The sequence below is a fragment of the Dasypus novemcinctus genome, chromosome 24 (assembly GCF_030445035.2).
Source record: "Dasypus novemcinctus isolate mDasNov1 chromosome 24, mDasNov1.1.hap2, whole genome shotgun sequence".
Taxonomy (NCBI): Eukaryota; Metazoa; Chordata; class Mammalia; order Cingulata; family Dasypodidae; genus Dasypus; species Dasypus novemcinctus.
In genome coordinates this window covers 66189163-66253119 of record NC_080696.1, presented here as the reverse complement: position 1 = coordinate 66253119, position 63957 = coordinate 66189163, and the positions used below count along the sequence as shown (strand labels likewise).

At 66.7% G+C, this 63957-nt stretch overlaps 1 protein-coding gene across 1 annotated transcript; it reads right to left on the bottom strand.

The window, feature by feature from the left end:
- Positions 1-18606: 18606 nt before the first annotated feature.
- On the bottom strand, positions 18607-37158 carry SLCO4A1 (solute carrier organic anion transporter family member 4A1). The gene is made up of 12 exons (XM_058287294.1): positions 37072-37158; positions 30753-31595; positions 29175-29265; positions 27020-27141; positions 26844-26949; positions 24395-24549; positions 22670-22865; positions 21418-21583; positions 21113-21285; positions 20952-21016; positions 20728-20876; positions 18607-19764 (listed from the first exon to the last, which is right to left on the bottom strand). Exons 2-12 carry the CDS (start codon positions 31513-31515, stop codon positions 19621-19623), a joined length of 2130 nt encoding a protein of 709 aa, XP_058143277.1. The 5' UTR covers positions 31516-31595; positions 37072-37158; the 3' UTR covers positions 18607-19620.
- Between the last annotated feature and the right edge of the window lie 26799 nt (positions 37159-63957).

Genomic DNA, 63957 nt, shown 5'->3' with positions numbered 1-63957 from the left:
AAGCACCGAGCAAAGCAGACCCTCCTCCGCGTCGCCGGACCCCAGGAGCCCCAGGACGCTGCCCCAGGATGTGGCCCCGGGATGCGGCCCCGGGACGCGGCCCTAGGATGCAGCCGCCGCCTGGTGCAGCCTTGACCTGGGTTGCCGCACGGGTGCGGATCTGCCGCAGGCCTCGCTGAGCACTGGCGAGAGGGGCTGTGTGTCTGGACGAGTTGCCGTTTGTCTCTCTGATCTTCGGGAATCACAGCCGCCGTGAGGGGCTTGGCCTGTGGCTGCTGCCCCGTCCCCCCGGCCTCTCCGCGGGCAGAGGAGGCGGTGGGCAGATGGGGCAGGGGTGCTCGCGCCCGAACGTGGGCTGTGGGCCCAGCTCCACGCGCCCAGCCTGCCCCGCCAGGTGGTATGTACCCCCCCATTGGGTAGTGCCACCGTCACAGACGGCCGCAGAAGCGGTGGCTTGAGCCTGCAGGAGGCCACGCGCTCACAGCGCCGCAGGGGAAGTGGAACGGCTCAGCAGGTTTCTCTGCTTGGGTCTCACAGGGTTGAAGTCCAGGGGTCCCGGGCCCACTCCGAAGGGATGGCCTGTGCCATGCCACACGGCCTCGGCAGGTCCAGCTCCTGGGGCCGGAGGGCCGAGGTCCCTGAGACCTTGTGCTCATCACCGGGGCAGCCTCAGGCCCCAGGTCCTGGCAAGGGGCCAGCATCTGAGACCCCCACATCTGTAGACGCCCTCGTCTCAGACCCCGCCCATCTCAGGGTCAGCAGTGGCCATTGAGCCCCTCTTCCTGGGGCCCTGACCCCTGTCTCTCTGCCTCCTGTGACATCAGTGCCCTGCTTTGACAGACTCGTGTGGTGACACTGTCCCTCGGGGGTCCAGGACAAGCTCCCATTTTAAGGTCTGGAACTGCCATCACAGCTGCAGCCACTTCACCTGGTCACGTCACGTGACCACTAAACCCAGGGGTCAGCGTGTGGCGTCCTGGGGCCTCCTGGGACCCCCCTGGACTGCCTTGGCTGAGTGTGGCTGCTGCCCGTGCTGGTCCCCCTCCCCTGAAGGCCACGTCCGCCCGGCGCTGTGAGGCCTCAGGGTCCCTGAGAGACGGACCCTGCGTGGCCTCCTGCGCCCCGAGAGCTGGCGGGATCCAGCGGTGGTGGAAGCCAGGGGCGCCCTCGCCGGCCCCTCCTGGGAGCGGGTCCCACACAGGCCGCCCGGATCCGTGGCCCAGGGTCGCTCGGGCGGTGGTGCTCGGTCAGCACCTGCTGGGGACACTGCCAGCGGCTGTGCAGAGGAGAGGGGGTGGGGCGCCCCGTTGGCCGTTCGGGGGGACCCAGCGGGAGGTGCGACCCCTCACGGCTGAAGAGCTGCGCTTTGAGGGTACCTTGGCTGCGGCCCCGAGGCCGGGGGGCGCGGAGCTTCCTGTCCCCCCCTGTGGTGCCCTGCCCACCCCGCGGTTCCCACGCGCCTGGTGGGGTGGGGGAGGGCCCGGCCCCTTTCAGCGAGTGGCAGCTTGGGGACGCCAGCTGCTCGTTCCCTCGGAAATCTCAGAGCAGCAGCGCGGCATGCAATCTGGTTTTAAAAAATGTCATCGTCAGGAAAAAGGAGCATCGACTCTCTCAACAGCGTGTTCCCCGCAAGTGAGCAGCCGGCGCGAGATCAGATACGCCCGGGCGCCGCGCTCCCGAGGTCACGCCTTCCCCCTTGCACTCGTCTGTGTAAATGTGCCGCACACGCGGCGTTGGGGGGCGGGAAGGGGGCCTGGGAGCAGGGGCGACCCCCACCCGCTCCAGCCTGTGCGGGCCTCGACTCGCCCGTCTGCACAGGAGCCGCTCTCCTCTCCCCTCCCCTCCCTTCCCCCTCCCCTCCCTCCCCTCCCTCTCCCCCTCCCTCTCCCCTCTTCTCCCCTCCCTTCCCTTCCCTCCCTCTCCCCCTTCCTTCTCTCTTCCCCCTCCCTCTCCCCTCCCTCTTTTTTCCTCTTTCTTCCTCCTTCTTTTCCTCCCCTCCCCTTCCCCCTTTACCTCTTCTCCCCCTTTCTCCTCTCCCTCCCTCTCCCCTCCCTCCACTCCCTCCCCCCTCCCTCCCCCCTCCACGCAGAGCCATGTATTGTGTATTAAATAAAGCCGCGTATCAGGGGTGTGGCGGCGGAGAGGGGCACCTCTCTTTTTCCATGGGGCTGAGGCTGGGGGCGCTGGCGGGTGGCACCTGCTCTCCCCCTTCCCACCTCCTGGGGCCCTGGGCTCTCGAGCCCACCTTCTGTGCTGTCCTCAAGGCCGCTTTGGTTTGGGCGGCCCCTGGAGGGGCGTTCGCTGCTCCTTTGTCCCCACAACAGGCCTTGCTCGGCCCTGGCCCCGCCCGCCTGTTCCTCGGGCCGGCCTGAGCTTCCCGTCACCCGCAGTCACCCGGGCCAGCGTGGGCCCCAGCCCTGGCCACACGGGAGGGCACGAGGGGGGGACGGCCCCGGCTTCGTTCCTCGGTGGCCAGCTGGAAAGTGATGACGTCACACACAGGTGGCTTCTCATCTTCGGAAATTTCGAGGCCTGTTAACAAAGCTGCGAGGTCCTGCGATGATTTAGCCTGGCAGGAACCATTTGCCGCTTCCTGTGACCGCCAGCGACTCGCTTCCTAGCAGCCCCGGCTCGCTGGCCTACACAGGCAAGTCACTTAAACCTTGTTTTGAGAAAACAGTTCTACGGCGTACTGCTCCTTCTTCCCGGTATCCGCCCGTTTCCACCAGCCCCGAGCTGATTCTTCACCGGCTGCTGCCCCCAACAGCCCCCTCCCCAGGACCCCCCCAGCCTGCGTGGCCCCCGACAGCCCCCTCCCCTGCACCGCCCCCGAAATCCCCGACAGCCGCGCTTGGCCTCATCCTCACGTCACTGGATCCAGGAGGGCGTCTCGACTTGGTCCCATAACGTCTGAAAGCTGCCCTTGGAGAAGCCCCGGCTGAGAGGGGCGGACGGTTCGGGTGGCTGAGAGTCGGCTGCGATGGGCGCAGCGGCTCGTTAAAGCGGCCTGTTCGAACGCTGACGTTTTCCGCAGCGAGGCTGACGAAGAGTCGGGTGAGGGTGAAGGCCTGTATGGAACTGCCGGTCTCGGCCTCGGAGCGCAGCCGCGGAGGCGCTGGACGGAGCCCGCGGGGCTGCCCTTGTCGGGGAGGAGAGGAGAGCCTGCGGCCGGGGCCCCGCATCTCCCCGCTGTCCGTCCGCATCTCGCCGGCCTCCTGCCGTGGCTCCCCGCTAGGAAGGGGAAGGCGGGTGACCGGCAGCGGGGCGCACCCTGGCCCGCTCTCGGCTTCTGGCAGCGGCACGCTTAGCAGGCCGCCCGCGCTCTCGGCCCCTGTGCCCTGCACGCCCCCTCTGGGCAGCGCAGGGGGAGACCCCCAGGCGGGCGGCCCCGCCCACCGAGCAGCGTCTGCTCCAGGGACATGCTGTGGCGCAGGCCCTCACCTCGCTGGAGGCAAGAGCCAGGTGGAGACCCCCGGGAGCACAGGGGAGGTGTGGGAGGGGGGCGGGAGGGTCCGCCCCTGAGGGGCGCCGAGGCCTGACCCCGGGGGGGGTGACCCCCAGGCAGGGTGGGTGGAGTGGGCGAGGGGTTGCGGCCCCGGATGGGAAGGCGTGAGGCTCCGGCCACTGCTCCTGGCGGGCATGGGTCTGGGGTGGGAGCTGGCTGGCAGGTCCCCTGCCAGGGACCCCCATGGTGCCGGCAGAGCCCGACCTCCCGACAGCCGACCCCGGGGTCCCGTCTCCTCTGATGAACGCGTCGTGGGCGAGTTGGTGGGCACGGCCTCGGGGTGCTGGCAGGGCCCATCAGGGAGGAACCCCCGCCGCAGGGTCGGGCTTGGCCTGGGGTGGCCTGGGGTGGCCTGGGGCCCGCTCTTAGCTCTGCTGACTCTCAAGGGGTGGGGACTGGCTTCTCGTGAGCAGAGGGCGGGGTGAGGCTGGGGGGGGGGATCTCATTGATACCAGGTCGCCATGAGCTCTGACACCCCTTCCCTTCCCAACCATCCAACTCTGCCTTTGGTGAAATTGCAGCCATACTAATTCAGACTAAAGGGTAAATGACTGCAAAGGTGTAAATTACCCCCTTTCCTTTTTACCCTTATAATCAAGGATTAAAAGAAAAGAAAAGGAAACCCTGGCTCCCGAGTGGAGGCTGGTGGGGACGTTCTGGCCGGGCCAGAGGGCCAGCTGGGGGTTGGGAACGGCGACTCTGGCAGCGGCTGCCCCTCTGCCCCCGCAGCAGGTCACGCCGCGTGGCTGCCGCCTCTGCCACCCGGTGGAGCCGAGAGTTTTCACCCTAAAGCTTTAGAACGTGAGGCTCAGCCACAGCTGGACGCGAGAGGATGTGAACGGCGCTGCGCCCCGTCAGGGGGAAAGTGCGCGGAGCGGAGCGTGCGGCAGGCAAGGCTGCTCCCGCCGGGGCTGGGGGAGTTTCCTCCAAGCAGCCGTCAGACGTCCCCTGCAGCGCTGGCCGGGAGCTCCTGATGGGGCGAGGTTACGTTCAGTCTCTGCTCGCTGTCCCCAGCTGGGTGGGGGCATCCACGCCCGGGAGGAAGCCGAGGCCTCCGAGGCGTCTGCCGAGACCCTGGATGGACCCGAGGCTGCGGAGCTTCTGGGCACCAGAGCCCCTGGAGGCTTGGTCTGTTCTGCCGCCCAGCCACGGCCGTGACCGAGGCGACGAGCCTTTGCGGGTCCTGCAGCCTCAGCACCTGGGGCGGGGAGGGCAGGTGGGGGGGGAGGCAGGTCTGGGGGGGAGGGTAAGGGGGAGGGGGAGGGGGAGGGCAGGTCTGGGGGCTCCCCTCCCAGGTCTAAGCTCCCGGCCCTCTGTGAGGCCTGAGCTCTTACCTCCTTAGAGTAAAACCCACTTGCTCCCAGGTTCTGGAGAAACCTTAATTTAAAAACACCGCCCCTGCTGTGCCCCCCTCCGCTCCCCTCTTGCTGCTTCTGTGCCTTGGAACAACCCACATTTCTTTCTGGAGGGAACGCAGAGAAAAGCGCGTTTTCAAACAAGGGGAATTGGGGGGGTGGGAGGTCCCTGCCCCCTGGAAATCCGGTTTGAGAAACTCGAGGCAAACGGCTTCTCCCTCATTTCCTTTTTCCCCCCGAGGTCAGAACAGGACACATGGAGCCCTCGGCTGAGGAAGGGGCGCGTCGCCAAGGGCCAGCAGGGGGAGGCCGAGACGGGAGCAGTTGGCACGGGGGTGGGGGGCCCCGGTCCCCCTCCCCAAGCCCCCCCCCCCCCGACCCCGCAGTCCTGCCCTGTGGCCTCCGGCCGTGGTTTGAGCACTGACTCCGTGGCCCTCGGATGACTCCCGACGCCCCCAGCGCCCGCGTCCTCTGGGGCTCCAGGCTTTTCTGGAGAAAGGCAGGAAATCAGCGCCCGGAGCCGTTACCGCTTGCGTTGTGCTTGCGCGAGGCAGCCCCGGGGGTGACCGTGGAGGCCCCAGCTGCCGTCGGCGAACAGGCGGCTCAGGCTCTGGGTGTGGGGGCCACAGCAGGACCGGGGGCCCGAGCCCAGGTTGTCCGGGTGCACATCGAGCGCAGGGACCAAGACCTCTCCCCGAGATTCTACATCGATGGCGCCGGGATGGGGGCGACCGAGCCCCAAGAAGCACTCGGCAGAGGTGCGGGGGCTGCGGGCCTCAGCCCGTCGTCCCCCCGCCCTGCCTCTGTGGACGGGGCTCCCCTCTCCCCGCCCCGGGGCCAGGTCTGCGATCCCGGGGCCCGAGGGTGCCGCAGGCCCCTCCCCCCTCCAGCTCCTGGGCGCCAGGGTCTCCCCGGCCCGGGGCCGCGTCCCTCCAGCTCTGCCGCAGTCTCCCTGTGCGTCCTACGGACGGTCGTCAGCAGGGTTAGGGTCCCGGCGTCACCTGGAGGCCGGCGTGCTGCGCTCCTTCCTACGCGCACCTGCGGACGCCCTGTCCCAGCTGCTCACGGTCGCAGGCCCGTGGGGACGAGCACGGCTCCTCTCTGAGGGCACCGTCCACCCGCCACGCCCGCCCGGCGGTCTCCGCAGCCTTCCTGCAGGGGCGCACTGATCGTCACAAACCCCAGTGAAGGCCACGCGCTGTTCACCTCCCTTTGGAGCTGGGGAAACCGAGGCACAGACTGGTCAAGAGGCCCTCAGGACCATGCAGAGCTGGCCCCATCATCTACACCGCACGGCGTCCAAGCGGCCATGTGGCGTGTGGGCACCGCGACCCCATGAGCGTGGCCAGCCTCTGCTGTTGCTGCCGGCACCGTCCCCACCCGCCCGGGGCTGCCTCGGGGAGGCCTGGCCAGCGCCAACCTCAGCAGTGCCTGGAGCCCGCGGTCAGACGATGCAGTTAGGAATTAAACACGGCAGAAACATTGTCACTGCTGAGCCGGCTGGGAACAGAATGTGGACGCGCGCAGCGGTCCTTGAACGGTTCCCACATGTCGAACGTGCTGCGACTAAAGACAAGGGCAGAGGGAAGCGGATGTGGCTCAACTGGTAGGGCGTCCGTCTACCACACGGGAGGTCCGCGGTTCAAACCCCGGGCCTCTTGACCCGTGTGGAGCTGGCCCATGCACAGTGCTGATGTATGCAAGGAGTGCCCTGCCACACAGGGGTGTCCCCCACGTAGGGGAGCCCACACACAAGGAGTGCGCCCCATGAAGAGAGCCGCCCAGCGCGAAAGAAAGTGCAGCCTGCCCGGGAATGATGCCGCACACACGGAGAGCTGACACAGCAAGATGACGCAACAAAAAGACACAGATTCTCATTCCACTGACAAGAATACAAGCAGACATAGAAGAACACACAGCGAAGGGACACAGAGAGCAGACAACGGGGAGGGGCGGGGAGAGAAATAAATAAAAATAAATCCTTAAAAAAAAAGACGCCCATGGTGCGGGGGCCTCACGGTGCCTCGGAGGATGCTTAGTTGTTTACGCCTCCGCGCTATTCCAAGCTACAAGCACGTGGCCACATGGCCACATCGACGCCTGCCCGCTCGTCCCCTTCGGTCCTCCAGCAGAATGGTGGCCTCGCTCCTGCTGGCGCTCCGAGCCGCCTGCAGGGAAGTGTGCGCTCAGCTGCTGGTGACGGGTGGGGCCAGGACAGAGGGACGGTCCTTCCCAGCACAGCTCCGCTGCCAGCCCTGGGCGGGGGTGAGGCGGGCACGAGCCTGCAGGTGCCCCAGCCCCGCTGGGGTCCACAGCGTGGTCCCTGGATGATGGGCGGGTGGCGCACTGGCCGGCGTCCCTCTTTGAAAGGCCTTTCCTCCATCAGAGGCGCGTGACTGTCACAGGCCTGACCCTTCCCTCAGATCCCCAGGGACGGGACGGAGAACTGGAGGACCACGCGCTCCCTCCTGGGCAATCCTGGGCGCTGGTGCAGAGCGGCAGCAGACGCCGGTCCTGCTCCCCAGCGAGCGGGCGCACGTGCTGGGCACAGGGCGGCCATCCCTTCCCCCCAGCTGCTCCCCCACATCTGGTCTCCAGGGTCCCACCCCGCACCCGACAGCCCTTTGCAGCCCACGAGGGCGTGTGCTGGGGACCGAGGCGGGCTGTGTGCTGGGGACCGAGGGTGTGTGCTGGGGACAGAGGCGGGCCACGGGCCCAGCTCTAGCGGTGGCCTGAGGCCTAAGAACTTCCCGGCGTGTCAGAAGGAACCCGAAGGCAGAGCTCTGTCGGGGGCGGGGGCTGTCAGAGCGTGGGGAGGGGGCTGCACGTGTACCCAAGGTGACCTGGTGGCCTCAAGGGAAGCTGGCCCTGGTCGGCGCCTGAAGGAGACGAGGGCAGGTGCCGTGGGGATGTCTGGGAGACGCCTGGTCCAGGCCAAGTGGACTGTCAATGCAAAGGCCCTGGGGCAGGAGAGGGCGGGTGTCTGAGGGAGGGCTGGGAGCCCCGTGGCTGGGGCGCAGTGAGCGAGGGCAGGGAGCCGGGGTGCAGCCGGGAGGGCGAGGGCCTGGGCGGTCAGGAGGAAGAGGTGAAGCGCTGTGTGGAAAGGGACTCCCGGCCGTTGGTTCTCCCTCTGGGTCAAGGCGGTGGAAATACCGTGGCCCTCGCAGTATCGGTCAGCATTCTCCGAGAAACCAAAGGACAGGAGGGCGTGTGCGCCCACGTCGTGAGATTCGGAGTTGGCTCACGCGCCCGGCGGGCGGGCAAGCTCGAGGTCTGGAGGGCAGGCTGCACGGTGGACGCTCTGATGAAGGCTGCGACGAGCTCCCCGGGAGAAGGTGGCTGGGGGACTGGAGGTGGAAACGCCCGCTCCCACTGATGAAACCCTCCTCCTCCCTCTCCAGCCTTCAACTGATTGGATGATGTTCCCCTCAGGACTGAAGGCCGTCTCCTCAGTTGATTGTAGATGCAATCAGCAGTAGATGCAATCAACTCAGTGATGATTTAAATCAGGGAACTGTCCTCACAGTAACAATCAGACCAGGGCTTTCTTGGCCACACAATTGGACACAATCACAGTCCACCCCTGTCACCCCGGCCACCGTACCATCTCCTTAAACCACGCTTATTCTTTATGAAAGAACTGTCCCTACTTATGTCTAACATAATTCAGCCGCTCCTGTTTAACTGGAAACACTAAATTTCTCCAGAAGAGGGTGCAAGTCTGCGAGTAAGTTACTCTCCATCTTGATATCCTGTAAACTTAAATACTGTGACATGAAGTTAGTGCTTTGTCCTATGATAAGGGGATAAGACAGGAAAGAAAACAGGTATTTTTTAGGTCCATATGCAAACATACTCAGGACAAAACGAGGAGGAAATACAGCCCGCAGCCTCGTTCCTGCAACTGCCCATGTGGTCTGGTCTGTACTTACCACCTTCTCCCGTGACCCACTCCGTGCCCCCCAGCTGGCCGTGGCTCTCAGCCTGGTGGGGTGGCCCGAGCCTCCGGCCCTGAGGTTTCTGGGCCGTGGGTAGTGGTGCCAGGGTGGGGCTGCTGCGGTTTTCCATGGATTCAGTCTCGGGGGACCCCCGCATTCCTCGCCTCCCCCCGATTGTCAGGACTCCCCCCCCAGAGGCGCAACTCCCTCCTCTGCCTGTCGGCGCAGAGGCACGAGGTCTCTGAAGCAGCCGGCGCAGGCGCCCCTCCAGTCCTGTGGGCTCCCCGGTGATCTCCTGGTGGGAGCTCTCCTCCCCCCAGTCTAAGACCCTAGACACCCCCAAATCCCGGTTCTCCTTATGCATCTCCCCGCCCCGCCTTTGCAGGCAGGAAGTGGATGAAAAACTGTCCGTTCAGCAACCCGGAGCCCTGTGTCCCGGGGAGCAGCCTCCCCAGAGCAGGTCGCCCTTCCGGAGCCGGTGGGCCCCCGTCTCCAGCCCCGTGCCCCCCCGGGCAGCACCTCCTGCCCCCACCCCGCTGGCGTCTCTTTCGAGGTGCACAAAGGCCCCACGGGCGACTGTTTAATCACAACGGGACTTCGGGGAGCTCCCAGGGCCTTTGATGAGTCTGACGCCCCCAGGGCTGGTCCTGAGGCTTGAGGCCTTCAGTGTCTGGCTGGGGCTCTTGGACCTGACTGCCTGTCATTTCAAATTCTGTTTGTTGGTGGCAGAGTTAAACTTTCGTGTCCACTCCTGGGGAGGATTGGGCATTTTCTCCACTCTCTAAGGCATCCGATTTTCCAAATTTGCTAAAAGTCCCAATGTCATCTAGAAACAGGGACGCTTCCACAGCTCCCTCTCTAGTTTGGGAAAGAGACAAACTCAAGATGCGTTTAGTCGTTTCGGCCAGAAGGGCTGGTGGGCGCCACGTCCCTCTCGCCGTTCTAAACCAGGCTGGCCGCTGGGGCTCGGGCTGCCCTGGGGTCTCCTCTCTTCAAGCCCCCCGGATTCTCCTCCTGGCTTCGCCCCGAGCTCCGGTTCATCAGCGTGAGGTTCCCTTGGTGGAAGCTGGTGATTCTCCAGCGAGAGCCCTGGGGGCTGGGGGGGCTTTGCTAAGAATGCAGGTTCCTGGGCCCGCGCAGGTGAGGCCCGGGAAGCTGCGACTTCAGCAAGTGTCCCAGGAGACGCGGCTGAGGTTTGCGGACTGTGCGGAGACTTTGGGGATTGCGGGGCCTGCCTTCCTCGGGGGCCCCAAGGGTTCTGGTTAGGGTCCAGCTGGGGCCGAGGGAGGGGCCAGCCGCTGCCTCGAATGGGCCGGGGGCAGCAGGGGAGGCCCTGAGCCCCTGAGTGGGCGGGGCGCAGCAGGGTTCAGAGGTCAGGGACACTTGACCTGAGCATGTCCACCTGCCAGGCGGCCTGGGACCCGTGGGCCGGGGTCCGAGGTCCGAGCAGCCCGGGGGTACTGGGGTAGCGGGCTCGGGTGGGCGGCTGGAGCAGCCCCCTCCCCTTTCCTGCCGGCTCCCGCCCCTGGGGCTCGGGCCGCTCTGCGAGCCCCTGGCGGCACAGGGCCAGGGGATGGACGGCCCCCGGCAGCCCTTGGCCAGTGCCGGCCAAAGCGGGGGACACGCGGGGCCCCGCCAAGGGGGTGCCTTGAGCTGACTCCCTGAGGCCCAGCTGCCCACGCGCCCTCCCCCTCCCCACCCCCTCCCCGGGCCGCCCGGAATCCCCTCCCAAAATCAACACCCGTGTTGGGGTCTGCTTCCGGGGCCCCACCGACACAGCGCCACCCCTAGTCGTCGCGGATTTTGCTGACGAGCCCGCCGTTTGCCGGGGCTGGGTCCTGCACCCCGAGCCTGCAGGATGCACTTCCCAGGGGGACCCGCCATGCCGGTCTGCGGGGGCAGGTGCCCGGCCCCTTCCAAACGCACCTCTTGCGCAGCCCGGGGGTGTGGGGCTGGGATCCGGGGTGGGGTCTCAAGAGAGTCAGGTGGGAGCCCACCGACCTTTGACAGCCTAGTGTCGAAGGTCACACAGGGCCATGCCCCCGGGCCCTGTTGGTGGAAGTCAAAGGCCCACCTGAGTTCAGAGCCCCAGCTGGGTGGGGGGCCCTGGGGGGGGGGCACGGATGCCAGGCGGGGAGGGTCCTGCAGGTTGCCAGGCTGCTCTCTGGACACAACTTTCCTAGGTCCCCAAAGAGCCCCCCAAGGCTCGGGCTCCCACTGCAGCCTCTCGGCAGCACAGCCAGGCCCAGGCGTGGGGCCGCTCCGCGAGAACCAGAGAGTGACATCTGCCCCCCACAACCCGGCTCACGGACAGAAGCCTTGGGACAGACACAAGACGTCTGCCACAGGTGCCCCTGCTCTAAGGGAGGGAGGACAGGCTCCCCGTGGCCGCTGGCTCTTGGCCCCCCAGAAGTCCCCTGGGGCCCTGCTGCCGCTTCCTTTTTAGGTTCAGCTGGACTCAGCAATGATTTTCCTCAGCTCTGGCTCCCCCCTCTGAGCCGCCTCCCTTTCCAAAGTTTATATCCATGTTTGCAGTTGAAAAAGGGTCACAAACTACCAAAACTCACCCAAGAAGAAACAGGTAACTGAATAGTCCTGTGTCTAGTAAATAAATTGACTTGCAGTTAAAAACCTCCTGAGAAAGAAATCTCCAGCTCAGAAGGTTTCGCTAGGAGCTGTGCCCCACATTTAAAGGCAATCCCTCGCAGAGGCGTGCACCCCCGAATCTCCTCCCGGCAGCCCCTGCTCCTGCTCCCGCCCCCCCCTTGCCTGCCTGGACAGAGCCCGTGGCTCACAGAGACGCCGGGGCCTCCTTGCTCTTGTTTCTTCTTTATCTTCTTATTTGGCAAATCAACAAGGTGCCCCCCCACCTGCTCCCCAGTTTGGGGCATCTTGATGGTCTCATCAGGGACCCCGTGACCCTCACCAGCATCCTCCTCCGCCAGCCGCGGGGGCAGTGAGCCCCGAGGGCCAGGGCGGCTCGGCCAGTCGTCATGGACTGAGCTCACAGGGTGACTCGGTTTCCCCGGCTTAAACAAGCCCCCCCCACGGGGCAGCGTGGCAGCAGGACTCGGCTCCCGTCCCAGGAGGCCCCTCGGGGCCGGCAGTGCTGGGCTCTGGCTTCTCCCGGGCGTCTCCTCCCTCCTTGGGGTGCTGTGATGTCCCCCCGCGGCGGCCCCCTCCGTCTGACTTCCACTCTGCTTAGAGAGGACCCCGGGGCGAGCGGAGCCAGCTCAGCGGCCCCTGACTAAGGAGCACCTTCAGGCGCCTCCCCACGGTGGTCCACGCCCGCCAGCAGCAGCCTGGGCCGGCACGGCGGGCAGGGGCCACGGTCCAGCCCCCAGGTCGGCCCTCCCACCCGCGCCGCCCGTTACTGGGCGTGGTGCGCCCGGCCCGCGCGTGAGGCCTTGTCTCAGGCTGGCCGCTGTGGCCCTGCCTGCGCACAGGCCCGCGGGGAGGCAGGTGGCAGGTGAGCTGTGCCCCCGGGAAGAGCGGGGGCACTGGCGGAGCCTCCGGGGGGCCGGCGCCCAGCGTGGCCAGGCCTTTCTCCACCAGGAGCCAGGGCAGGGGTCCACTGGGGCTGGCCTCTCGGTCCCTGGGCGGCTCTGCCCAGCGATGGCCACAGCTGTGTGGACTCAGCGCCCCCTGGTGGCCTCCCGGGGAACCCCCGCCCGGGCCGGGGTCTCAGGCCTCCTGGCCCTTCCCCTCCTCCAGGCCCTACCCGGGAGCCGGCCAGCTCTAGAAAATGAAAATGCAGGGCCCCAAGCAGAGCTGAAGCTTTTGGTGCTGGCCCCACGGGCCGAGGCGGCTCCGGCCAGCTGCCCACCCTGCGCTGGGGTCGGTCCTGGGTTTCCCTGCGCGACGGGCACGGCGGACGTCACTAACCTCAGCCACACACACGCAGGGATATCGGCGCCCACAGAGCCACGGGCGGGGGTTGCAGGCGGCGCCCACGGCCGGGGACGTGGATGTCCCCAACTCCGCCAGCGCCCGCAGCCCCTGGCCTCTCTGTCGGGTGTGAGTGGACAGCAGGGGGGGCAGCGGCAGGTCAGCGCCGTCGGACCTCTGCCCGTGGCACTGCCAGCCCCCCGCCCTCTTTGTCTGTCCGGCGGGTTGGAAGCGTTGACCCCGGCCCCCAGCCCTGCGCCCCGCTGAACGTCGGTCTGGCCCCCTCCCCTCTGGATGAGCCCAGGGGCTCCGCAAGGCCCCGGGAGGAGCCGGGGGCAGGAGGGGGAAGGGCTGGGGCCAGCTCACGGCCGCTGCCCGATTGTGCGTCCAGGCCGAAGCCACTCACAAATCTAGGGGGAGATGTGCAGCAGGGGCCGGCGGAGGGCAGGTGTCTCAGGGAAGGGCCCTGCCCCGGCTGACACAGCGGCAGGCGGTGGTGCTCGTTACCCAGCAGAAGCCACCGCTCAGACTGCTCGAACAACCGAGGAGACAGCCCAGCACCTGCCCCCTGCCCCTGCCTCCAGGACCCCCCAGGACCCCCGGGAGCCCAGCTCCGCCTGCCCCTGCAGGCTCCAGGCAGGGCTCCAGCCGGGAGCTTGAACAAGGCGCAGGGCTGGGCGCTCTTCAGTCCGGGGTCCACCTGCGGCCAGCAGGGGCTACCCGAGGCGCCCTGCAAGCTCCAGGCATGTGCCCGAGTCCTAGTCCAGACAAAAACCAGCAAAGACCGAACCCCCAAAACCGAAAGAGGCCTCTTCCCAGCAGGGGCAGCCCAGCTCAAGGGGTGCTAGCCTGAGCCTGGAGCCCACACCTGAGCTGTCGCGGGGGTCGCGAAGCTGGGCCCACACCCCAGGCTGCCCCCTGGCGCCAGGTCGTGGTGCCCCCTGAGCCTGAGGGGCTCACGGCAGGGAGAGGCGTTCCTCAAGGCAGCCGGAGGTGCTATAACCAAAGGGAGGAGGGCCCTGCTCCAAGACCCCCTACGGCACCCCCAACTCCTGGGGGGCTCTGCTGAGCTGGCCCCACAGTGAGACTCGGGGCAGGAGTGTGGAGGGGTCGGGTTACACCCGGCACCCCAAGGCCAAGAACGTCTGAGGGTGACGTGTCTGGAGAGGAGACCCCAGCCCCACGCCCCGTGCATGGAGCCCTGCCGGCCGGGTGTGGGGCTGGGGAGCTCGGCCAGGGAGGCCGGTGGGCACCTGGCCACGTGCTTCCAGCGAGCGGCACTGGTGGCACGGAGACGAGGGGCAGGGGGCTCTGCCGGGACCCCCCGCTGCCCCGAAGCCAGGACGGGGTTCAGGGATGAATGATGGGGCGTGTCCTCGGGTGTCGCGAGATGTGGAGGGTGACGGACGGCGCTGGGTCCCCAGTCGGGGGCCGGGAGGTGCCCTCGGCCGCCGCTCACGCCGCGCTGCTTTCCAGGTGGACTCGGGCCCCTGGCAGGTGGGCTTTACCCCTCGAAGCCAGACGCTCACGGCAGGCAACTGCGCGGGGCGGAGGCCGATGGGAAGCTTCCCAGGGAGGGGGCGGGGCGCTTCGGGTGACGGCTGAGGGGTTTCCGTCTGGGGGGTGTTGCCATGATTTCGTGGCTGCGCCGACAGCTCCCGATGCAGACACCCTAAGGGGGCGCGGGCTCAGCGCAGCTCAGGAGAGTGAGCTCTAGAGCCGGGCCGCAGCTCGGACCTTTCCAGTGAGAGGAGACTCGGGGGCAGGGAGCGCAGATGTCACAGGCGGCTGGCGCAGGGGCAGCCGCGGGGGCCCGGGAGGGACTCCTCCGTCGGGGAGGGGGCAGGGCTCACAGAGGGTGCCGGGTGCCGGCCAGTCCTCCCATGAAGCCTCCCTGGGGGCGGCCGGGTGCCCCGCGGGCCTGGGACCCCGCCGGGAGCTCGCCACAGCTCAGCCGCGGGCCGGGGCCCCGTGGGTCCCCAGGGAGCCCTGACCAGGCCTGGAGAACGGAGGGGGCGGGGGCTTTGTGGGGATCCACAGCCAGGTCGTCTTCGCAGGTTCGTCTGAGGGAGTGGAGGGGGCCCCCTTTGGCGGGTTTGCATTTGTGGGGGGCGGGCACAGCAGCCCCCAGTCCAGGCTCGGCAGGGCCCAGACCTGGGAGCTTTCTGGGGTGCCATGCCCAGGACGCATCTGTGCTGCCCCCCGGTGGCCACAGGCTGCAACTGCGGGTCACCAAGCCCCGGATGGGGGGGCAGGGCTCCCGGGAAGGAGCTGGCCCTGGGGCGCCCCCCCACCAGCCTGGAGAGGCTCCACCCGGGCCCCCCCCAGCTGCGTGGGCCAAAATGGCCCCTGATGTGGGGGATGTGGGGTCGGCTTTGTGGGGGGCTGCCCGGTGGGGGCTGTGGGGAACAGGTATCACCCTGGACAAGACCCCCATGCCTGTGCCCTGCCGGTCCCCTCAGACCGTCTGAGAGGACGAGGGAGGAGCCGGGCCTCGCGGGGACGGCCTGGGGGCAGTGTCTGTCCAGAGCCCGGCTCCCGGGTGCCCCCTGGGGGGCTCCCTGCCCTGGGCACTGCCGCCCTCGGCGCCGCGTGAAGGGGCCAGTGCCTCTTTGCTTCACGCGTGAGCTCATCCAAGCACCGCTCGCTGAGGGCCTGTAGGCGCTGGCACCTCCAGGGAGCCCCCGGGCGAGGGGAGCATGCGGGAGCCCTGGAGAGGGGGGCCCCGAAGAGCAGCCTCCAGCCTGGGCCCCCGGGGCGGGGCGCCTGCCAGGCTGGGCGGCAGAGGGGGCTGCTCCGGAGCTCCAGGCCGGCCCAGCCCCGCTGCGGGGGGCTGACGGGGCTGGCGGGGGCGAGGGGCCGGGCTGGGGTCGCCTTCTGGGGTCCGGGGCAGTGTGGGAGGGCGGGCGGTCAGCAGGGGGCGGCGACGTCACCCGGGCAGGTGCAAGGCGGCCTGAGCCCAGAGGGACTCGAGGAGGGGCCCGGTGAGCGCGGTTTTGGGGAATGCTGGCGGAACGGGGGCCCCGGGGGCTGGAGTGCAGAGGAGCCACGTGCAGGAGGCAGGCCTAGGGCGAGGCCCGCTGCGGGGAAGCCGGGCCTGGGGGAGGGAGGGGTCCCTGGGGGCAGTGGTCGCTGCTGCCTCTGGGCACCAAGGCCGGGGGGCGGGGGCAGGGGCAGGGGGCAGGTGCAGGCGGACCTGGGCTCCCAGGGGTCCTGGAGGGTCCTGGGGGGTCCTGGGGGCAGGGGCAGGGGGACCTGGGCTCCCGGGGGTCCTGGGGGGTCCTGGGGGGTCCTGGGGGCAGGGGCAGGGGGACCTGGGCTCCCGGGGGTCCTGGGGGGTCCTGGGGGGTCCTGGGGGCAGGGGCAGGGGGACCTGGGCTCCCGGGGGTCCTGGGGGGTCCTGGGGGGTCCTGGGGGCAGGGGCAGGGGGACCTGGGCTCCCGGGGGTCCTGGGGGGTCCTGGGGGCAGGGGCGGGGGACCTGGGCTCCCGGGGGTCCTGGGGGGTCCCGGGGGCAGGGGCGGGGGACCTGGGCTCCCGGGGGTCCTGGGGGTCCTGGGGGCAGGGGCAGGGGGACCTGGGCTCCCGGGGGTCCTGGGGGGTCCTGGGGGCTGGGGGAGGCCTGGCCCTAACGGGATGAGGAGCCCTGTCCTTGGGCCCCGCTCTCCCCTTCCCTGCCGGCAGCTGGGCCTGTGCTTTCGAGTCCAGGGTTCCAGTGGAAGTCACAGGAAAACTAACATCTTTGTGCAGCAAACAGATGAGAAGTTTAAAGGGAGACAGCAGGCGGGGCAAGGCAGGACCCACGGAGCGCGCAGAAACGTTATTTCCTAAACATGCAAAGAGCTCCTGGGAATCAATGAGCCAAAACGCCCGAGGGGCTCCGAAGACGAGCGGGCTCCGGGGGGACAGGACTGGGGAGCGCTCGGCCCCACCGGCGGCGAGGGACACGGGCTCGAGGCGGGAGCTGTGTCCATGGCAGCCAGTGTGAGCCACGGAGGCTGGGGCGGGGGTGGTCCGCGGGGAGGGGGGACCCTGAGGCCCCGGGGAGGGCCAAGGGGTTGGCCAAGGGGGGTTTGTGCCCCCGTCCTAGACCCTCGCGTCTGCACCAAGGTCCCCGAGGGGCGGGCTGAGCCGCCGGGGCACCCGCTCTGCTGCCGTCGCTGCGGGGGGCGGGGGGCTCTGGAGGTGGACAGGAGGGGGCGCCCTTGGGGGTGGGGGCCAAGGGCGCAGGTGCTCCAGGAAGGCGGCGCCCGGTCCAGGCCTCGGCACTGGCGGCTCCCTCGCCCCAGATGCCCAGCCTGGCACGGCCAGCTCCTCCCTGATGGCAGCTCAAGCTCCCCCTCCTCTGAGAAGCCCCCCGGAGCGCTGGCGCCCGTCTGCTCCACCCTGGCCAGAACCCCCGTCCCTGCTGCCAGGACCCCTGCTGGGCCTTGTGCCCCCAAACCACGGTGCCTCAAAGGGGCTCCCGGGACGTGGCCTGTCACCCTGGCTCGGCTGAGCAGCCTCCTCCGCCGGGGACTCCCAGGAGCCCGCGCCCCTCCCTTGGCCAGGGCCTCGCGGCTCCCGGCCGTGGCCTCCCTCGCCGGGAAGGGGGCGAGCTGGGCGGGGCCGAGGGCAGGAGACCCCCGGCTTGGGCCCAAGGCAGGGCACGAGCGCCGTGTGTTGCACCTGCCGCCGCAAGGCGGGTCCCCGGGGGGTGGCGCCGAGTGGAAGGAACCAGCCTCAAAGCCACCCACTGGAGGACGCCATTTATTTAATATTCTAGAAATGACACAATTTCGGGACAGCGGCAGCTCAGGGGATGCACGGCAGGGTTGGGGGAGGTGGGCGGCCCGCGGTGGGGAGCGGCGCTGCACCCGGCCTGTGCCAGAGGGATCTGCCCGGGCGAGAGGTACATGGCCATCAGGGCCGCTGCGGCGCCGGGGGACGGAAGGCGCGGCCGGCGGGGACTCTCAGTTCTGTCCTCGCCACGACCTTGACGCCACGGTTACTTCAGCACGGCAGGGGGTCCCGCGCCTACACCGGCCGCTGCCTCCCTCCTCTTCCAAGGCGCCTGTGAGCCTCACGCAGCCTCGGCGGGGGCCACTCGAGCACACCTGCGCCTTCCAAGCACACCTGAGCACACCTGCGCACACCTGCGCCAGGTTCGCGCTCAGACCTGGGCTCGCGTCTCGCCCTCTTGTTGCCTGGCCGCTCCTGAGGCCGAGGAAGGGACCCCCCTCCCAGGCACCCTGGGTAAATGCGAGGTTCAAGGGCAAGACCCCACCCCAACGGCCCGGGCAGGTGGGCGCATCCCGCGGGCTGATGGCGGCCCCAACTCTTCCGCCAGGCAGTGGGGTCGCAGGGGCCCAGACGCCTCTCCCTGGGGCCCCGGCCTCGAGCTGCTCCTTCCGCAGCGCCTGTCTGGAGCGCGCTTGCTTCGGGGACGCCGTGACGGCCAGCTGGACAGGGGGGGAGGGGGGGGCTCGAGGAGGGCGTCCGCTCCTGCGCCAGGTCTTCTCAGGCGGCCCCCGGGCCCCCAGACCACACCAGACCCTCGGACGTGTCAGGCCCAGCCGTGCCAGGCCTCCTGGGCCAGTCTCGCTCGCACGCTCCCTGACACACTTCCACACATGCACACTCACAAGCTCACACCCTCATCCTTGCACTTACACTTCAAGCTCACACCCACACCCACCCCTTACACACTCGTTTGCGCTCACATTCCCCTCGTGCTGACAGGCAGTGCCCCCCGATTCCTAATCCAAGGCTCCAGATGGAACCACGGGATGTTCACGGAAGTGGCAGGAAGTGGGGGTCCAGGGCCTAGAGGGGAGACGACGACAGGGAGCGAGAGGGACCCCACAGAGGACCCAGGGGCAGCAGGCCCGACTCTGGGACACAAACAAAAACCCACATGAAGGACACGGAAAACACAGATCTCTGCAAATTCATAGAAATGTAATCCACCGGACAGGGCCAGAGTGCCACGGGCCAAGTGCCACCGAGGACAGGCGCAGCCTCCACGCAGCCGCACAGGCGCTGCACCGTGGCCCCCGCACACTCCGCTGTCAGGGAGGGAAACCACGCCATAAATAAGGGTACGTGAACTATGAGTTCCTAAACGTGTGCACGCGCCGCCCCACCCTGCGGGAGGGGCTGCCCGGCGCAGGCAGGCACCGGTGGGAGGGCGGCGAGGGTCGAGCCGCCTGGGTGCGCCGGCATCATGCTTCATCAGAAGAAATGTGGGTCCGAGCTGGCCACGGCAGAGGAGGCCACGGGCCCGCACAGAGGTTTGGGTGAGGGTCCTCCGTGGCCTGCGCAGTGGCGATGTGGCTGTCGGCAGTCCAGAAGAGCCCCACGCGCCAGCCAGCGGCCGGGCCTTGTGCTGGCGGCATCTCTGCGTTTCCCCAAGAGCGGCCACTTTCCACGCCCCTGTCAGAGCGTCAAGGACACAGGGTGCACGGGGCACAGGGGACGGCATTTGAGGCCCCCGGCCCTGGAGGTGCTTTCCTACTGGGACAGCGTGAGCTGAGCACTGCAGAGTTGTTCACCGAAGCAGCCACGGCCAGTCGTCCTGGGGCCCGGTCCAGACAGCTCGGTCACCTCCAGCCGATGAGGCCGCGTCCTGGGCAAGGGGGCAGAAAGGACGGCGGGGGCAGCGCCGCGTCCCGGGGGAGCAGCCAGGCCGCACGGCCCCCTTGCTGCACGGGGCAGACACGCCTCAGCGCCCGTTCCGTGCGGGTTGTGGCGGCACGGCGGGGCCGGGAGGGGGTGCGGGCCCTTTCCAGACGCCCCCGCGCGTCTCGCTTTCTTTTCTCACGGTGCTTTTGGGGTTCGGCGAGGTATCAACTTTGGGGCCATTGCACAGACCCCAGACTCCAGGGCCACGGAACGGGTGAGGTCAGCCCGTCGGAGAACACGGCGGAGGTGGCTGCACGAGGCGCTCGGGCCGGTCAGACGTGGCTCTGCTGCTGGGGGTCCGGGGGGCTGTCGGAGGCCGAGGACTGGCTGGGCAGGGACGCCTCGAGTCCGCTGGGGGGCCCCGACGGGGGTCTGTGCAGGCAGCAGGCCGCGGCGAAGAAGAGCAGGCCCAGCCCCTGGGGGGAGGGAGCGCTGGCCTCGTCGCAGCCCCTGGGGGCTTCTGGGAGCCCAGACCCTCCCCCGCCCACACCCCGGCTTTCCCACAGGGCCCCAGGCCATGTCGGCCCCTCCCCGGGCGAGGTGAATTCCCTGGGTGGACCCCAAAACCGAAGAAGGGGGCGGCCTGCCTGAAAACAGACACAGGCCGTTGCAGGCGCCCTGGCACCGCGCCCGCTGCGCAGCCCCCGCCTGCCGCTCTGCGCAGAGGGTCCCGTAGTGCGGCCACAGGAAGCGCAGGGCGGCCCCTGAGCGCGTGGGCTTTCGGGCGAGCGTACAAGCCCCCGCGTGCCCGCGGGTCCTCGGAAGGGGCCGGGGGAGTCCGCGCGGCTCTGGGTGCCGCTTCCTGAGGGTGCCCCGCCCCCCGCCCCAGGCCTGTCCGGACCGCCCGCCCGGGAGCTCGTTTCTTCCGTAAGGCTCTGTGCCTTCTCCACCAAGGGCGGGTCAGACCAGAAGCCTCTGGGTGCTGAGAGCACCCTTCCCTGGGGTCAGGCTGGGAACCTTGACAGAGTTCAAGAGACATTAAGGCCAGAAAAAGGGTGACACGGCTCACGGGTCCACCAGGTGAGGCCCGGAACTGGCCAGACTGACCAGGGGCCGTCGTTCTTTCCCCAAAGCCAGTGGCTGAGCAGAAAGCGCCAGAAGGCAGTGTTTCCCGGAGGCGGGGGGCTGAGCTGGCCCTAATGGGGGCTTAGTGAGGGCAGCCTTTTGGGGCCCCCCACCCGCCCCTGGCCCCTCTGCCGTCACGGCACTTCGGAATCCCAGCCAGCGTCCGGGAGCTCCGGGAGCCGTGGAGGGGCTGCCCCTTCCGGGGGGCTCCGCGTCAGGTGCCGGCTGTGGCCCCTGCCCCCCCCGGCCCCCCCCAGTCCCCCGTGGCCCCCCATGGGTCCCCCGCGGCCCCCCGCAGCCCCCACGCCGCTCACCTTGTACGCGAGCCCGACGACGAGCATGGAGCGGCTCATGGCCGCGTTCTGGTAGACGAGGCAGGCGCCGGGCTGGCCGCACTCGTCCTGCCACAGCAGGCAGGCCCTGTCGATGGCCCAGCCGAAGGCGATGGGCCCCGGGATGCTGCCTGCGGGACAGGGCGCTCAGCACGGGCGGGGGCCCCTGGGCGCTCGCCGGGAACCCCGGGCCCCCCGCACGGTACCGAGCGTTCTGACGACGATCCACTGGATGCCCAGCGCGAAGGACCTCTGCTGGTCAGGGACGCACCTGCAGCGACAGCAGCCTCAGCGCCCGGGCCGCGCCACGCAGCCCTCCCCACGCAGGAGCCGGCGGTGGGGAAGCTTCCGGACGCGCGGTGCTTACCGCAGAGTGGCCGTGAGTGCGGGGATGCTGCTCAGGAAGGTGAAGAGAATGATGGCGAACACGAGCACGAGCAGCAGCGCTTTCCGGCGGCACGGCGACGCGCACTTCCCCGCCACGGCGCGCCCGGGAGCGGAGGAAGAGTTCCCGGAGGCGCAGCTGCAGTCGTGGAAGGTCTGGGGGGGCAGTGACAGGCCCTGACGGGTGTGGCCCCTCCCGCGTCCCTGCCCCACCTGGGGTCCCTGCCCCTCCCGGGGTCCCTGCCTCCCAGGTCCCTGCCTCTCCCGGGGTCCCTGCACCGCACTCACCTGCCGGCCGGCCGGGCCCATGGTGGCCGCTGTGGCGCAGCCCGCGTGGCAGGGCGACAGGTAGGTAACGCCGTCCGAGCCGCACACGGGGCCGTGGAGCACGGGCGGGCAGTGGCAGGCGGCGTTGCAGGTGGCCGTGAGCTGTGGGCGGCCCGCGGGCAGCAGCCTGGGGCAGAGGGCGGGCAGTGGGCGCTGGGCCGGGGTCTCCCCCCACCTGCCTGCACCCGCGGGCACACGGCAGGCACGCATGCGCCGAGTCTGCGCCACCCGAAGCGAGGCACCGCGCGCCGCCTTCGGTTCCACGCCAGGCTCGTTCTCTCCCTGGGAGCGGCGTGGGCCAGAGACAGCGCAGCTTCCCGCAGCCACCTGGCCCGCGCGCGACTGGTTTTTGCGCAGGTGACGCAGCCAGGCGTTCAGAACTCAAGCAACAAGGCCCCGCCAGCATGGCGCACCAGCGAGCCCATGCCTGCGTCCCTCTTCGCCCGCTTCCTGGCGCACCCCAGGCCACAGAGGTGCCACCTCGCGCCTTGTGCCCGTATTGAGCTGGTCCTACTACGCGCCCACTGGGCCACGCGGGGCCTTTCCCACCTTCGGGCCTTCAAACCTTGGATCCCCGTGACCACACTGTGCGTACTTCTCCATGAGAGGGGGCCAAGCGCAGCCGGCGGGGGCAATTGGGCCCTGGGTGCCCCCAGTCACCACCCCAGCTCCCCCCGGTTCCCCCCGAGCTTCCCCCCCAGCTACCCCCAAATCACCACCCCAGCTCCCACCCCCAATCGCCACCCTCAGTTTCCCCCCAGCTCCCCCCCAACCACCACCCCAGCTCCCCCCCAGTTCCCCCCGAGCTTTCCCCCCCAGCTCCCACCCCCAATTGCCACCCTCAGTTCCCCCCCAGCTGCCCCCCAGCTCTCCCCCAATCACCACCCCCAACTCCCCCCTAGTTCCCCCCAAATCACCACCCTAGCTCCCACCCCCAATTGCCACCCTCAGTTCCCCCCCCAGTTCCCCCCCCAATCACCACCCTCAGTTCCCCACCAGCTCCCCTCCAAACACCACCCCAGCTCCCCCCACAATCACCACCCTCAGCTCCCCCCCAGCTCCCACCAGACGTGCCCTGGCATTGACATGGTGCCATTTTACGTGGGATGTCCCTGGCGCCCGCCTGCCGTGTCCCTGCTGGTTTCTTGCTGTTGGGACCCTTTTCCTAAACGAGTTTGCCCCAAGCGCCCACGGCACCCTGACGGCTTCTCACCCTCCGTCGTAGGCGGCCGTCACACCTGCCACGGGCGCGCTGGGGCAGTGCGCGGTGAAGACGCAGACGCCCAGGAGGCCGGCGAGGGTGCACAGCAGGCAGAGCTTGACCACGCCGGCGCCACGCAGCTTGAGCTTGTTCACCAGGAAACCTCCCAGGAACGTGCCCCCGCCGCCGGCCGGCACCACCAGGTACCCTGCGGGGGGGAGGGACACGCTGCAGCGGGGGGGCCACGGGGGGGGGAACACGCTGCCGCGGGGGGGCCATGGGGGGACGTGGGGGGGACACGCTGCTGCGGGGGGGCCACAGGGAGGTGGGGGGGGGGACACGCTGCAGCGGGGGGGGCCACGGGGGGGCGGGGGAGGACACGCTGCCGCGGGGAGGCCGCGGGGGGGGGGACATGCTGCCGCGGGGGGGCCACGGGGAGGCGCAGGGGGGACACGCTGCCGCGGGGGGGCTACGGGGGGGGGGACGCTGCCGCGGGGGGCCACGGGAGGGGGACGTGCTGCTGCGGGGGGGCCACGGGGGGGAACGTGCTGCCGCAGGGGGCCACGGGGGGGCCGCGCTGCCGGGGGGAGACGCGCTGCTGCAGGGGTGTGCGCTGCTGCGGGGGGGCCACGGGCCCCGCTTTACCCTCTCCCCTTTGCAGACGGGGAAACCGAGGCACAGGCAGTGCTTAGGTCTGCACTCGACGCCCGAGCGCTCAGGCGCTGCCCGGGTTGGGGTCCTTGGTGGGAGGGTGGGGTGGGGGGAGACTCCCGGGCCCATCCCTCCCGGCCGCGGTGACCTCCGCCAGGTCCCTGGCGCCCACGCAGCCGCCATGGGGGGCCTGGGCGTTTGTTGGTGCGGCTCCCAGGCTGGGGGTTCTGGGAGGGGTGCAGGTGGGGGTGGGGCTCTCCAAGGGGTCAGGGAAGGTGACCCCAAAGCCCACCCACCCCGGCCAGCCCCAGAATTAACCCCTTATGTCCTAGGGGACGGGGCGGGGGGCAGCTCAGAGGATGTTCGAGGAGGAGAGCAGGGCAGCAGTCGGGGGCGGGAGCAGGCGGTCACCCAGGAAGGCCAGGCAGGGAGGGGCATCTGGGGGAAGGGGAGGGTGGGGACCCCCGATCCGGCGCCCTCCCCCCCTTCTGGGTGGTGCCGCGGCGGTTCGCCCACCTGCTGTACCCCATCCCCGTGCCACCCCTGCACCTCGGGCGCCCCCCCTCCGGGGTGCTCCTGGCGAGGCCATGGTGGTTCCGGGCACAGGGCCATCCTGGGCACTGGCAGGAGGAGGGGTCAAGGGAGGGACCCCCGCAGCCCTGGGGCCAGCCGGCCAGCCCCTGGCTCCAGTCAGCTGGCCCTGGGGGTCCCTGGCCCCCCGCTGCCCAGCCCTTTCATAGCAAGGAGCCCGGGACGCGAGGTCCTGGGGGTGGGCCGGCGGCGACGGCTGCACTGCCCGTGGCGCTCTCCCACCTGGAGGGCCACACCCTGCACCGGGCCTGGCTGGCAGGTGGGTGGGCGCAGGCCCCACGCGTGCTCGGTGCTTCCCCCCCAACCCCGGCCACTTCTGTAGATACAGTAAAAGCCGCGCAGCCGCGGAGGCGGTGAGGCGCTCCCCCCACGCCGCGCTACGCCTGCCTGTCGCAACTTGGGGTCATGCCTGGTGGCCCCTATGAGTCTTTCCAGAAGATTCTCCCAGACCCTTCACTCATCTGGGAACAGCGGCATGGGGGGGCGGGTTCTCACCAAACAAGGTGGCGGCCTCCGAGGCGCTCAGGCTGAACTGGGACTCGAGGAACTTGGGGCCGAACGTGGACATGCCGGCAACGAGCGTGGCCTCCGTGGCCCCGGCCAGGCAGAGCAGGACGAACGGGGGGTTCTTCAAGAGGAGCCAGATGGAGCTGGACGGGAGGAGGGGCAGAGAGAAGAGACAGAAGGTCAGAGTGGGCCAGGTCCAGGGTCTGCAAAGCCACCCTTCCCAAGGCCCTTGTGCCCTCGTCCCAGGAGGAGACGAGCCAGGAGGGGCGAGCCGAGGGAGCAGCCCACGTTTATTCTGGAGAGGCCACGAGGAGCGTGTGGGTGGAGAAGTCAAAACTAAAGAGCTTGGAGATTTGCCATCCTGAGAACAGAACACTTCGAATCAGATTCTTGGTGGTTTCCTTATGAGGAAAGCGTATGAACTCGGACGGGTGACTGCTGGGTGCTCTGGTGGTTCCTGACCACGTAGGGCAGCAGTGGAGGACATCGTGTTTCAGAAACCGGTGGCAGTTGGGTCTGACTGTCCCTTCACAGGTTTGCTTTACTCGGGACAGTTACACTCAAGCCCGAGTTCACAGTGAAGTGGGCGAAGAGCAAAGAGCACAGGGCCACCCCCGCCAGCACGTGGACAGCCCACGCTGGATTTAGATGGAGAGCAGGGCCCTGGGGATCGTGAGGCTTTGGGGTTCCTGCACCCCCACGGGGTGTCTGTTCTTGGATGGGCGTCCAGGGAAAACGGTGCTTAGCTGAGGCCACGGCACTCTGCCAGGCTGGGGTTTTCAGGGGCACCAAGGAGGCCCCTGGGTGGGGGGCGGCCCCACCGCGGGGCTCTGACTCGGTTTCTCTAAGGTTACAGCAAAGAGGCTCAAGCTCAAAGCCACCCCCAGGGCCTCAGCCCGAGCACAGAACACGCCCCCTCCCTGGTGTGCCGAGCTCAGAGGGGCCTCGGGGCGCCGAGAAGGTGCAGCCTGGGAGGGGTCACCCACAGCCCGCCGTGAAGTCGGGCCCGCCGAGAGCCCCGTTGAGGCGTGGGGGGTGGGCTTGGAACGGGGGGCGCACGGACCCATGCGCTGGGCCCTTCCTGGGGCCGGGCAGGGACTCCGCCCCGTCCCGATGCCCGCGGGCGTGTGGCAGCCCCTCAGCCTCCGCCACAGGGGCCGGGACGCAGTCGAGGCGCGCTTCGCCCAGAGGCGGTCCTGCTGCGCCAGGTCCACGAGGGACACGCTCGGGACGGTTCCTCCGGGAGCCCGGGTCACGGCGCAGTAGACGCGCTGTCACCCCCCACGACGGCACCGTGTGTGCCTGCCCGATGTCGGCGGGGCCTGGCGTGGTGCCCCCTGGGCCTCTCTCCCCGCGTCTCTCAGGGGAAGGAGCGCGTGCGGGGCGCTGCAGCAGGTGCCTGGCCTTGAGCCCACCTGTTTCCCACCACACCGGTGGAAGAGACCCCCCCATCCTGCCCAAGCCCCTGCCTGAGTCGGATTTTCCGGAAAACCCAACACCCTTAGAGCAGCGTGGAGCCCCCTCAGCAGTCCAGTGCCCTTCGGTTTTGAGGTCAAAGGCCCAAGACACTGGGAGTGGAAGCGGCAGCGTGGCCTCGGCTGGCCTGGGACCCCGGCGCTGCCGACAGCGCGGTGGCCGTTGACGGAGAACGACCCGGGGCAGATACAGACCCGCCTTCCTTTTGTTCCTGGCCTGACGGAACCGGGCACCCCACCCTTCAAGACGCCCTTTCGACGCCACGCTTGAGCATCGCCTCTGGTCACCGCTCGGCGCTGGGCCTCAGGGGCGGCAGGAACCGAGGAAGCGCCCCCGCGCGAGGCTGGCTCAGGCGCCGGCCCCTCCTGGGTTCTGGGGCTTCCTGGCCTGGGCCGGGTGGGCAGTGCCCGCTGGGCGCTGCGGGTCCCTTCTAGGCTCTGCCCAAACCCGCCTCCGGGAAACGATGGCACTGGGTGTGAGCCTCCCGCGTGGTGCACAGACCTCCCTGCTTCTTGTCCGCCGCCAGCCCCGTGGCTGTGATTCTTGGCTGAATTTGCTCAGAGAATCGGTCGTGACCTTGACGGACACCACATCCCCGGACTTTTAATCGATGGTCACTGGTTTGGGGCACGAGCCCGGGGCGGGAGCCTTCTCATCGTGCCGCGGCGGCTCCCACGGGCGAGGAGGCCTGGGTCGGGCCTGCCTGGGAGGCGAGGGCGGCGAGCGCCCACCTGCCGGCCTCGGGGGCTGGCTCAGGGCCGGGGCCCTTGCTCGGGGTCCCTGCGGCTCCTTAAGCTTCCGCCTTCTTCCGGGACTCGGAATCTAGCATTGGGGTGGGGCGGGAACGAGGGGCTGAGTGTCCCCCGCGTGGCCCGGGGGGCCCTCGGCCCTCTTGTTTTGGGCAGTGGGAGAGAATGAGGAGGGCGCAGGGGCAGGGGCCCGTCCCCCTGCGGGCACTCACAGGGGCAGGTCCCTCATGGTCTTGCCGAAGTCGGGGCTGCCCGTCCTGGGCCCATCTTTCAGCTGCTGCGTCTCGGACGCTCTCACGGCCACGTAGCGTTGGGAGCCTGGGGGGACACGCACGTCAGGGGCCGCAGGGTCCTGAGGCCCCCCTGCCTGCGCCGGGCGCGCACTCACCTGGCAGCTGCCGGGGGAAGCTGAGGATGGGGAGGGCGATGAGGAAGGCGACGCCCCCGGCTCCCAGGAAGCCGATCCACCAGGCGCCCACCCACTGTGGGCTCTCCGTGGTCAGCGCCGTCCTGTTGGGAGAGGCGGGGCCCCCAGTCAGTGCGTCCCTCCTCGTCACCGTGCCCCGGACCCTGCCTGGCCTTCTCCGTGCCAACGCCCACGCGTCCCCATGCCGTAGGTCTACGCGGCTTCCTGCACTGCCCGCTGGCAGGTCCCCCCTGTCCTTGCAGCCTGGAGCCCACCCCGCTGACCGCTCCACACCCCACAGGACGCACAGGCTCCCCGCGCTCGCGGCGCGCCCTGGGACGTGAGAGGTGCGGCTGCCCGGCTCCTTCGGAGAACGTGCGGTGGGCGCCGGGCTCTGGGAGCAGCGGGGTGTCTGAGCGCCTGCCAGGCGTGGCCAGGGACAGACAGACGGCTCCCGAGCCTTAGGCAGCTCCCGGGGTGGTGGTGGGCTCAGCCCGAGACGGACCCCTGCCCCGCGCGAGCGTTTCAAGTTAGCAGGTGAGCAGGGGGAATGGGGGATGGGCCGGCTGCGGCTGGCAGTAAAGGCCAGTGCTCGCCCCGAGCTCCCGGGGGTGCAGGCAGGAGGCCGGGAGGGGGGCAGCAGGGTGACGAGCCCCCGCCAGCTCGCGCCCGGGTCCTCCCGCCTCGCTCGGCGCCGTGGACGTCGCAGCCAGCCCCCAGTGCAGCCCGTCTCCCCTTTCTGTGCAGAGGGCCTCGAACCCCGGAGAGGGAGGGGGCGGCGCGAGAGAGGAGTCCCTTCCGGGGCGCGCGAGCCCCCACCTACCTGCCCTCTGCACAGGACAGCGACATTTGTCGCTCAGACCCGCCAAGCTGAGGCCAAAGGCGGCACCTGTGACACGTGCCGCGCCCGGAACGGCGAGGCGCCCCGTCTGCAGAGAGAGTCCCCAGGTGTAGCCGGCCGGCCGCGGCGCAGGCGCCGTGGGAGTGGGCCCCGGGGGGCGCCGCGGGGCGGGCACGCGGGGAGGCGCACGCCCCTCCTCCCGCTGCACCCCTGCTCGCACGCCCCTCCTCCCGCTACACCCCTGCTCGCACGCCCCTCCTCCCGCTGCACCCCTGCTCGCACGCCCCTCCTCCCGCTGCACCCCTGCTCGCACGCCCCTCCTCCCGCTGCACCCCTGTTCGTGTGCCCCTCCTGCTGCACACCTGCTCGCACGCACCCCTCCCACTGCACCCCTGCTCGCACGCCCCCCTCTCACTGCACCCCTGCTCGTGTGCCCCCTCCTGCTGCACCCCTGCTCGCACGCACCCCCTCCCCGCTGCATCCCTGCTCGCACGTGCTCCCTCCTCCCGCTGCACCCCTGTTCACATGCCGCCCCTCTCCTCCCCGGCACTCTCTCACTGTCTTTCTCTCTCTCCATTCACTCTTTCACCTGTTCTGTCTCTCCATCTTTCTTTCTGTCTCTCCCTCATCCTCTCTGTCTCTCTTTCACTCTCTTTTTCCGTTTCTGTATCTCTCCATCTTTCTCCTCTCATTCTCTCTCATTCTTTTTCACTCTGACTTTCACCCATTCTGTCTCTCCATCTTGTCGCTCTGTGTGCCTCTTTCTTTCACTCTGTCTCCTCTCTTTCACCCGTTCTGTGTCTTTCCATTTTTCTCTGTGTGTTTCTCTCACTTTCACCCTCTCTGTGTATCTTTCTTTCACTCTCTCTCTCACTCTCCCCTTCACCCTCTTTCTGTGGGTCTCTCCATCGCTCTGTCACTGACTCTCTCTCTCCCACTCAGTTTGGCAAAACTAGAATCACAACCACAAGGTACGGGAAATGCAAGAGCAGGGAATCCGCTGCCAGTTCAACAAAGGGCATCAGAGAAGCTGACCAGGTCTCCGCCCCAGGAAAGCCCGGACGCCTCGGGCCGCTGCCTTCCCTGCGCCTCCCCCCAAGCTTTCAAAGCCCCCAAAACCCCAGAGTCCATTTGAGGGTGGGCCAGCTCCGTTCCCGGCTTGGGCCCTCCACGACCCTCGCTCACAGGCGCGGGGGTCCTCGAGCGCCCCGGTCTCACCTGCTCGGCCCGGAAGCTCCTGCCAGCCCCGCCCCCCCCCCCCCCCCCGCACAGCGATTCGCCCCGAGTGCCACTCACCGCCGGCCCACCTCCGTGTAGATGTTCAGCAGGGCGCCCCCGAGCATGTAGCCGGCCGCGGGCCCGAGGATGGCCGCCGTGTAGAAGATGCCTGCAAGGGAAGGGCTGTTGGGGCCACCGCACGGGGCCGTGGAGCAGTCTGCACCACCCCACACCTGCACGGTATTTCTGCACCTGTCCCAGACCGTGGACCCTTCAAAGAGGGCTTTCGGCTCCGTGACCCCCGCCGCCCCAGGCCCCCGGCTGGCCCCCCACCCTCTAAGGTGCTTGTCGACTCCTCAACGCCGCCTGCGCTGACCTGGGCCCTCTCCCCGACACAGCAGAGCCCCGCCCTCAGGGAGCAGGGGAGGGAAGCGCCCGAGAACCCCGAGACCCAGCCACGGAGGCGAGCGGGCTCCAGAGGGCCCTGGACGTGCTGCCGAAGCCCCTCGGTCCCCGGGAGGTGCCCGCTCGGTGACTCAGGTCAGGAGAGGTCAAGGGGAGCAAGGAAGCTGGGGCCACTTCATTCAGAACGTCTGGCCAGCTGCTGTCCGTGGCCGTCCCCAAGGCACCAACCCGGGAGAGCCGCTGGTGCGCGGGGCAGCGGGAAGGAGTGGGCGCAGGGCGCAGCGCGCGACGTGCTGGCCTCGCTCGTCATCCCCACGGGAGGGGGGTGGGCAGGCGCTCGAGCCGGCTTCCGCCCAGGCGAGCGGGAGCTCAGCGGCCGAAGGGAGCCTGCCCGGGCGCCCGAGGCCACGCCGGGAGCCACGCGCTCCTGTAGGACGCCAAGTCCCGGGCGAGGGCGCAGAGCGCTCTTGAGCCGCAGGTCCCTGACCCGGGTCCCTCCAGCAGGAGCCCCCGGGCCTCCCCCTCGGCTCACCCAGCCACCCTGAGATGGGACCCCAGGACGCAGAGTGGGGCAACAGACGCCGGGCGGGGCCCCGAGGACGCCGTGGGCTCCTGTTCGGGGTGGGGGCTGGGAACCCCAGGGACAGGTCGAAGCTGCCCCCACCCTGTGATGGAAGCGGTCAGTGAACGTGGTCAGTCGGGAGGGGCCGGTGGGCCGGGGCAGCCAGGGCATCGCGACCGGCCTTGTGGAGGGAGGGACGCGGGACTCGGACAAGAGGCCCGGGGAGGGGCCGTGAGGCAGTGGCCACGAGCCCCAGGGGGCCGCGCTGGCCGCACCAGAGCTGGGGGCAGCGCTCCGGGCCCCTGGAGGCTGGCCCGGCCGACCCTCAATTCCGGATTTTCAGCCTCCAGACGTGGGAGCACGTGGACGTCTGTTTGAGCTGCGCCTGGCGCGCGCTCTGTGACAACAGCCCGGCGAGCGGGCGGACGTCCACCTGGCCCTGCGCCTGGCCAAGCAGAGCCTGAGAAGTGTCCCCTTCTCCCACTGCCTCCCAGGGACATCTGTCACCCGCCATGTCCCCACGAGCAGTTGGGCCCACGTGTGACCACACAGACCGGGACGAGGGCGTGAGGGGCTCAGGCGGGCCCGTGAGCGCCGGCCAGCGTCCTGCGTCTGCCGCCGTGCGCGGACACGGGAACCCCCGCTCCCCGGCTGCTCTGGGCGGCCCGCGCCCCCGGCGGACCCCTCACCGATGTAGACGGGCGAGCGGCTGGACTCGACGCTCTCGTCCAGGTAGGTGACGCCCAGCGTGTAGAGGGGCGTGGCGCCCAGGCCGTGCAGGAGCTGGCCGAGCACGAAGAGCAGCCGGTAGCCGGACAGGCCCGAGGCGCGGCCCGCGCAGGCCGCGCTCCAGTTGCCGCGGCACGTCCCCGCGTCCTCGGCCACGTCCACGGCGTAGCGGCCGGCGGCGAAGTGGGGCAGGGCGAACACCAGCGAGCCGACGCCCATGAGCAGCACGCCGTGGCCCAGCCAGCGCGGCTTGTGCCCGCGGCCCCCCACGTAGCTGACGAAGGTGAGGCAGAGGCAGGCGGCGATGTCGTAGGAGCTGGCGATGAGCCCGCTCTGGGAGCTGCGCAGGTTGAAGCGCCGCTCGAGCGAGGTGACCACCGTGTTGATGAGGCCGTTGACCGTCATGCCCTGCAGGAAGGAGGCCGCGCACAGGACCAGCAGCAGGCCACGGGGCGTGTGGAAGGCCCGCAGGCAGGCGGGGGCCAAGGCGCACCAGCCGCACACCGCGCCCTCGGGCCCCGCCGCGGCGCCTCGCCTCCCCGCCCGGGGCTCGCCGGGGGGCAGGCCGCGGGGGCCGGGCGGGAGGGGGGTGGCGGGCCCGAGGGACGTCCCTCTGCCCGGTGGGGTGCTGCCCGGCCCGTGTTCCGTGGCCGCGGGCGCGGCGGGGAAGGCGCGCGGCGGTGGCGAAACGAAGAACTTGTCCTCCGCCGGGCACTGGGGCATCGCGGCGTCTCGCGGCGGCGGCGGGCACGGCAGGGGGCTTCTCCGGCAGGGTGGCCCGAGCACGGCTGGGGCAGCTCGTTCTGGAAGGAGAATTCCGGGTTAGCAGCCTTGCCTCTGTCCACACTGTGCGCATCGCAGCGGGACCGCTCCGGCACCCGCCTCGCTCGGGGCTGCCCTGGCTCTGGTGGGGGTGGGGCAGGGCTTCCAGGCAGCCACCCCCACCCCCACCCTCGTCCCACACGACTGGAACACTGTGCCCCGGACTCCCACCACGCGGGGCCGGGCACGTGCGAGCGGGGGACTCGGACCCCGCACTCTTGCACTCTTGCCGGGGCTTCTGGGAAAGGGAAGCCCCTGCTCTGGGGAGGGGGAGTTGCAGTGGGGGCTGCGATAAGGCCAGGGACCCCCAACAAGGCCAGAGCTGAGAAACCGAGTCGGAGCTTTCTGAGCTCCACACACTGCCCCCCTCCAGCGCCCTGATCGCACTGCCCCCCTCCAGCCCCCCAATTGTGCTGCCCCCCTCCAGCCCCCCGATCACACTGGCCCCTCCAGCCCCCCAATTATGCTGCCTGCCTCCAGCCATTCAATCCAGCTGCTCCCCTCCAGGCCCCTGATCACACTGTCCCCCCAGCCCCAGTCGCACTGCCCCGCTCTCTAGCCCCCCATTCCTGCTGTCCCCCTCCAGCCCCATCTGCTCCTGGGGTCGGCAGGGGTCTCTGAAGACGTGGCTAGCTCAGAGGAGGCCTTGCTAGCACCGGGCGCTGACCCCTGACCCCCAGGATGAGGCGACTGCAGCCCGGGTGGAGGAGGGGCCAGGCCGTGGGCCCCAGTTGCCGGCCACCACCAGAAGCGGGGGGTCACTGGGCAGAACCCCCGGGGGCCTCGGGGCGCAGCCTGGACACCCCTGGGTCCTGGGCCCCGGGGCTCCCGGCTTTGGGAACGTGCTCCCGCCGTCGAAGCTGCCCCGGAACCGGACAGGAATAGGAAGGGGTGCAGACGCCCCTCCTGCCCAGCAGCCCCCCCCGCCGGGCCCCCTTCGCCCCTCCCCTGCCACCCTCGGCAGCCTCCTCACCCTTGGCCACGCCTGGGGGGACACGGCACTGCGCTCCGTGAGGCCCATGCTCCACGGCCGCCCGAGCCGGGACCCCGAGCCGCAGCCCCCAACCCCGCACGGCGCCTCTCAGGCCTGTCTCTAACGCTGGCTTCCTCGGGCGCTGCACCCAGGGGCAGAGGGCAGCGGCCACGCCTGGGGCAGTTCCCGGGGTGCAGCGGAGCCGGCGCTGCTGTGGGAAGAGCCAATGTCACAGAGGCCGTGACGGACAAAGCTTCCTGGAGGGACAAAGCGACCCACTTCCACGCCCACACGTGGCTGGTGACGGGGCCCATCACGGGGCTCGTCCTGCAGGTCCTCGGGCTGCGGAGGCCGGAGCAGGAAGGAGCCGCGAGGGCGAGAGCCCAGGGCGGGCAGGGAGGGGCGATGCCTCACGGCTGCAACTCCGAGGAAAGCACCGCGAGGGGCGGGGCCAGCAGGGGGTGGCCGGAGAGCTGGGAAGGCGGACGGCCCGAGTGGCCCCAAATCCCAGCCTCAGGGGTCACCCTGGACTAACACCATGGTGTTTCCCGCTGGCCTTTCTTCTACGTGCTTGCACACACACACACACACATGCACACGGGGCCAAGAAAAGCACCAGGCATTGCAGGGGAGCCTGGAGAGGCGCTTCCACACGCGCACACGCACATGCAAACGCACTGCCCTGGGCGGGGAGGAGCTGGGCAGCTTTGGCTGGCCCTGCTGGGGGCCTGGGGTACCCCCGGCGAAGGTCAAGCCCTGGCCTTGGGTCAGACGCCTGCTCGTGCCACGGAGGCTCCAGTGTGTTGCTCTGTGTTCGAACCTGGCCCCGGGGCCGTGGCTGCTATGGAAACGGAGCGCGGCAGGGGGAAGTTCCTATCGCAGCTCGACGGCTGCGAAGGATGGCGAAGTCCTATGTGAGAATAAAACCCGCCAGGGGAGAGCGGCTGGTGACCGCCTGTCCACTCGGCGCCCAGGCCAGACGGGTCCAGGTCTGCCGAGGGCACGTTGGGTGAACAGGTGATGTCCGTTTAAAGCAGCACCGTTAGGGAAGCGGATTTGGCTCAGTGGTCAGGGCGTCCGCCTACCAAATGGGAGGTCCAGGGTTCAAACCCGTGTGGAGCTGGCCCATGAGCAGTGCTGATGTGTGCAAGGAGTGCCGTGCCACGCAGGGGTGTCCCCCGCGTAGGGGAGCCCCACGCAAGGAGAGCCGCCCAGCACAAAAAAAGCACAGCCTGCCCAGGAGTGGCGCCGCACACACGGAGAGCTGACCCAGCAAGATGATGCGACAAAAAGAAACGCAGTTCCCGGTGCCGCTGACAAGAATGCAAGTGGACACAGAAGAACACACAGCGAATGGACATGAGCGCAGACAACGGGGGGGGGGTGTGAGGAAATAAAAAGAGCAGCGCATTTAAAGTCACGTTCGCCGCAGCGCCGGTGGCCGGGTGAGGTCCCGACACACGTCCTCTGCTCGGAGGTGCTAAGAGTGGGTGGTGCCCCGGGACCCTCGGCCTCGAGGCCTGCCGAGGGGCTGCCAGTGGGCGCGTCTGGGCACTCCTGGCCGCGGGGCCCTCCTCCACGGACCCGCGATCCGGGCTCCCCTCCCGGGACGAGGCCTGCTTCGCCCGGGGTCACGCCCGTGAGCTCCGGCCTCCAGGAGTCCGGCGCCGCCTCGGGCCGAGCTGCTCACAGAGGCTCCCGCTGTCCGCAGTGGCTATGGAAGGGGGCCCCTTCTGGGGCCTGTGTCGGGATCCGCCCCTCAGTCAGCAGGGGGCGGCCGACGCCCAGGCGAGTCCAGGCCGACACCTGGGTTCTGACAGTCGGTGGGTCCCGCACTCACCTGTTCCCCAAAGGAGACCCAGGCTGTACCAAGAGCCCCGCGGCCCCGGCTCAGTGCTCAGTGTCTGCTTAGCGAGTCGTTTGTGTTCAGAAGCCAGAGGGGAGGATGCCACGAGGTGGGCCCAGGGGCGCTCGGAGGCCCCAGCAAAGGTGCGCTGCAGGAGCATCGGGCACCATCGGGCACCGGCCTGGGCGCCCACAGCCTGCGCCCACGGGCACCACCCAGGAGCCCGGCCCTGCCACTCGCACACAGCTCCACGGTCCCGCGAGAGCTCTGGGGGCCGGACACCAGCCACTGCCGCCTCCTGCCTGCAGGAGCCCCCCGGGGCTGTCGGTCACAGGCAGCGGGCGAGGGCACGAGCCCGGCCCCAAGGCCAGGCGACGCGAGACGGGCAGCTCCAGCCCTGCGCACAAACCGCCGCGAGCTTTTAGGACTGCTGGACGTCCCCTTCCAGAAGGGATCAGCAGCTCTGGAGAGAATCTTTTTTGGCCTCTGTCCACACCCAGACAGGGTGCCAAGGAAGGAGCGGGCCAGCAAGCCCCGTCCCCCTGGGGGGGCCCCAGGCTGCACCTCTCAGGGGCAGGCGCGTCTCCGGTCCCCTGCAGCCTCTCCCCTGGGGAGTCAAGGACCCATCTTCACCATCAGCAGCGACTCTTCCCGGTTCACGAGTCGGAGACACTAAGGCTCGCGGTGGCTGTGGCTGGTGCGGGAAAAGGGTTAACGCCGGGAGCGTCTCGACAACGACCTTTGCCCCAAAGGCCCGTCCTGAGCTCAGGAGGCGATTTCTGATTCACTCTGAGCTGAGCAAACCTTTTCTGCCAGGAAGTCAGGTGGCCCCAGAAACCAGCCTTGCCTTGTCCAGCCACCTGGTCCATGGGGGGTGCCACGGGTGATGGCCAGACCCTGAGCTGAGTCATCGTGGAGCCAGGGGCTCTACCCAGGGCAGCCCCGAGGAGCCCCGCTTGGCCTCCGGCCTGCCTCGGCCTCCAGCTGCCCACGGTGGGAGTGGGAGCGACTGGTCCAACTGGCCCGGCACCTGCTCCGTGCCTCGCCCAGGGAGTCAGGGATTTGGCCACAACCGCCCGTGAGGAAAGCGACTTGGGAAGAATTTTCCAGGCAGCGCCTGCCGGCCCGCCCAGCAGGAAAGCAGGGCAGGCTGACGTCAGGCGGCCGGGGGCGATGCCCGGTCTGTCCTGCGCCCCTGCCCTCTTTGCTTGGGTCCCTCTTTGGGGACACTTGTTACCCCTCCTCCCTGGCTGTCCTGGGGGCCATGCCCCTCTTGGGGCTAGAGTTGGCACTTGGGTAAGAGCCCAGGCCTGGAGGTGGACAAACCTGGGTTCCAACCATTCCCACCTGCCAGCCGGGTGACGTTGGGAGGCCCCATAACCTCCCTGCATCCGACATCTGAAAAAGCGACCAGGTGGGCTGGCTGTGGGCACAGTGGGCTAATGCGGGAAGCCCCCTCTTCTGCCAGCACCTTATTACTATTCGGCTCAAGGCCGGAGCGGCGGTGGCCGCGGCTTCCCCTCCCGGATGCCCGCTTGCTCCATGCTGTGGAGAAGACAGATGGCACGGCATGACCTGCTCAGGTCCCAGCAGCTCCCCGCCGGCCCCCCAGGGCCAGCTTCTGCTTAGGCAGAGGTAAGCTGAGCTCCAAAATTCACAGTCAGAGGGGACTGGGAATCTGGTTCAGCCGGGACACCCTACGGCTCGGCCTTACCCGGCAGCAGAGGGAGGTGCTGCTGCCGGAGCGGGTGCGTTAGGCATGACCCCAGCATGACGAGCGGAGGGGGATCCCCGGGCTGCCTCAGGTTTCCGGGAGGGGTGCCAGGGGCACCCACAGGGAGCCTGGGGCTGGCGGGTGGATTCCCTCCCCCCTTCCGAGGGCGCTCCTCAGCCGCGTGGGGCTACCGCAGCCGAGCCAGGCTCCGTGATGGCGCGGCGACCTCGCCTGGCAAGGCGGGGACAGGGCATGGCCCACGTCCCCAGACCCTTGCCCGCCCCGCGGGGACGGCTCTGCCCGCGCTTTTCTCTCAGACGCGACCCCAGCGCGGTTGGCGCGGGCAGAGCCAGGTGGCGGGGAACTTTAGAGCGCAACGGTTTCCTTCTTGACTCAGCAGCCGCCGCGCCACAGGTGGGGTGACCCGCGGCAGCCGCAGCGCCGGGAGGCGCGTCTGTCCCCAGCCTGGCCCGGCGCGCCCGGCCACCTGTCCCCCCACCAGCGCCGGCGCCCGCGCCATCCCATCTGAGCCCCGGACACCCCCTTCCCGTCCTCACTCGAGGCAGAGGGGGGCCCCTCCCCTCCTCCCGCCTTCCTGGGACTCGAGGGGTTGCGCCTGGGGGGCTGGGGGCGAGAAGGGGGCAGCGAGCATCCTATTCCGCGGAGGCAGGGGGCTGTGCGCGCTGCTCCTCGCTCGGTGCCTGCGCCGCGGGGCGTGGGGCGCGGGGCGCGGGGGGGGGGGGGGGGGGGCCCAGGCTTTAGCCCTCGCGCCAGCCCCGCGCCCCCGGCCCCCGCGGCGCCCCGGCGGGTCAGCGGGCACCTGCCACGGTCCTGCCCTAGGCGGCCGGGTCTCTCCCCGCCGCAGAACCCCCCCAGCCCGGCGGCGCCCCGCGCCCCCTGCGCCCCCCGCGCGCCCCGGCTCACCGTCGCGCTCCCGGCCACCGCGCTGCGCTCCCCACTCTGGCCCCCGCGCGGAGTCACCGCTTCATTCATGCTGGGCCGGGAGGGGCCTCGGGCGCCGCCCCCGCCTGGCCTCACCTGCGGCGGCCAATGGCAGCGCCGCCCGGGCCGGGGCCCGCCCCCCGCCCCTGACAGCGCGGGGGCGCGGGCGCGGGGGCGCGGGCGCGGGGGCGCGGGCGCGGGGGCGCGGGCGCGGGGGCGCGGGGGCGCGCGGGGGGCGGGGGCGCGGGGGCGCGGGGGCGCGCGGGCGCGGGGGCGCGCGCTTTCCGCTCTGCGGAGCTCCGGCGCGGGAAGCCGGGACCCGGCGGCCAGGCCCGGGCACGCGGCCCCACGGCGAGCGGGTTCCCAACCCACTCGGGCTTCCAGCTCGCGCGCGGCGGGACCGAGGCCGAGGCGGGGCGCGGGAGTGGAGGGAAGCCGCAGGCTCCCGCCCTGACCCACTGCCGAGGCGGCGCAAAGAGCCGCGGGCGAAGGTCGCGGCGGCCTCTCCGGCTCCCGGCCCTGACCCAGCTCCCCGCCGGGCGCGCCCCTGGGCGCCGCACCCTCCTCTGGGGAACCTGTGGGCTTCCTGCCAGTTGCCTTTTCCATAAAAGCATCTTTCCAACATCAGCCGCGCCCAGGGCTGGTGGGGTTTACCGGGCCTTCCCCCCACCCCCGCGGGGGCATCCGATTTCCCGCCAGAACTCCCAGCTGTGCGCCCCGGACCCGCTGCGGTAACCTGGGTGGGGCAACTTCTCCCAAGAATGTTGAAATATTCGCTGAAAAAGGCCGGGGAGGCTGGGGCGGCAGGTGTCAGGCGGGAGGCTCAGTTCAGCTCTGATTGCCACAACACCCCAGAGTTTTCCTTTGAGCTTTAGGTAATGAATTTATTTTAGAAGAAGTCTACAAAACTCCCGTGTGTGCTGGGACATGGAGAGGAGCTGGGAAAGGGGAGAACGGCCCAGCGGGCCGGCGGGTCTGGACACGGCACCGCAGTGCTTCCGCCTCTGGAAACCGCAGGGAGGGCGGGCCTGGAGGCAGGAGGGGGCTGGCCTCTTCCTGGGGGGCACGTCCCAGCAGGGCAGCGAGGCGCAGAGGCCGTTGGAGAATTTCCGCGCAGCCGGTGCAGTTATTTATGAAATACCCTTCCTTCCTTGGGGGGTGGCGCTTGGGGCCGCTCCCTGGTGGCCCTGGGAGTCCCCGGCGGGGTCATCCGGCTCGAGGAACCTGGGGTGGGATCTGGCCACGGCCGGGACGTTAGCCTCCCTTCCCTGGCGCTGACCTTTAAAAGACAAAATGGCCAACTGTTGTGGCCGAATGGGAGGGGCCCACGGCCAGGGAGGGGAAGAGCTGCGGGGACGGGGACGGGCTGGGAACAGGTTATGCAAATGCTGCCCAAGGAGGAAGTGGCAGTTCCTATAGCCAGCCCTGCCGGATGCTGTTTAGAGGTAGTGAGCTCCCTGTCACCGGTGGAGTGCGAGCAGAAGCTGGCCAGTCTCCCAGTCTGTAGAAGCTCTTGAAAAGTCAGAAGCAGTGCTAATAAACGAATTCAGCAAAGTGGTGGGTACCGGATCAACACCCAAAAACCAATATTTTTTCTATACACTAGGAATGAACAATCAGAAGAAGAACTCAAGAAACAAGTTCCGTGTACAATAGCAACAAAGAGAATCCAGTGTCCAGGAATAAATCTAACCAAAGATGTAAAGGACTTATACATAGAAAACTATAAAACATTACTAAAAGAATCAAAGCAGGCCTAAATACATTCTGTATTCACGGATTGGAAGACTAAATATTGTAAAGATATCAGTTCTATCCAAAGCGATTTACAGATGCAACACAATCTCAATCAAAATCCCAACAGCCTTCTTTGCAGAATTGGAGAAGCCAATCATCAAATTTGTATGGAGGGGTAAGTGGCCCCGAAGAGCCAAGGCCATCTAGAGAAAGAGGAATGCCGTTGGAGGAGTCACACTTCCTGCTATTACAGCTGGCGACGAAGCCACAGTGACCAGAGCAGCGTGTCCCGGGTCAGGCCTGCAGACCGGGGAGGAGAACTCAGAGCTCAGAACCACGTTTCTGACCAGGGGGAGTCGGCCGTTCAAGTGGGTAGAACAGTCTCTTAAGAAAAATGGTGCTGGGAAAACTGGATTTCTATTTGCAAAAGAATGAAGGTGGGCCTCTACCTCACACCATATACAAAAATCAACTCAAATTGCATCAAAGATCTAAATATAAAGGCCAAAACTGTAAAATTCCCAGAAGAACACCTAGGGAAGCATCTTTAGGACCTTGGGTTAGCCAATGTTTTCTTAGACTTCACACCCAAAGTACAATCAACAAAAGGAAAAATAGATAAATGGGATCTCACCAAAATAAAAATAAAAATCTCGTGTGTATCAAAGGATTTTATCAAGAAAATAAAACGACATCCTACACAGTGGGAGAAAAAATTTGGAAACCATGTATCTGATCTTAATATCTAGAACATAAAAGGAAATCCTTCAAATCAACAATAAAAGCACAAACTGCCCAATAAAAAAATGGGCAGAGGGCTCAAATAGACATTTCTCCGAGAAAGGTTAACAAATGGCCAAAAAGCACATGAGAAGATGCTCAACATGATTAGCCACAGGGAACTGCAAACCAAAACCAAAGTGAAACACCCCCCACAGCCCCCAGAGGGGCTGCCACTTAAAAGAGAACCTGTCAAACGGTGGAGAGCCGTGGGGACAGAGGAGCACGCCTCCGCCGTCGGCGGGAATGACCCGTGGTGCGGCCGTGGTGGCAAACAGGTGGGCATTTCCTCGGAAAGTTAAATGTAGAATTACCGTTGACTGTGGCAGTCCCACTTCCAGGTATATACGCCAAAGAACGGAAAGCTGGGACATGAGCAATACTTTTTACACCGACACTCGTAGCTGCTTTGTTCACAACTGAAGATGGAAGCGGCCCACGCACCCCAGCAGATGATCGGGGGGACGAGGCGCGGTGGGCGCCACGGGGCATTCACACAAAAGGGGCTGCTGGGCTTTGCCAAGTGCCGCTGCCTGCGGGGGCTCCCAGCCCTGCCCTGCGCCCCCCGGTTGACAGAAGGGCAATAGCTTGGCTGGAGTCAGGGGTGCGGGGTCCCACCGACACCCAGCGGTTCTCCCAGCTGCGCCCGCAGGCCCGATTTGAAAGGTAAATCCCCAGCAAACACGCTCAGGCTCATTCATGCAAAACTCAGGCCTGCGGGCAACGTGCCTGGAAGCTGGGGCACCCCGAGGGGCCCCTGGGCGCCTGTCGCCCTGAGACTCCTGCCCCAGGACCGCACCTTGGGGCGGGGGCGGGAGAGCTGTCTCGGGAGCCAACTGGAGCCTTGCTCTGTCAGGAGAAGGGGGACAGGGCACCGCCCCGCCCCGGGGTCACTCGCCGAGCAGAGCGGTGTTTTGGAACCAGGGCGGCCTGGAACATTCTGGACTTGGTGAGTTCTTTCCCAGAGGGGATCATTTTGGAGAGGAAATAATTAAAAGAAAGAACGAAGCCGAGTCCCTCCCCCGCTCCGCCACCCCCCCCCGGGCCGGCCGGGCTGCCGCCGGAGGGGGCGTTCCTAAGAGGCTCCCCGGCCTTCCCTCTGAAGGACAGTTATTTTCCTCTCACTGGTCTTGGAGGCACCCCAAGGAATGGAGGCGGGGGCGCGGGGACCCCCAGCCGACCGCGCAGCCTTTGTGGGGGGCGCGGGGACCACCCTCGAGCTCTCAAATCAGAGGCGAAGCGGAGAGAGCGAGGAGAGCTGCTCCACGCCGCCGACCGGCTCGATGCCGCCTGGAAACGGCCCCCGGCCCCGCCCCGGCCCCGCCCCGGCCCCGGCCCCGGCCCCCCGCCTGTGGGTCAGGCCGGGAGAAGCCCCGTCCCTGGACTTCGCGGCCGGGAGTGGAAGTGAAAGCCGGGCCGCGGGCACTGCTACTCTCCGGCAAAGGCTTATTCGCCTGTTCAAGGACACTTAAGATTCCCTTCTAACGAGTGTTTTCGGGTTGTCCCTTTCTACTCTGGTGGGTTTTGCATCTGTATTGGCGGGATCCTTTGAAACGGCCAACGTCCTTCTTTTGACTTACAAAAATGGCAATTTCAGCTTGACAATTGACCGGAAGCCAAAAACGATGGAAACACTGGGGCGGCTTCTCAGGCTTTGGCCACCCAATTCAGGCTCTGGAGAGAGTTTTTTTTTAAGGCTATTTAATGTTAAGATTTTGCGGATGATTCGGGGACACGGGGTGGGGGTGGGGCGAAACCCAGCCTGTGTCCTCGGGGCAGAGTCGGTGAGGGCGCAGGGGAGGGAGCACTGGCAGTCACTAGTGCAGCTGCCAGGCCGGGCGGGCGTGGGAGGCAGAGACGCAGCCCCGAGGCGTCCAGGCTCGTCGGCATCACGACCCCGGGTGGGCACCTGGGGGGTCTCGGGCAATAAGAGTCCAGGGCTGGGCCTGCCCTTCCTGTCCTCTGAATCCGATTCCACCGGGGGCAGAGCACCTCAGGGTACAGCTGTCCCCAGAGCTGGCGCACGGCCACCTGCTGGCCAAGGCCCTGGACGCTGGTGACCCCAGCCTCGGGTCCCTGCTGGAACCCAGGAGGTAAGGGCCACTGCGCAGTGAACGCCGGCGGCCGCGTGGCAGCAGGGCGTCCGTGCTGACCGCTGGGCTCAGCCCAGGCCTGGCCTGGCCGGGCAGGGACTTGTCAGCCTGTGGGTTGTCTGTGGAGGCCACCGGGGCCCCCTGCCCCCTGCCCCCTGCCCCCTGCCCCCTGCCCCCTGCCCCCTGAGCCTCCCGGAGCAACGAGGCTCTCGGGGAACCCGAGCCTCAAGTCAACTTGAGCGTGTTTCAGAAAATCTGGCGCTTTTAAAGCCTCCCCGGGAAGCTGACTCCGTGGCCCTGGGGTCAGGGCCTGCTCCCACAGCGCTGGTCGGCGGGCGGGGGCCTCTCCCAGGGCCACGGGACGAGCCACACGGGAACAGCCCGGCGTCCAGCATGCGGGCGCAGACGGCCCCCCTTGACAGCTGTGACGGAGCTTGTGTTCCGGGCGGAGGCGGAGACCAGCTTCCGGAGCATATGGTTTTGGGCGAATTGTGCCAGCGACAGCCCGGGCTTCGGAGCCTGGCACCCGGGGGGCACCGTGCGCTCTCAGCAGCCACCCCCAGCGCTCGGAGCGCCACGCTCCAGGGGAGCTCTGGGAGGAATGGTGACGGCATTGGCGCTTCCTGCCTGGCCAGGCTCGAGGACAGGATTCGAGGCGACCCGGGTGCCCGGGCGGGCAGGCCAAGTGGCGCGGAGAGAGGCCCAATGCCCACTGGGGCCGCGTGCCCGGGCACCCCGGCAGCTGCAGGAAGAGGTGGGCCGTTCCCCCGCAGAGCTGCGGACTCTGCCCGGAGACGGGCCTTGGCTGCGGCCCCGGCGCTGCCTGGCGCGTCCTGCAAAAGGCACCTTGAGTTCCACCATGGGTCTGCGTGTGGCCTTTGCGTGGGCCTTGCCGGCTGGAGGCATCCGAGCTGCCCGGGCCTGCCCCACCGCGGGCCTGGGTGCAGGTGGGGGCCAGGGTCCCTCGGCTGGGGCCGCGCGTTCCGGAGGGAACGTTCAAAGGAACCCGCGTGCAGGCGCCGGCCCCTGCAAGGCGAAGACGGGCCTCGGAGCGGCCTGCCCCGCCACCTCACCTGAGCAGGTGTAGGGCTGCTCGGATACCCGGGCTCGAGCGTAATTATCTTGCATGAGGGATTTTTGGTTGTTGTTAAAATCATTAAGTGGCTAAATGAAAACATTCAAAGTAGCGCCAGTCACAGGTGAGCCTGCAGCTGCGTTTCTCCATTTATTGTTTTGTCGGGAAGCCCACAGAATGCCAGTGGTCAGGGCTTCCGTGGCGTCTTTCCCCCTGCGCCACCAGGAGCCAATGCCCACTTCTCCTGAAAATCAGCAAAAGGGAGCCCAGACCCCGGAGGGACACGGCTGGACGTAGACCTGGCAGGGCAGCTGTCCTTCTCCAGGGCCGGTGACCACGTGCTTCTGTGAGACACGGGGGCCTGGGGGTGCGGTCCCCGGGCAGTGCCTCTGCGCAGGTCAGGCCCCAGCTCCCACAGCCCCGCGGCCCGCTCGGACACACCTGCCTCCCCTGCCCGGGGACGGGCTCCCGCCCCAGCCTAGCTGCCGGGCCTCACCCTCCTGCTGCTCCCCCAGGAGCCCACCACCCCTCCACCTCGCCGCAGGCGCCGCTTTCCTGGCGCCCAAACACGCCAGGACATCCCCCGAGGCCGCCCCACGTGGCCCGAGGAGCCAGGTGACCTCGGGGTCAGTGGTCAGAAAAAGCCGCGGGGTCCGAACCCGTGCGTGGCGAGAGCTCCGGGGCCCGTTCCCACAGGCCTGCAGGGGTTCGTGTCCCCGTCAGAGCTTAGAGGCGATTTTCCATCTTGGTAAGAAGCCTGGCTGCTCCGCGTAAGCCAGGAACACGGAGGGCCGGCGGGCACTGCGGGAGCCGCCCCTCTTCCTGGTCCCGGATGGCCAGTTCCACCTGCAGGGAGCCGGGCGGCTCGTGGCTCTGCCAGCGCCCGGGGGTGTCTGGGCGTGGTGGCTCCTCCCACTCAGGGCAGGCCTGGCCCGCGGTGGCCTCAGCCGCCTCGGCCCCCCTGGCCAGGCGCCCGCCTCTGCACCCTCCTCGGCCCCTCTGCCGGCACCGCGGGCTCTCCCCCAGAAACCTTCACCACAAATCCCCGCAGGCGCCCCTGCCTGGGCCAGCCGCCGCGGAGGCCCCTCCGAGCCTGCCCAGAGCGTGCCCCGACGGGCCCCTCTGCACCCCCTTTCCGTGCAGAGCCCCCCCACCTTATGAGGCAGGGAGTCCTCGCCCCCACTCTGTGCCTGTGGCTCCTTCCAGCCTCGCCATCTGGGATGTAGCCCCTCCAGGGTCTCCATCACCCCGCGTCCCTCCCAGTCCAGGGTCTGCCCTGCCCGGCCTCCTGGGCCCCCGTCTTCTCCCACCGGCCCCCACCTGCTCCTGCAGGGGCGCGAGCCCACGCCGTCCTCCGCGTGTCCCGGGACGTGGGGGTGCCGGGCTCAGCTCCTCGGACCCCACTTGCTGCCTCTTCGTGTCTCCGTCTTCCCCAGGGACCTGCGCCCCCCCACCTCCCGCATCCTGCTGCTGTCGTGCCCCCCAGCCCCTCGCCTCCTGGAGGTCCCCAGCTCCCATCCACACGCCACAGGCCTGTTTTCCCCACGGCGTCTGGAGAGAGCTGAGAGTGCCGCTCGGCCAGCAGGGCCGGGCCCCCGGGGCAGGCCCACGCCCGCCTCACGCCCCAGCCCTTGGCAGAGCCGGTCAGTCGCCCTGGGCCCCCCACGCCCACTGCCCCAGGGGCTCTGCCCTTCAGGTCTCGGCAAGGCAGACCCCACACCTGGTCAACGGGGCAGGTGCCTGGAAGGAGCTGGCGTGAAGTGCGCAGGGGGTGGCGGCAAGCCTTGGGGCAGGGAGGGCCCTTGCGGGAGATCACCCCGTCCCCGACCTTTGGTGGGACAGTTTGGAAGTGCTTCTAAAATACAAAACGGGAAAGTGGACGTGGCCCAATGGATAGAGCGTCCACCTATCATATGGAGCGTCCAGGAGTCAAACCCAGAGCCTCCTGACCCATGTGGAGCTGGCCCACGCGCAGTGCTGATGCGCGCAAGGAGTGCCGTGCCACACAGGGACCCCCGCATAGGGTTGCCCCACATGCAAGGAGTGCACCCCGCAAGGAGACCCACCCCAAGTGAAAAAAGCACAGCCCGCCCAGGAGTGGCATCGCACACACGGAGAGCTGACACAGCAAGATGCCACAACAAAAAAGAGACGCAGTTTGCTGGTGCCACCCAGCAATGCAAGCAGATGCAGAAGAACACACAGCAAATGGACACAGAGAGCAGACAACGGGAGAAGGGAGAGAAATAAATAAAATAAATATTTAAAAATTTTTTATTTATTTAAAATAATAATAATAAAATAAAATACGAAACGCACGTGACCCTGGACCCAGTGAACCGGAAGCAGCTGGGTGTCCCTCTGCGGGGGCGGCTGGAGGAGCCGCGGGAGACGCCGGTGGGAGGGGCCTGTAGAGCGGCCTGCCCGCTGGAGGGAGGTCCAGCCCGCTGTCACCTGAGGGGCAGCTGCGCAGTAGGGTGGTGCCCCACAAACGTGGGCGAGGACCCCAAGAGGAGGGGAGGACCCCGCAGAGGCGGGCAATGTCGCCAGCTCCCAGCGGCCGTGACCCGGGAGGAGAGGGGGAAGGCAAGGGTTAACTTTCCTCTAGCCCCGACTGGCCCCTTCCGGCCCTCCCTGTGTCCCAAGGCTGGGACCCCCAGAGAAGGCTCCCCGGGGGAAGGCACCCCAGGGAGACTCAGGGGTCCTGGGGAGCCCCCGAGCTGGGCGTGGCTGGTCTCCTGCTGGTGTCCCCGGCGGGGGTGCCTTCCTGCTGGGGTGCCTGGGTGCCCTCGGGGGCAGTCCCTCCTCTGCTCCGCCGGCCTCGGCCCTGCTGTCCCGTCTCAACCTGGGAGCCCCTCCCTGTGGGTGGGGTCCTGCTCACGCTTGTCGGTCGGTCGGCGTCTATTCTTTGCTCCTGGCCCCTGCTGGGCGTCACCTCTCTGTTTGTGGGTGACACTGGAGCCCGTCCCCCTGGGAGGGCCGCGGTTAGCCAGGACGCAGTTTTCCAAGGCACGACGGCAGCGTTTCTCAAAAGCACGCGTGGGCCGAGGGCACGGGAGCCCAGGGCGGCGAGCTGCCCGCCCCCTCTTCCCCGAGGGGCCTCCACGGCGCCCGGGCGCGCACTGCCGGGCCCCCCACCGCGCTCGGTGGTTTGGCGGCATCTTTGCACGAGCCTATGCACGCCCGTTCTTTATAACCCAGCAAACCACGCCAAGGAAGACGAAAGCTCAGGTAACAGAAGTGTTCAGGACGGCTTCGTTAGAAACGGCTGGAGGCTGGCAGCCACCAGCGGCCCCCCGAGGAGAAGGGGGAACACAGGGGGGCGTGTCCCTGCAGCGGCACCCGCTCGGCAGGACCTGGAGCAAACAGCTAGTCTGCACGACAGCGTGGCCAAGGCTCAAACGCACGCTGCCGGGGGAAGGAGGCCCGGTACAGGACGGATCCTTCCAGAAAAGGCAAATGGCAGCCCGAGCCACGAGGCCTGGAAGGAAAGTAAGAGGCGTGGGGCTTGGCAAGGAAGAAGGAGGCATCTCTACTGGCAGATGACAATCTCTCACGTAGAAAACCCCCGAGAATCCTCAAAAACCCGTAGAGTTAATAAACACATTCAGCAAAGTTGCGGGACATAAAACGAACACGCAAATCTCGGTTGTTTTTCTGAACACCAGCAGTGAACGATCTGAAAAGGAAACTAAGAAAACAATTCCAGTAACAATTGCATCAGAAAGTACAAAACAGGCAGGGATAACTTTAACCCAAGAGGAGCAAGATGTGTGTCCTGAAAACTACGAGACCCGGCGAGGGGCTGGAGGAGGCTGCCGGCAGCTGGAAAGCCCGCCCGATAAAGCCACCTGCAGGCGCGGGGCAACCCCCGGCACAATCTCAGTGGCACTTTTTGCAGAAAGAGAGACACCATTTACCAAGTGCAATCGCTGGACCTGGAGGCCTCAGGCCATCTTGAACGGAAGCCTGGGGTCTGAAGACTCACACGGCCCAGCTAGAAAAGAGCGCAAAGCTGCTCTAATCCAGAGTGTGCTGCTGGCCTGAGGCCGGAGGCTGGGGGCGGCCTGAAGCCCAGCCGTGAAGCGGCGTCCACCGCCAGCTGACTTCCACCAGGCGCAAGGCCGCTCAACGAGGAGGGACGTTCTCCTCAGCACACGGAGTGGGGGACCGGATGGCAAGAGCACCGCTGCCTCACACCACGAACAAACAGGAACTCAAAGTCTAAGGCCCCAAACTAAAATGCCCTTAGAAGAGAAGGTAGGGATGAAGCTTCATGGCCTTAGATTAGGCAATGGATTCTTGGACTTTCCACCGAAAGCACGAACAACCAAAGAGAGTATAAAACTGAAAAACATTGTTTCAAAGGACATTATTAAGAAAGTGAGAACGTGTTAAGTATTAAGAAAGTGAGAACAAATGGGAGAACAGATTTGGAGACCATGTATCTGATAAGGGCTTAATACCCAGAACCTGTGGAGAACTGCTACAAGTTGACAACAAAAAGGCAAACAACCTGATTGAAAAATGGGCAGAGGACTGAATAGACATTTTTCCAAAGAAGGTATTCACATGGCCACTAAGCACGTGAAATGTGCTCAACAAAACTATCCGTTAGGGAAACGCAAATCAGAACCACCATGAGGTACCATTTCACATTCACTAGAAGAGCAGTTATTAAAAACCAAAAAACAGAAAATTGCAGGTGTTGGAGAGAATGTGGAGAGAAGGGATCTTCATGTATTGTTGGTGGGTAGTAAATGCAGTGAAATTAATTCTCTGTATGTTTTTTAATTCTAAGTAATTTTGAGTTATTTCAAAATAAAAAGTTAAAAAACACATCTAGATTGTAAAGGGAAAACAATCTATCTTTATTCCCAGATGGCACAATTTTATATATGGAAAATCCTAAGGAATCCACAAAAAAAAAAAGCCCTCTAAAGACTAATAAACACACTCAGCAAGTTGCAACATACAAGATCAATATACAAAAATCAATTGCTTTTCTATCTGCCAGCAATAAACAACCCAAAAGTGAAATTAAGAAATCAATTTTATTTACCACAGCATCAAAATGAATAAAAACCTAGCATTGTAGATCCTCCCAGGGCCCACTGGATGGAACGTGGGAGAGTATGGACTATGATGTGGACCATTGACCATGAGGTGCAGCAATGTCCAGAGATGTACTTACCAAATGCAATGGATGTGTCATGATGATGGGAGAGAGTATTGCTGTGGGGGGAGTGGTGGGGTGGGGGCGGTGGGGTTGAATGGGACCTCATATTTTTTTAATGTAATATTTTAAAAAAATTAATAATAATAATAAAAAGAAAGAATGCAAGTCTTGTGCACTGAAGTGCTATAAAACGTTGAAAGAAACAAAAGAAGCCCTAGTAAATGAAAAGCCATCCCAGGTCAGGGATCAGAAGACTTAATATATCAAGATGACAAAACACCCCAACTGGACCTACAGATGGGACCCCATGCCTACGAAAATTCCAGTGGGCTCTTTTGGTGGAAATTGATAAGCTCGTTCTAAAATGCATGTGGAGAAAACCAACCCAGGGTAGTCAAAACAATCTTGGAATCGCTTGAAATGCATCAGAGACCCAGATTTAACAGTTAAATTACAGAATTTAGGAGTAAATCTTCACGATCTGGGGTTAGACGATGGCTTCTTAACTCTGACATTAAACACAGAAAAAAACTTGTACACACATGCCCACGGCACATTAGTCACCAGAGCTAAGAAGTGGAAACAGCCCAAATGCTCACCAAGAGATGACTAAATTACAGCAAACTGTCGAGTGGAACTCTCCTCAGCCACGAAAGGAAGACACGTGCCACGACGTGTCGAGCCCGGAAGCGTGGGGCTCAGGGGAGGAGCCCAGGACCAGCCCCCACGTGTCTCAGTCCATTTATCTGCTGGGACCGGAAAAGGCAAATCTATGGGCCAGTGGTGGCCGCGGCCTGGGCAGTGGGCCACAGGTGTGATCGCTGACGGGCCCGGGGAGTGATGAAAATGTCTAGACTTACGTTGCTGTGATGGCTGCAAAGCTGTGACCACACTACAAGTCACTGAACTGTACACTTTAAACAGGTGATGTGTGGGAGATGTGAATTATATCTCAATAAAATGGTCCTAAAAATATACATGGCAACCACTACAATAAACGATTACAGAGTCTAACTTCTAAATCAGTAAGGGACTAGGCCAACTAAACAAGTTGGACTAGCTCGACAGAAGTCAAAAGGGAATGCAAATTAACAGAAAACTGGAAAGGACGCATAGCGTAAGGCGCTAGGAGTAAATGTAGATGCACAAGTGGAGCCCAGGAAGGAGACTCAACCCTGCGACACAAGCTGGCAGACGGGGGCTCTGAGATCGAGCTCCGTGATGTTTGCTGAGTTGCCTGGAGCTGAAGGGCATAGAAGCATTGAACGTAAAAGACGTCAAAAGCTGACTGTGAGCAGGGGAAAGCTGCTGCTGCTGTGGGGACGTCTTTAAGCAAACCAGCGTTATCCGAGGTGAAGTGGGCCACCGCACAGTAATTAAAAATCTGGGGAAGCGGATGTGGCTCGAGTGATAGAGCATCCACCTACCATATGGAGGGGCCAGGGTTCGATACCCAGGGCCTCCTGGCCCGTGTGGTGAGCTGGCCCACGTGCAGTGCTGATGTGCGCAAGCAGTGCCGTGCCGCGCAGGGGCACCCCTGCATAGGAGAGCAGCATTGCATGAAAAAGTGCAGCCTGCCCGGGAGTGGCACTGTACACACGGAGAGCTGACGCAGCAAGACGGCGCAACGAAAAGGAGACGTGGTTTCCCAGCGCCGCAGGATAATGCAAACGAACACAGAAGAACACACAGCGAACGGACACAGAGCAGACAACGGGGTGGGGGAAGGGGAGAGAAATAAAAATGAATCTTTAAAAAAAGACCTGATTCTACAGTACGGTTAGGGGCGGGAAGGGCGGCGGGGAGGCACGGGGTTTCTCTTTGGGGTGATGAGACGTTTTGGGACTAGAGCCTGGCGATGGCTGTGCACACTGGGAACGCACCGGGCCACTGAGCTGCGCACTTGGAAATGGCTGAAATGGCAAATCGTCGAGCTCTCGATTTTATCACCCCAGAACACACAAGCCACAGGGTCAGAAAACCGAGCTGCGTAGCCGGGGGTCGGCGTGAGGTGGGACGACCTGGAGAGGGGCGAGGGGCTCTCAGGGCGATGACCGCTGCGAGTCTGGAGTGTGGGGTGGCTGCACGCTGGTATGTGTGTCCAAACGAGCAGAAGTGTTTGTTAAAATGGGTGAGTTTTACTGTATCAAATTAAACCTCCTTTTAGAAAGGGCTCTGAGGATGCTGCAGCGGAGCCCGCGAATGGCCCGTCAGCCGAAAGCAGGTCTCAGGTCAGCAGCCCTGGCTGGACCCTCACCTTTGATGGATACTCGCTGTGTGGCCTTGGTGAGGCTCTCGACCTCTCTGGGCCTTGGGTGAGAGTTTCATCTTTAAAGTGAAGTTGATCAGATCATCTCAGATGACCTCAGATGTGGTCAGGTCAGGCCACCTGCCTGGGGCTCCATCCCCTGCCCTGATGCTGGGACCCAGTGCCGGCCCGGCCGGGAGAAGGCAGCTCTCCCGCAGAGCTCGGGGAGGGTGGCAAGACGGTGGTGGAAGGTGATGGCGAGGAGGGGACAGTGGGAAGGGGACAGCAAGTTGCCGTTGAGAGGTCAAGGCTGCTGGGCAAGTCCAGCAGGGCCTGGGACCAGGGTGCCCCGGGGTCTGCACGGAGGGACCAGGGTGCCCCGGGGTCCGCCCGGGCTCCGGCCGCACGGAGGGACAGCCAAGCGTGCCTGTGGCCGTGACAGCGCAGTCGGGGCGGGCGCGGCGTGAGGGGCCGAGACGAAGGGCCGTATTGGGACGCCCCGGCCGAGAGCTGCGGCGGGGCAGCTGCGCAGGGGCTTGGGCGCAGGCGTCATGCTCGGCCGAGCCCGGCGGGCGGTGGACACACTCCCCGGAGGGACTCGCGGCCAGGTGCGCGGCGTGGGGAAGTGGACAAGCCCGAGAGGCGGAGCGCGCTCCCCGCGTCTCCCCGCGTCCCACGTGCCTGGAGGGGAGCCCCGGCCTCGCTCGCCGCCCCGAGGGTCTCTGCCTCCCGGGCTCCTGCGGCCGCCACCGGGTGGGGTGGGGCCCCCTGCCCGGAGCCCCCTGCCCGGAGCCCAGGCCCGCTCTGGTTCTGAGGCAAATGGCGATGAGGAGCATGATGGTGGCGTGGCGGTGGCCATGGTGAGGACGTGAGGAAGGTGGCGCGGGGACGGTGTGGCGAGGAGGTGACGCGATGGTGACGATATGGTGGTGAGGAAGGTGAGGAAGGTGACAGAGGTGACGGGGGCACGGCGGCGATGTGCGGCCTTCCCGGCCCCCACACGGGGTGGGGCGTGAACGTCCTCTGGTGGCAAGGAGGCCACGGGGAGCCGGGCCGTGGCCTGAGACGTGGGCGGGCCGTGCTCTGAGACCCTCACAGAGAGGGGACGGGTGAGGGGCCAGGGAGGCACCTGGGGAGATGGGGAGACGGGGAGGGCCGGGGGAGGGCCGTCTGGGGTGTCTTGGAGGGTGTTTGGGGGTGACTTGGGAGGGTGGTTGGGGTGACTTGGGGGTGTTTGGGGTGTCTAGGAGGGATGTTTGGGGGTGTCTTGGAGGGGCACCTCAGGGACTGGCTTCTGGCCCAGAGGTAGTGGGTGAGGGCAGGAGGCGGGCGCGAGGGCAGATCTGGGGAGATCGGGGCATGTGGGGTTTGGCTCGGGAGGTCTGGGGAGCCGACGGGACCCCAGAGGAGAGGCTGGGTCTACAGCAGTTGCTCGCTCCAGTTTCGGGGCTTGTCACGGCCGTTTGGTGACGTTCACCTGGAGCTAAGGCCGGGGTGGGGGGCCAGGACACGGGGGGGCATGGGGGGACACGGGCGTCAGCTTGCTGCCGTGACCTGGGAGCGGCCCTGGGAAGGCCACTGCTCTCCAGGGAGGCCGGGCCAGCAGGAAGCCCGGGGCTCAGGCCGAGCGCCCCCCCACGTGCCCGTGTCTGTGGGGGGCAGAGCCGCGGCCCAGGAGCCACCGGGCAGGGTCCCTGGGGGAGACGCCTCCGAAGGTGGGGTCGTGGGGTCGCGGGTCATGGGGTCACAGGGTCATGGGTCACAGGGTCGCGGTCAGGATCTGGTCCCAGTCAGGTCTCCCTCATGTTTCCTGAAAGGCTCTGGGCAGGTCGCAGCCCTCCACGAGCCTCAGTTTCCCCACTTACAAAGCAACAGAGCTGAGCTCTTACCCAGGCCCGATAAGCCAGACAGAAGCAGAGGTGCTGGGGGGTACGGGGGCCACTTCCCCACCTGCCCCTCCCCCAACACCCCTGACCCACCCGAGGCTCTGCCGGACCCCGGCTCAAATCCAGGGCCCCCTGGAGTGAGGTGAAGGTGCCGTGAAGGGGTGGGCGCCTCGAGGGGGCCGGGCCCAGGGGGAGGGGGCTGCCCTGCGTCCCGCCACCTCCGCCCTCTGGGCTCCTTGCTCTGACCCGGCTCCCAGGGGCCCTCCCTGAGCTGCCCCCGCGTGGCCCAAACGTGGCTGGGGCTTGGGGCGGCCTCCCCGGCCGGCTGCCTCAGGGGTGGCTGCCACGGCCCTCCCCGAGGCTGAACCCCGACTGCACCCCACTCCGCTCTCGGCAGCACAGCCCGGCAGGACCGGCGTGCAACCTGCGCCGCTCGCGGCCCTTGCCCGCCTGGCCCTGGAGGTGCCCTTGGGCCCGCCTGCCCCGGGGGCTGTGTTTGTCTTGGTTCCGGGGCATTGAACAGTTAAGTGAAGATGAAAAACAATGGCATTTCTCGGTGCTGGGCGGGTGGCATTCCTGAGGACGCTGATGGAAACTTCCCCCGAGGCCATCCCGGAAATGCCCGGAAATGCTCAGCCCACGCAAGCTCGCCGCCCCCTGCGGTGGCCTGGCCTTGCGGGCGTTGCCAAAGCGACGCTTTGCTCCCGGCTGCCTCCCGGGGGGGCTTATGGGTACAGCCGCGCTGCTGGACGGGATTTGCGCGGGCGCTTACTTGACTTGGGTTTCGGGTGAGGGAAGCAGGGGCTGGGCCACCCACACGGGGGGCTCCGGGCGGGACCCTGGCTCCTGCCCGGCCCTGCCCCTCGGGCTCCGTGGCTGTCGGGTGCTGCCCAGGCAAACCTGTGCCCCGTTTGCTCGGCGTTTCGGCAGCGTGGCTGGAGATGCACCCCGTCCTCTCTGCCCCCGAGCTCGTCTGAAGAGGGCTTGGCGTGGCCTTCCAGGGACCGGATCTGGGGCCATCTGCTCTTCCTGGCGGAACTGGCAGAGAGTGCTCGGAAGATCGTTTCCCTTTTCTGATAGTGACATATTTGAATAGCAACATAAAAGCTTTCTTTATTATTATTTTGTAAAGATTTATTTTTATTTATTTCTCTTCCCTTCCTCCCCACCCCGCCCCAGTTGTTTGCCCTCTGTGTCCATTCTCTGTGTGTTCTTCTGTGTCCGCTTGTATTCTTGTCAGCGGCACCTGGAATCTGTGTTTCTTTTTGTTGCGTCATTTTGCTGTCAGCTCTCCGTGTGTGCGGCGCCATTCCTGGGCAGGCTGCACTTTCTTTCGCGCTGGGTGGCTCTCCTTATGGGGCGCACTCCTTGTGCGTGGGGCTCCCCTACGCGGGGGACACCCCTGCGTGGCACGACACTCCTTGCACGCATCAGCACTGCCCATGGGCCAGCTGCACACGGGTCAAGGAGGCCTGGGGTTTGAACCGTGGACCTCCCATGTGGTAGGCGGACGCTCTATCCGTTGAGCCAAGTCTGCTTCCCTGAAAGCTTTCTTTAAACTGTCCACAGACTGCTTAGAAGAAGGGGCTGGGTTAGTGGCACTTCTGGGGTTGATCCAGGTTCTGAGGTGTGTCAGTCAGAATAGACCAGTTGTGCTGCTGTAACAAGCAGGCTGAAGGACCCAGCAAAGAGTGAGTGCCGCCGGGAGGGGCTGAAATGGCATCGCAGGGGGAGGTGGGGGCTGAGTCTCCCACCTGGGTGAGACACGTCGCTCCCGGGCACTTCCCAGCCCCATGGGCACTCCCGCCCCAGGGTGCCCCAAAGGAGGAGGGGGCCACCGGCGCAGGTCGCTGTAAGACGCGCCTTCGTTTCTGTCTTGCTTTGGCTCAGGTTCCCCTTCAGGAAAGCTGGACCGAGCTCCCAGCAGCCCCCGCCAAGCTGTTCTCGTTTGGGGGCACACCGGGGGCGGCCGCCTGGGCCCTCTGGCCCCCGCCTGCATCTTGGGACACTTCAGTTCCCACCCGATGGTGCCTCCCTGAGGGGACCCCTGCGAGGATGAGGACAGCTCAGCTCGTGCAGCCTCTTCCACCTGTGCCAGGAGCCTGAGCCTCTGCCCACCGGAGCCTCCAGAGGATCTCGGGCCGGTCACTGCCGCGCACGTGGACCAGGGCGCACGTGGTAGCGTGGTGGGGGCGGGGCCCCGGCACCCTGACGCTGCTCAGCTTGCCCACCACAGCCCCTGCCCCGCCCCCACTTTTGGGGGCTGCTGAGTCACACCCGGCCCCCGCTGGGGTGACAGTGGCTTCCGGCAGGACAGAAACGTTTCTCAGTGAACTGCAGGAGCTGAGCATCCTTCCTGCCTCTTGAGAGGAAAATTTCAGCCTGGAAAATTACCAGGCCAGGAAGCAGGGGAAACGTCTGCCCTGGGGCAGCGCGAGCGAAACTTCCCCGGTTGGTCTCTGCTTGCTTCTCCGGCAGAGCCGTCCATGCGCCCCACGTGGCTGAGCAGGTGGCATCTGGGAGGAGAGCCTCGCCCCACGGTGCGGGAGGACAGGTGTGGACGCCTTCCAGAAAGCACAGCTGAACCCGACCAACGCGTCCCATGAATCAGCCTCTCCCTCTTTCCAAACACCTGAAAGCCAGGTAAATACTGAGGGAGGGCCGAGCGCCAGTTAAATCATTAAGGCCGAAAGAACAATTGGCCAACTAACCTGGATGCGGCCAGCAGTGCCAGGAGGGGCAGGTCCCGCTCCCCACCTGCCCAGGTGAGCCCCTCCCTCCCCACCTGCCCAGCTGCCCTGGCCTGTCTGCAGCCTACACAGACCCTGAGTGTTTGCCTCACTCCTCACTTCCACCACCGGTGGCCCCCAGGTGACTGGAGGGTGGAATTTCATTTCACTCCCAGTTGGTGTCTACCGCGGGCCGGGGGCCGTGAGCTCCGGGTTCAACGCACCAGCACGCACGGTGAAGGTCACCGTCCCCAAAGGGGCGCCTCCGTGAAGCCGGGCACAGCTCGGCTCTGGGGAGCCGCACACAGCCTGGCGGGCGGGTCCAAGGAGAGCCCCCGGCCTGTGGGCTCCGGAGGCGGGGGAAGCCGCGGGCGAGGCGAGGCGGTGCTGAGGGCCGCGCCCGGAGACCAGCCAGCGCGCACCTGGGCCGCAGGCCGAGCGGGTCTGAGGGGGTGAGGGCCGGGCCCCCTGGGCTCCGTGTGGGGCTCCCCGACCTCCGGTAGGACCCCTGTGCGGGCCCGGGCCCACCACCCAGCCCAGGAGCACGCCCTTCGCAGGTCCTCGACGTCACCGCACCGCTGAGTCCCGTTGCCGTGGATGGTGGCATGGTCACATTTCAGGGACGCGGGCGTGGGCCTCCTGGGGGCCGCCACTCGGCTGCAGGGGCCTGGGTGACCTGCCCTCCGCAGCGTCCCGCCCACAGTGTCCCTTCTGTCCCTCCAGCCTCTGGGGTCTGTCCTGGAAGTGTCCAGCTCTGCCTCCCCCTCGAGGTCGCGCCCCAACGTCCCTCCGCAGAGGAGCCCGTGCTGGCCTGCGCTGGCGGCGCCCAGTCGCCTCCGCCCGCCGGGGGTCCTGCTTTATCGCCCCCCTTGGGAGGGGGCGTGTTCTGTCCCCCCCACGCTGCCCGCGACCCCCGAGGGAGGTTTCACGGCACCAAGGACGGCGCGCCCGCCTCACAGCCCGACGCCCGGCACCCGGGGCGCCCTGCCCGCCAGCGGCAGTCGGGGTGTGCACTTGGGTTCCATGGGCGCTGCCCGGACCCCTGTCCACTTCACACACTGAGAGTCCATTCGGGGGCCTTGGTGGGAGCCCCGGGCGCCTCCTGCCTCCGGCGGGCTCTGCCTCCGGCTCCGTGGGTGGCAGCGGTGCCCGCGTTCCAGGAGGGGGAGGCAGTGGCTGCACCTCGCGGCGGCCCCCGGGGCAGGGGCCTCAGAGTGTGGGCGGAAGTCTTCGCCGTGCATTGGAGGCGTCGTTCTTTCCTTCCAGGGGCGTCTCGAGCGGCTGCTCCTCAGGTGCTGGGGGCACGGACAGGGTCCTCCGTGGCGCTGTGGACCCAGGGGGCACACGCGGAGGCTACGACGAGAGCCCGCGTGGTGTGGGTCTCACCACTGTCTGCAACGAGGCTCTGCCCCCGCCCGCGGGCTTCCCGGGGGAAGTGAAACCTTAGGCCGTGTAGACACGGCCCCGGCGAATGGCGGGCGGCCGAGCAGAGGCCTGGGGCAGGGAGGAGCTGGGCACCCGGGGACAGGAGAGGAGCCCCGAGGGGTCGCTCCACTCGGGCAGGGGTGGGCTGCGCGGGGCCCTCCAGGCCGCTGTGTGAGAGCAGGGGCCGCGGCGGAGCGGGCGCGTGTGGGTCAGAGAGCGCGCGGCACCTGACCCTTGTTCTCCCGCGCGTCCCCCCCTCCCCCCGCCTCCACCCCCAGGCTGTGGCGCAGGGCGACCACGAGCTCCTGCGCAGCTCCCCGGGCGTCCCCCTGGCAAGCCCGGACGAGGCGGGGAGCACGGAGGCCGAGGGCAGCCGGGCGAGGCACTGCGCGGGCGGAGCCGGGGCCCCGGGACCCCGGGCTTGGGACGTGTTCGGGCTCCCGGGGGAGGTGGGCCTGGGGGAGCCCCTGTGACCCCCAGGTCCCCGCGGTGCCCGCTGCGCAGATGCCTGAGCAGCTGAGGCACGTGCCCTTTGCCCTCGTCCCGTGGCACCGCCTGCGTGGCGGGGTCAAAGGCCCTTCAGCCCTGCGCCGTCCCACGTGGCGGCCGCCACTGCGCAGGGCCTTGGAGCCCCGGGAATGCGCCAGTGCGACGGAGCGACTGTCCAGTTCAGTTTTCAGAAACTTCACTATGTTTAAAAGGCCTTAGGCATGTGAACGTGCTTTTCGTTATCCCCACCTTGTGGCTTTTTGCGTGCTGTCTCTGTGCCCATTCACTGTGCGCTGTTCTGTGTTTTTTCGCTTGTCTCCCTTTTTTGTCGCGTCCCCTTGCTGAGTTGGCTCTCCGGGCACTTGCAGGCCGGGCAGCTCTCTGCAGTGTGCGGGCAAACCTGCCTTCACAAGGAGGCCCCAGGACGTGAACCCAGGGCCTCCCATGTGGTAGGCAGGAGCCCAACTGATGGAGCCACAGCCGCTTCCCGTGAATGTACTTTTCAACTGTGAACTTTGTGAGATCTAGGTACAAATCAAATATTTCTGGAAAAACTTTGTGTCTGTATTGAGATGCGCTGTAAGTATAAAATACATACCATGCTTCAATGACTTAGGGAAAAAGAGACTCATTAAAAATTTCTTGCATTGATTTTATATCTATATAAAGTGAAACTATTTTCATTATATTGGGTTAAACGAAACACATTATTAGAATTCATTTCACATGTTTCTTTTGCTTTTTTTAGGTGGCTATCAGAAAACGTAAAACTAGAAATGTGTTTCATGCGATCTTTATTGCACTGAGCTATTTCAGAGGCACCAAAACCTAAAATCAAGCAAGCAGGGCTGAAGCTTGAGTGACCCACGCTGGCACCCACCACGTCGTCCCCAGCGCCTCTGGGCTGAGAGTGTGCGAGATGCGTGGGCGTGGGCGGGCGTGTGCAGTGCTGGGTGTGAATGAATGCACATGTGTGGTCTGTGTGCAAGTGTGTGGCCCGTTGATGTGTGTGGGTGTACGTGTGCAAGTGCGCCTGCGCGTGCTGTGCCAGGGGTGGATGCACACGTGTGGGTGTGTCTGCTGACGGGCGTGGGTGCACGTGTGTGACAAGGCGAGCGTGTGACGAGGTGAGCGTGGCTCGCGTGTTGTGGGGAGCGGGTGCACGCCGCTGTCTGGAGAAGGCGGCGCCTGCGTCCCAGGCTGCACGGGGGCCTCTCCTCGCACCTGAGGGAACTTTCTGGACAGACCAGCCGGGTCTGGCTCTGGTTCTGGTTCTGCTGGGGGAGCACCGGAGCTCGGGGCCCTGCTGGGGGCGGGGGCTCCGTGGGCGCTGCCCGGGCTCTGGGCCTGCGCTGGAGCTTCCTCTTGGGTGCTCCAGGCCCCGGGAGGTGGAGACTGCCTGGGGATCTCGGCCGCCCCCAGCCCCCGGCAGGTGGGATCAGGGCGGCCCTCTGCGGGGTCACGGCCCCCCCCCCAGAAGCCCCTGGTCGGGTGTTGCCCTGGCGCCCCGGCCCCCTCGGGCGGATTGCGGTGACTCAGCTCAGGAAGTGGGTCACATGGGCTGAGCGGAAACTTATGAGGCTGCGTCTGGGGCCTTGATAACATCTCCCGCCCGGGCTCGGGGCAGGGGGCAGGTGCTGGGCCGGAGCTGCGCCCCCCTGATGGGCCTCAGGGGACCAACGAGCAGAAGGGGGCCACCGGGTGTCGTGGAGGGCTCGCAGTCGCGCTCCCCGCAGCCCGGCCTGCGTCCTCGCGGCTCCCAGCAAAGGGGGCTGGGGCGGGACGTCCCCCGCTTGTGGCCGTGACCACTACGCCTCTCGGCCTCGGTGGAAAAGTACACGCGCACAGGGAGGGGGCGCGGCCCCTCCCAGGCCGGTGCGGGGAGGCTTGAGTCACCAAGGAGCACGTGTGTGGAAAATTCCCGGCCGGGGATGCAGCTGCCGCTTCGCCGGGGGCCCCATTTGCTCACCTCCTCTTGCCCACCGGCCCCGCGTGCCTCGCGAAGGCTGGGGCACCCGCCCCTCTTGCTGGATGCGGAGGGTGGGGACGTCAGACGCGGGCCGGGGAGGGTCACGCGGGGTGTCCCCGCCCTCCCTGGACGCCCCTGGGCAGCAGGAGTGGGCATCATGGGGGGCTGGATGGGGCAGCGCAGCCCCCCGGCTGCAGCTTCCTCTCTGCGTCTCTTATTCTACCAGAAATATTTTTATAGCCACAGAAGTCTCCTTCCGAGGTGCAGAAGCTTCGAGGCGGCTTGGGGGGGGCACTGGGGAGCCCCCAGCCCCATGTGGTCCCCGGTCACGTGGAGACTGTCACCAGCGGGGGACAGGCCGCCCCCGTCCCCACGGGGAAGCCCCTTGTCTCGTTCAACACAGCGTCCCCGCGCTTCTCGTCCCGCAGCTGCTTCTAGAGAAATCCAAAGGCAGGCAAAGCAGCGGCGAGAGGCCGTGGCCCGGGCCACGCCGTCGCCACTGTCCACGCCGTCACCAGCGTCCACGCCGTCCTCGCCCGCCCGGCGCCCCCCGCCCCTCCTGCCTCATCGGGCAGCCGGCCCAGGCCTCCCCTTAGCGTTTCAGGGTGACTTGAGCAGAAGCAAGGCCGCGCTGCCACGGGCGCCCGAGAGACTGGTGGCGGTCGCTGAGGCCGGAGTCCAGGGGGGCTGGGAACTCCGGCTCCGGAATGTTCTCGGCTGCCTCTCCGCGGGGGCTCCGGGACGCTGGAGCTCTCGCCCCCCGCACGGTCTCCCCTTCCCTCCCTGCCCGGTGTTGGCTGAGGAAACCGCGCCCCTGCCCCGGCCTGGGTCTCCCCAGCTCGGCCCCACTTGGCGGAGGCCAGTGCGCCCCGTTCACGGCCACCTCAGGGGCAGCCCCCACGCCCGCCCCCGGCCTCGGCGTCAGCAGCAGCGATGCCCCGGGCTCGCGGGCTCCGTGGACGCGAGGCGGGCGCCGCCTCCCTCCTCCTCCGTGAAGCGCCTTGGCCAGCGCGCGGTGGGGGGAGCAGCGCCCGCGGCCTCTCCTGCGCCCGTGGAAGAGGAGCTGCCCTCCCCGAGTTTGCGCCGGCGGCCTCTTGGCTTTCACGCGGTGGTTCTGGCGATCTGGACCGCGGGCCGTAGCGGGTGGGCTCTGAGTCACACCCTCGTCCCTCTGGAGCCTCCGGCAGGGGTGGGGGCTCGGGGGCCCCGCGGTCTTGGAGCTTCCGCTCCCTGGCCCGACGGGGCGCTCGGCTCGCGCCCCCTTCGAGAAGCCGCGTGGTCAGCGCCTTGGCCGGGCTCCCGGGCAGCCTCGGGGAGGCCCCCAGCACCCTGATCCCAGCCTCCCCGCCCCAGCCTGTCCTGGCCCACCCTGTCCTCTAGGCCCCCGTATTGGGGTGACTGTTGGTCCCGAGGGGGGCTCCTGAGGGGTGCCGGGCCCTGGGGGGGGCAGAGTTTCAGCGCCTCGTGGGCTGACCCGGGCGGGGGCCTCGAGCCGGGGGCTGGCGGCTGCTCTGTTAACTCGGCTCCGATGGCGTCCACCGGGCAGGGCGTTTGCCCGCAGCCGAGTGCCCTCACCCCTGAGGAGAGGCGCCCGTAGCCGCCGGCTGCAGCGGCTGGCGCTTCGTGGTCTGTTCAAAAGGGCTCTGGCGGGGTGGGGCGGCTCAGTGGTTGAGCGCCTGCCTCGCATGTGCGGGGTTCCCCGGTACCTCCTAAAAAGCGAAGAGAAGCGAAAGGGCCCTCCTGATTCCTGCCAGGTCTCCGCTCAGCAGTCCCCACCAGGCGGACGGCGCCCTGCCTCTGCGTGCACCCAGTTTGACTCAGCAGCCGTGAGCGGCGTCTGGCCCAGCTTGCGTGACCGGCAACACGAGACACTGCGCAGAAGTGATGCGGGGCCTGGCACTGGCGAATCAGGGTGTGTGCCGGTCAGCGGCTCCCAAACGGAGCATTGGGAGGGTGCTGGTGAGGGCCTTGCCTGCCCCTCCAGCCACCACAGCCAATGATGGCAGACGGCACAGGTGTGCACAGGTGTGCATGGGTGGGCAGGGCATGCACAGGTGGGGCAGGTGTGACGGAGGCAGGGCATGCACAGGTGGGGGCAGGCATGACAGGTGGGCGCAGGGATGACAGGTGGGCAGGTGTGACAGGTGGGAGGGCGTGCACAGGTGGATGCAGGGATGACAGGTGGGCAGGTGTGACAGGTGGGCAGGGTGTGCACAGGTGGATGCAGGGATGACAGGTGGGCAGGTGTGACAGGTGGGCAGGGCGTGCACAGGTGGGGCAGGTGTGACAGGTGGGCGCAGGGATAACAGGTGGGCAGGTGTGACAGGTGGGCAGGGCGTGCACAGGTGGGGCAGGTGTGACAGGTGGACAGGTGTGGCAGGTGGGCAGGGCGTGCACAGGTGGGGCAGGTGTGACAGGTGGACAGGTGTGGCAGGGCGTGCACAGGTGGGGCAGGTGTGATAGGTGGGCAGGGAGTGCACACAGGTCCGAGGGCAACCCCTGCCGCCTAACCCTGGGCCCATAGATGGTGAAGGGGCTGCAGGTCTCAGGCAGGGTCAGAGCCTCGGTGGGGGGCACAGCCCGGCGTTCCCCTGGAGCTGCTCCCTGGACTTGCTCTTGAGCCAAACACTGACCCGGGGGGCCTGAGGAGGAAGCCCCCAGTGAAGGACCCCCCGACGAGGGACCCCCTGATGAGGGACCCCCTGACGAGCCTCCTTGGAGCAGGGAGGGGCAGGCGCGGACCCGGGGAGGGGCGGCTGTTGCGAAGCCGTGACTGTCCTGGCAACCGAGGCAGGAGTGTCCTGGGCGGTGCCCACCCACCGCGGTCACCCTGCAGGGCTGAGGGCGGGGTGGAGCCGTGGACCCGAAGCCCCTTCGGGCCTCCCCAGCTCGCTACCTGGCCTGGTGTCACAGCTCCGGGGGCCGCCTGGGGTGGGGGCGCCGGGCTCTGCGGACTCCCAGACCTGCAGTTCTTTTTTTTTTAACAATACCTTTTTTTATTAAAGTTAATGGATCACATAGACTGCTAGATAAAAAAAAAAAGAGGTGCCCATATACCCCACCCCCACCACTTTTGTAAATGGTATTTTTTTGAAGATACATACATCACAAAAAAGGTTACATTATAAAAAACATAAGAGGTTCCTGTGTGCCCCCCAACCCCCACCCCGCTCCTCCCACACCAACAACCTCCCCCATCGCTGTGGCACACTCATCACACTCATCGCCCTCAGTGAGCACATTCTGGGGCACTGCTGCTCCACGTGGATAATACTTCACCCTGCAGGTCACACTCTCCCCCAGTCCATTCAGTGGGTTATGGCAGGATATATAATGTCCAGCATCAGTCCCTGCAATATCATTCAGGACAACTCCAAGTCCCGAAAATGCCCCTACATCCCATCTCTTCTTCCCTCTCCCTGCCCTCAGCAGCTGCTGTGGCCACTGTCTCCCTGTCAATGTTTTATAGCAGAATACCAGCAAGTCCACCCTAATCCACACCCTATTCCTCCGTCCTGTGGACCTGGGATGGTGATGTCCACTCCACCTCTTTATTGAGAGGGGGCTTAGATCCCACATGGAAGCTGGATGCAATTCTCCTGCTTGCAGCTGCAGGCACTCTCAGTTCCCTGGTGTGGTCGTTGACCTTCGTCACCTCCCTGTTAGCTGACCTGGGTAAGTCCAAAGAACTAGAGAGTAGGAGTCCCAACTCTGTGGGCTCAGGCCCAGCTGGCACATGGGCAGCCCAGAGATTCAAGTCTCCTGAGCATGGACCATCCCTAGCGCCAGCCGCAGGTTCAGTAGAAGTGACGAGGCCTGCGTAGAGAGGTCACATCTGAGTCCAGCTCCATCACACTCAGGAGCACAAACTCCAAGGTAGGGCCCACTGACATGGCACAGAGCTCCAGAGCCGTCTGCCATGCCCATATCCCTGTGCAGACCCGCAGGGTGATGAGGGAGACGTGGTAAAATGCAGGTTCCCAGGCCGCACGAGGCCCACCTGGGCCTGGAAATCTGCATGCCTAATGCACCCCCAGGGCTTTGAGCACCCTCCCGTGAGGACCCCAGGAGGGCGGGGCCGGGTGGTGAGGCTTTCCTGAGTCCCAGGACCCACACGGGACAGGCAGTGCATGGGGTCTCCACTGGGGAGTGACGCCTGATGCACCCCAACTCCTGCAGCCGGGCGCCTCTGGGTGGGGGGTACACCCCTCGCCCCGGCCCCGACCTGCCACGGTTCATCGTGTTTGTCCGACATGTGCACCGGAGCCTTTCCTAGGTTCTTTCTTCCTCTGTGCCTCAGTTTCCCCATCTTGAGGGTCCCATGTGCCCTGCTAAAGTCTCTGGGCAGCCCTCGTGCAGGCCTCCTTGGTTGCCCTGGACCCCGTGCGGCCCCCGCGGAGGGGGGTCCCTGAGCCCCGGCCTGAGCCTTGCTGGCAGGGAGGGGCAGCTGCGCCCGCTGGCCTGGTGTGGGCAGGGCAGCAGGAGCCAGGCCCTGCGCAGACGGGCCCTGCGCTCTGAGGCTGTGTGGGTGATCTTGGGTGCCCGCCAGGGCCTTCCCAGGGCCCCTGGTCCTGGCGTCTCCCACTGGCAGCCCCGAGACCCTCCACGGCCTCCAGGGCGCCTGAGCAGACCAAGTGGTAGGATGCAGGGGTCGCAGGGGTCGTGGGGCGCTAGGGTGCTGGGGTTGTGGGGTGGCCATGGTCTGGGGGTGCTGTGGTCGTGGGGTATGGGATTGTGGGGTGCTGGGGTCCAGGGGTGCTGGGGTCCCAGGGTGGTGAGGTCCAGGGGTGCTGGTGTGGTGGGGTGCTGGTGTCCAGGAGTGCTGGGATCATGGGGTGCTGGGGTCCCGGGGTGCTGGGTCCTGGGAAGCACAGCCTGCAAGTTGACCTGCTGTTCGGAGAAAAGCCTCCCATCTCTTCAAGGCTGCCGGTTATCCGTGGGTCACTGCTGAGTCCCCATTCTCAGGCTGGACCGCGGGGCAGTCGCCTGGGTGTGGGCCCTTCCAGGTGGCCTTTGTAAGACTCGGTGCGACTTTCCCTCCACATCGGGCTCCTCGACGCTAACGAGGGGCCAGTGCTCTGAGCGTTAGCAGAGGAAGGTAGGGTACCCTGAGAGCAGGCCTGTGCCTTCCCTGGGGCGGTGCGGGAGGCCTTCCCAGGTGGGCTGGCCTGCTTGACAGTGGGCGCCCCTTGCCTCTTCCCTGGGGGGCTTAGCCCTGAGGACAGGCCCTGGCCAGTGCAGGGGGCAGGGGGGGTGGG

Bases quoted from the DNA above. Each gene is read 5' to 3' on its own strand.
- SLCO4A1 (XM_058287294.1), bottom strand. From the start codon at position 31,515: ATGCCCCAGTGCCCGGCGGAGGACAAGTTCTTCGTTTCGCCACCGCCG. The intron at 24,550-26,843 runs GTGAGTGCCCGC...CCTCCCGTCCAG, and splicing joins ACCATGAGGGACCTGCCCCT to CTCCATCTGGCTCCTCTTGA. The intron at 20,877-20,951 runs GTACCGTGCGGG...CCTGTCCCGCAG, and splicing joins GATCGTCGTCAGAACGCTCG to GCAGCATCCCGGGGCCCATC.